The sequence below is a fragment of the Dasypus novemcinctus genome, chromosome 17, assembly GCF_030445035.2.
Source record: "Dasypus novemcinctus isolate mDasNov1 chromosome 17, mDasNov1.1.hap2, whole genome shotgun sequence".
Taxonomy (NCBI): Eukaryota; Metazoa; Chordata; class Mammalia; order Cingulata; family Dasypodidae; genus Dasypus; species Dasypus novemcinctus.
In genome coordinates this window covers 241,972-299,638 of record NC_080689.1, presented here as the reverse complement: position 1 = coordinate 299,638, position 57,667 = coordinate 241,972, and the positions used below count along the sequence as shown (strand labels likewise).

General features: G+C 59.1%; 1 protein-coding gene and 1 long non-coding RNA gene across 11 annotated transcripts; one reads left to right on the top strand and one right to left on the bottom strand.

Annotated features, from left to right (window-relative positions):
* Positions 1-3,822: 3,822 nt before the first annotated feature.
* PAX8 (paired box 8) lies at positions 3,823-50,976 on the bottom strand. Of its 10 annotated transcripts, XM_058278042.2 has the most exons (14): positions 50,879-50,921; positions 50,664-50,793; positions 50,483-50,580; positions 26,159-26,324; positions 24,547-24,747; positions 23,445-23,533; positions 21,173-21,298; positions 20,857-21,032; positions 17,289-17,409; positions 16,633-16,839; positions 11,244-11,345; positions 10,523-10,567; positions 5,817-5,900; positions 3,823-4,858 (listed from the first exon to the last, which is right to left on the bottom strand). In XM_058278042.2, exons 3-14 carry the CDS (start codon positions 50,505-50,507, stop codon positions 4,782-4,784), a joined length of 1,419 nt encoding a protein of 472 aa, XP_058134025.1. In that variant the 5' UTR covers positions 50,508-50,580; positions 50,664-50,793; positions 50,879-50,921; the 3' UTR covers positions 3,823-4,781. The 10 variants fall into 10 exon arrangements, with proteins under 10 accessions (XP_058134025.1, XP_058134011.1, XP_058134012.1 ...); XM_058278028.2 differs by lacking the exon at positions 50,664-50,793 and having other exon boundaries at positions 24,547-24,744; positions 50,879-50,976; XM_058278029.2 differs by lacking the exons at positions 10,523-10,567; positions 50,664-50,793 and having other exon boundaries at positions 50,879-50,976.
* Positions 50,977-53,143: 2,167 nt separating this feature from the next.
* LOC131273845 (uncharacterized) lies at positions 53,144-55,613 on the top strand. The gene is made up of 2 exons (XR_009181013.2): positions 53,144-53,209; positions 55,275-55,613. It is a non-coding gene; the product is annotated as an uncharacterized lncRNA (long non-coding RNA).
* The last annotated feature ends 2,054 nt before the right edge of the window (positions 55,614-57,667 follow it).

Sequence of the window (57,667 nt, the reverse complement as noted above, 5' to 3'; positions counted from 1 at the left end):
CGTGTCCCCAGGCTGTACCTACAAGCTGTGGGGAGCCGGCCAAGCTACAGTGAACCCCGCCCAAGGCAAACAAACATGAAACAATTTAAAAAGATTTATTTGAAGATGAACGTGTCACTTATTCAAGGACTCTTAGCTGGGGGGCTGCGTGGGCCTGTGCATGCTGGAGTCTCCTTGGCTGGGGGGCTCCTTGGGCCTGTGCCAGGGAGCCCCTTGGCTGGGGGGCTGCATGGGTGTGTGCTGGGGGCCCCTTGGGCCTGTGCTGGGGGCCCCTTGGCTGGGGGACTGCATGGGCGTGTGCTGGGGGTCCCTTGGCTGGGGGGCTCCTTGGGCGTGTGCTGGGGGCCCCTTGGCTGGGGGGCTCCTTGGGCCTGTGCTGGGGGCCCCTTGGCTGGGGGGCTCCTTGGGCCTGTGCTGGGGGCCCCTTGGCTGGGGGGCTGCATGGGCCTGTGTTGGGGTCCCCTTGGCTGGGGGGCTCCTTAGCTGGGGGGCTGCATGGGTGTGTGCTGAGGCCCCTGGCTGGGGAGGAGGCAGGAGGGAGACAGAACGGTTAAGAACCTTGCAGAAGGTGGGGGTTCTGTGAGGGGGAAGGGAGGCAGGGGGAGGAAGGGAAATGGGGAGTAAGGAGGTGAGGGAGAGGGAGGTGGGGGTAAGAAGGGGGGTAGGGAGGGGGCCAGGAGTGGGGGGGCTGTGTGGGCTGGGAGGGGGTGGGGCCCGCAGGGGCCGGGAGTGGGGGGGCGTGGGGACGGGAGGGGATGGGGGGCCGTGGGGTGGGGGGTGGCTGTGGGGGCCAGTAGTGGGGGGCCGTGGGGCCGGGGGTGCGTGGGGGATCGTGGGGGCCGGGAGTGGGGGCCCGTGGGGGCCGGGAGTGGGGGGGCGTGGGGCCGGGAGTGGCTGCGTGCTGGTCTGAGTTCTCCCGCACGCGCCCTCCGCTCACGGCCCCCAGCTCTCCAGGAGCGCGGCCTCCCATGGGCCCGGCCTGCCCAGACTCCGTGGCAGCAGCGGCCGCTCACTCAGAAAAAAGCCAATTTCCACACTGCACAGTCCGCTTCACCAGGGGGAAGTCACATTTCCCTGGGGACGTCGCCGGCAGCGCGCCCCTCCTCAGCCTGGCTGGCTGCCACTGGGCACAGGTGCGGAAAAGCCGCGCGCCGCCGAGCCCCCCCCGAAGCCCCAGCCTCCAGGCCGCCTCTCAGCAGCTGACCTCGGCCGGGGCTGCTTCTGAGTGGGAGAAAGGGCTGCTGTCTCGGGGGTACGCTGACCAGGAGGGGAAGGGAGGTGGCCCGGGCGCCTGCATCCCCAAGTCCCCGAGGAAAGGAAGGGGTGGTCCTGGGAGAGCAGATGCAGGGCTGCCGCTGGCTCCCCCGGCCGAGCTCACAGCCTGGACAAAGCTGAGCCGGCCTGAATAGAAGGGTGGCGGGAACGAAACGGGGAGGGTGAGAAAGGAAGGAAGAGGGAGAGCACGGGGCCGGGTAGAGCCGATGCCGCTGCCCTCAGGACACCGAGCTGCCCACAGAGGGGCGCCCGTGACCCCGGAGTGCGGGAAGAATACCCAGGGGTGCGTCGAGGGGCATTTCCCGCCAAGGACGGAGGAGAAAGCGGCCCGCCTGGCGCCCTGACCACTCACGGGTCTCCTCCAAGGGGCACAGTGCCCGGTGGCCGCACTGCCCCACAAAGCGAGGGGCCGAGGCCTCCGCGGAAGTCAGGGCACAGCCAGACGCCTGGGGCCGTGGGCGGCTGCGCGGCCTGCAAAGGGCTGGCTGTCAGGATGCGACCAGTGCTCCAGGTGGGGCAGGAAATGGACATGAAGGGGTTTTGGGAAAGGAAGACGCTGAGCCCGTGGAAGGCTGAACTCCTAGGGGCAAGAGTTAGGGCCACTGGGCACCCAGGAGAGGTCTCCAGCCCCCTCCTCCCGGCCGCGCCCCCAAAGGACTAGGGAGCTGCCTTGAAGGCTCCTGTTTGCCTGGGGAGGGAGAGGGGCGGGTGCGCGGGGCCAGGCCAGTTCCCCCGGCTCCTGCCCCAGGTGGCACCTTCTCCCTCCTGGGCCGGCGTGAGCACTGGGTTCTCGGCACATGGCGGGCAGAAAACACACGATTTATAGTAACAACTCATGACAGTGGGGAGGGGAGCAGGAGGGTGTGGGGGGATGAAGAGGGTTGTGGGGGCGTGTAGGGTGGGGGGAACGAGGATGGCGGGGGGTGAGAGGATGGCAGGGGACAAGGAGGGGATGGATGAGGAGGGGGAGAGCGGGCCGCCTGGGGCTAGCAGAGATCTCTCACAGGCAGCGAGAGGGACTGTTCCAGACCGGGGGCCCCGTGTGCGTGTGTGCGTGCATGTGCACACAGGCGCGTGTGTGTGTACGTGTGCGTGCATGTGTGTGAACGCGTGTGTATGCGCGTGAGTGTGTGAGCACGCGTTGTGTATGTGCGTGTGTGCGCGCGTGTGTGCCTGTGTGTGGGGTGGGCCTGGATGCCGTCGGGCTGTCTCCGGCTCAGGCGTTGCACCCAGTTTTCCCGTCGACACGCACTTCTCCCACACGCCTGCGGAGAGACCAGCACAGCTGCACAGCAGCCGCCCGTGCGCGCAGCTCCCCGCTGGCTTCCCCGGCTCACCGGGAGCCTCCAGCTCAGCCTCGCAGCCCCCGCCGTCCTCCCTCATGTGCCACCCCAGCTGCTCCCCCAGGCCGAGCCCCTCAGGTCGTCTCTCTCCCCAATACGGGGGTGACGGTGATTTCCAAGCCCGTGGACAGGACGCAGGTGAGACCGGCCGGGACCCACTGGCCGGGAGCCCACTCTGCGCAGGGCTCAGCGCACCTCAGAGGGAGAAGGTGCACCCTGTGGCCACCCAAGGGCACAGCGCTCCTATGTCGTGTGTGGTTTGGAGCAGCCCTACTGGGCCTGCAGCGCGGAGGCTCTGTGCACGCTGGCACCTCGAGCGGACTCTCGGGGAGGCCCGTGGCTCCGGAACCAGGGGGTGTCGGGGGGGTCCTGCCACTGCACATGTGCCTTGTCTCGGGTCTGCACAGAAGAGCCGGCACGGGCTTCGTGGGAGGGAATTCTTCGTGCCATTCTCCACGAGCATCCCAGCCTCTGCTGTGGGAGGACCGAGGGGCCAGGGGCCCGACTCTGGTCCCTCTCCAAGCTTGGGAGCCCCTGGGGGTTTCTCCTCCCACCTGTCATTAGCCTGAGCGTCAGAGCTGCAGACCCCTGCCCGCATTCCTGCCAGGTCCCACTGCACAGGCCCAAGCAGACACCATACCCCACAGGGCCACATCTCCCAAATTCTCCGAGAGGGAGCTGTCCCCGTGCCACAGGCGCCTCGTGCCCCTGCCCCTGTCACGCCAAACCTGTAGAGCCAAAGCAGAAGTAACTGGCCCCGGGCAGCTGCCAATGGGGCTCCTGCTGAGGGCTGCCGAAAGTGCTGGACTTGGCTAAGAGGCCTGGTCATGTCCACTGAGGTCTGCCCTGGGCAAGCCATCGCAGTAGACGGCTACCCTCGCTCAGCGCATGCAGCCCCCCACCCCGCCTGCACAGCACGCCAGGGCCCAGAAACGCCTGCCTCCTCCACCTCCCCGTACTCGGGGCCGCAAGCGCCGTGTGGGCTCCAGCCATGCTGATTCTCCGGCTTCCTGCCCATAACCACCTGTAGGGGCCTGCGGCCGGCCCAGCCCTGCACCCGGGCTTCTCTTACCTCCTATTACTTAGACTTGGTGCTAAGCATCTCTAAGGGCAGGGGGAGAACGCAGGGGCTCCGAAGGGGCTCCGAAGGGAGCTCCCCGGCCCCGCGGCCCTGAGGCAGGAGACACCAGCACCGACCGCGGAGCCCGGAACGCACAGCAATGGTTTATTGAGTCGGTGCGCGGGCTGTCTGTTAGGAAGACGGAAGCACAAGCAGGGAAGCCAGCGTGGCAGGAAGACAACGCCCTTGGAAGCCAAAGTCTGGACGGAAAGAGGGCAGCTGGGCCCACACAGCGTCATTTACAGTATGTATAGTCAGGCTCGGGCAGGAGCTGAGGCACAAGAGAGGGACCCTTTGACGGCTTCGGGTGCCCAGGTCTCTCTGAGCTCAGTGAGTGCAGGCTGCAGGGAGCCCATGTGGCTTGGACGGGGTTCTTGGGAGAGGGACGTGAGCAGCTCCTGCATGTTCTGGGCAGAGCTGTCCCCGCCCCACCCCGGGGGCCGGGGGCCGGGGGGAGTGTCTGTCCTCGAGCCCTTTTAGGCTGGCCAGGGGGCAGCAGCTGCCAAAGGGACGACTCCCTGCCTGAGAACCAGAGGGGGCACCTGTGCATCCGCACAGCCGGCAACAGGAAGGTCAGGGGACAACTGGGTGGACTTTCTGATTGCCAAGACCAGCCCCCAGCCCGTGCTCGGGAGGCGGGTGTGCGAGAGCCAAGCGAGGCGGGCGGAGGGCAGGCAGGCTGGGAGGGCGCGCTCGGGGCACCTGCGCGGGTTGGGTGGGTGTGCCGCGGGCACCCCAGGCCCGGTGGCCCGTCCACCCCCAAGCCGCCCCCTCTTCTCTCCTTTGGTGGGAAACAGCCGGGGCCCTGGCGCCGCCACAGTCCTGTCTCCTTCCGAACGGGGCGCTCTCTTCCCGGCTGCCGTCCTCTTCTCCAAGGTCACAGAGGCTCCCTTCGTCCGTTACATAGCCACGCAGGGAGCGTGCCGCAAGGCTGGCCCCGCGGGTGTTTTCATGTAATAAATAAACATTCCTCTGTGGGACTCTCTGAGGCCTGGCCAGTCCGCGGCCTCCTGCTGCCGGGCGCTCCACCGTCCCCACGACAGCTACAGGTGGTCAAAGGCCGTGGCGGGGGTGGGTGGCGCGCTGGGCCGCGCCGTGGAGCTGTAATAATACGGGGAGCCTGGACACGTGGGAGAAACGACACCGCGGTCAGAGGGGGTGCACGCAGCCTCCCCGCACTTGCTGACCTTCAAGACGGCCTGGTTAATCGCTCACCAGGCCCAGCTTGTGGTCAAGATCAGCTCCCCGCTGGCCCCTGCCCCCCCTCTGGCCTTACCTTTGAACTGGGGCTTCTCCGCACCCCTCTCCCCACAACTGCTCTGACCCCAAAGCCCTGCCGCAGGGAGAGGGTGGTCACCCCTGGAGCCCCAAAGAGCACGCCGGGGCCCGCCTGCCCGCGGAGCTGAGGCCGGGAGTGGGGTCAAGGCCCCGCGGGTGGGCAGCGGGAGCCCAGGAGGTGCGCACTCACCACCCCTGCCTGCTGACCTGAGGCCAACTCGCCTGGGAAACAGCCCAGCTCAGCGCCACCCCTGCCAATGGGAAGCCTGGGGAGCGGAGGGTCCCGCCTGGCCTGAGAAAGGCCAGGGGGTCTCAGACTTCAGCTTTGCTCTGGGGCCCAAGGCCTCCCCCAGGTGAGGCTCCAGTGCATTTCCTCAGTCTGCCTTGGTGGGGCTTGGTGCCAAAGGTCAGGGCCGGTGGAAGAAAGGATTTCTGCCTACGGGTTTTGGCGTCCAGCCATCTGGTTGGCTCGCTGGACAGCGGGCGGCATTCTTGGATCCTTCCCTCCCGGGAAGGGAGGGGGCAGTGACATGTGCCCGCGGTCAGCGTCTGCTGCGCATCGGCTGCCAGTGCTCTCCTGGACTCCCTTTGAACCCACCCTTCCCCTCCCTCGAGGCCCAAGCCCAGAATCTAACACCAAACAAGCCCGGTCTTGGACCCCCTGTCCCCTCCCCCAAGCACCACGGGCACTGCCCTCCCCGCTCCTTCCTGGCCCCTCTGAACGACAGGTGCCCCACACCCTGTCCAGCCTGGGCTGCCTTGCCCCCACCCGGCCCACCGTGCGCAGAGGGGCCACTCACTCAGCAAGCTGGAGTTGGGGAAGCGCCAGGCCTCGCCATAGGAGTAGGGGCTGTGGCTGTAGGCGTTGCCAGAGTACTCACTTCCTGTGGAGGCAGGGAGAGGGGGGTCCACAGGGCTGGCCGCAGAGCGGAAGTGCTGCCTGTGCGCCAGCTGCTACACCCCCCCTTTCCAGATAAAGAAATTGAGGCGCAGCGACCAGATCTGCAGAAACTCACACAGCCGGTGAGTGGCAGATTTCTGGAAGCTGTGATAATAGAAGCTGCTGCAGCGGCCTTGACGTGGGGGCTCAGCGGTCAAGCAAGGCATCTGGTATGTGTGTGCATGCATTGCGCATACATATATGTATGGGTATGTGTGCCGTGTATATGCATATATGTGCAAGCATGTGCGTATATATGTGCATGTATGTGCATATCTGCACATGAACTGTGTGCATGCACATGCATGTATATGTATTTAGGCATTTTGTGTGTATGCATGCGTATGCGTGTGTACACATGCACCTGTGCATGCACAGGTGCCTGCACGTGTGTGCACGTGTGCATGTATGTGCATCGTAACCTTTTTAGCTGGCCTAAGCAGGGGCTCATTGAGGTGGTGTGGAGGGAGGAGAGGAGTTCTCTCGGGGAGGCTGTGTCCTGGCATGTGCTTTGAGGAGCTTTTTCTCTCCTGAGTCCACCACTTAAAGCAAATGCAGGGCATGTATTTACACAAAGCAAATTAGATCACCTCCTTCTGTGAGAAGAGTCTTGGTTTTACCAAAAGAATTACTGCAGGATTCCTCTAAATAGCAACAAAGTTGACCATAATCACCACAGCCACCACTGGTACAGAGCTAAAAGCTTGCACAGACGTTTTGTACACATCGCCCCTTTATCTTCACAACCCTTCTAGAAGGACTCATGGACACAACCAATTAAGAGATGGAGATGCAGATGCACTTGGAGCTCTCTTGCTCTGGAGTCCCACTTCCTGGCCATAAGCCTCGATTTCCTGTTCTGTAAAATGAGGTAAATTATTGTCCCTATCTCCTTGGGTTGCAGCAAGGATTAAACGAGATAAACATTTTAAATGATTATAATAATAAGCACTCAATAACTTTTACTTTTATTATTTTCCCATTAAGCAGGTGCTAAAATAAAGCTCAACAGAGGCTTGAGGCACTCATCCAACCAGTGATGAAGCGTGGGTGGGGTGCGTGGGCTGCTCTCTCCGGAGAAGTGTGTGTGTGAGGGATAGCAGTGGGAGGGGCTCAAGGTAGAGGATGGCACTGGTCCCTGCTGTCAGTCCTTAGGGGTGGAGGTTGTTGTCTAACAGAGATTAGACACACAAACATGAGTGTGAAAGAGGGAGGGAGGGAGGGAGGGAGGGGAGGCGATGAGAGAGAGGAAGAGATGTGGAGCTCAGCGTTCACGTCATGAAGACGCGCTGCCAGGAGTGGGGATCTTTGCCGAGGCTGCACATTCAGTGAGCCTCGGCAAGGACCTGGCTCCCAATCCTGCTCCAGGGCTCTCTCTGTGGTCTGCAGGGCACATCGCCCCCCTGCCTCCAGCGGCCCTTGGAGAAGCCGCTTCTGTTGACTGTACCCCACCTGATGCCAAACAGCTCTAGAGGACAAGGAAGAGGGGAAAATAAAATGGCACGTCCTCTTGTTTTGCCACTCACACGCCTATTCACTGTTTAACGCACGTACCATCTGCTTCAGCCCCGTGCAGGCTGTCGGGCTGGGGCTCAGGGAGGCCCCCACGTCCGCTCACCCGCTCGGCTGACCCGCCTCAGCGGGTAGAAGTTCCTGGGCCTGTGACAGGCCAAACCCCCTCTTGCTGCGCCCCCACCCTGCTGAACTCCTAAGGCCTGCCCTGCAGTTATCACCAGTGCCTCCCTTTCTAACTCTTGACTCCCTTCAGCCCACAAACATGCCCTGGTGTCCTCCATCTCTCAAAAGTCCTCTCCCACCTCCACGTCTCTCTCTCCAAGGGCCCGTTTCCCTGCCCTGTGGTGCAGCTCTCGCTGATCCCCTGAAAGGCCCCAGAGATGCCACTGGTCATTCTATGTCCCCCTTGCGCAGACTCAGCAGGCAGCTCCCTGCCTCACCCCTCCACGTCCGCAGGGTTCATGACACCCCTCTCCCAGGTGGCTCTTCCCACTCACGCTCTTTGGCTGACTTCTCTGAGTAGCGAAGACCCCCAAGGCTTGGTTTATGGGCATCTGCACTTTTCCATCCACATTCTCTTTCTAGTGATCTTGTCTACTCCCTTACATAAAATAACCCCTCTGTGTAGTGACTGAAACATATACCCCAGCCCGGGTTCTTCCTGACCTCAGACACGTCATGTGTGTCCTCGCTTACCGAATTGCGTATCAGTAGGCACCACAATCCTGGCAGGACCAAAACAGAGCTCTTGATTCCCACCTCTCCAGACACCCAACTTATCCAAACCCAAGAATCCCCTTTGCTTCCTCTGCTTTCCCATCCCTACAGCCTATGTGCTGGCAGTCTTGGTGGGTTACCCATCAAAATCCATCATCGGTGTCTCTTTCCTCCTTCTTCACTGCTACCCCCTCGTCCTAGCCATGGTCACCTCTTGCATGGACTTCTCCAATTGTTTCCTAACTTGTCTCTGGTTCCTCTCGTAACTTTCTACAATCCATTTTCCCCAGCAGCTTGAATAGTCATTTAAAACTCGAACCAGCCTCTGGCAGGATCTCCTCATCTTTCATTTCTTTGGCTTGCAGTCCCTGTCTTCTAGCTGCACTCCTCTTCCTCCTGTGTGCTGTCATGCTAAGCCAGTTCCTGCCGTGGGGTCTCTGCACAGGCTGTCCTCTGAGGCCAGGAACGGCCTGCCCTGGTTTATCCCTTGACTGACTACTTCGAACACCTGTTCAGATAGGCGTCCCTTATCACCCATCTAACTGAGCCATCTCCTCTCCCCATGGCTCTTCAGCACATCACCTCATTTCATTGTCTTCACAGTACTTATCACTATCTGAAGTTATCTCTTCACTTGTTTAGTACCCATTCGCCTCCAGTATTCAGGTGTAGTCTCCACAAAAAGAGGTATTTTCCTGGTGCACTGCTCTATCTCTAGGATACCAGAGTAGATCCTCAACAAGATGTGTTAAAAAGTGTATGAGTGGGTGGGAGGATGCTAGAATGGATGGATGGGAAGATGCATGGATGGATGGAAAAATGTATGAAAAGATGAAGGCATGTAGGGATGGAAAAATGGATGGATGGATGGATGTGTGGGTGGGTGGATGGATATGCGGGTGGGTGGATGGGAGATGGGTGGGTGGATGGGTGGTGATTCAGTTTCAGAATTTGGTGTGAGGGCCATTAACTCTGTTAATGGAGCAGGGACAAAAAAATGAGAAGGCAAAAGAGAAAATGAATGGACCAGAAAAATCTGTCTCCCGGTCTTTTGTTGCTACTCTCCCTTTATTTATTTTCGTGTCTTTATTTCTGGCATGGTGAGAGGCAGGGGTGTAGTGGAAAGAGTGCTGGATTTGAAATCAAAAGGCCTGCATCTGGATGACACGGCCCTTAGCATGGCTGTTACCTGAGCACAAACTTTTGGTTTTCTAAGCCTTAGTGTCTTCAGCCGTAACACCTGGATAATACCAGACTCCCAGGTTTATGATGAGGGTACAGTGAGCAGTGGCGTTGCCGTGTGGATGGCTACACACAGCAGTGAACAGTGAGCACCCTTCCTTCCACAAATGATTGAAAAGTGTCACTGGTATGCCTTAATTTAAGCCTTTGTTATGTGCCTAGCACATGGTTGGTCCTCAAACCATAGTTTATCGCCTGAATTGAAGTCAATAAACTACTGGTGGGTCTGGGTAGTAGTTAAGAGATGGATAAATAATTTTTCAGTTTCTTCTACAAAAATTTCCTTAAGAATTCATTTGCATAATGGAGCTCCTAGAAACCACTTAAGCAGCACCATGTTTTCTGAAAGCTGATTTGCCCACACCCTACCTGGAGCCCACCCACCGCCTTCCGCAGGGTCCTTCCCTTTGCAACTCACTTGCATTCAACCCGGTGGTTGTGCTGCCTTTTTTCTCACACCCACTTGGGAGGAGGCCTTTCTGGAGCCAACCTAGGGTCTTTGGTGGGAGCCCCAAGCCGCTCTGGCCCCAGGAGCCCTACCCCCAGAAGGATTCATAGTTAGGAGAAAACTCCCGTGCTTTCTGCTGCTTCCTGTTCCACGTGGGCGGCTGGGGAAGGTGGGGAGGCTGAAGGCGAGTGGGGGAGCAGACTGAGCCTGGGATTTTGATTGAGAAGCCCCATTATCCACACGCTTAAAAAAATAACCGAATCTTTTCCTTTTTTATCTTGACCAATCTCATTTCACGCTCCAGAAGAGGAAGCGAGGGAGGGGGAGTCAGGGGCCAGGAGGGAGAGAGGAGTCAGTATTCTGTATTTTCAACGCTGCATTAAGCACATCGCCACGGTAACCGGGCAGCAACAAGTGCCAGCTCAGCAGGTTCCCAGGGAGTGCAGAGCTTTCCTTTCCTCCCCCTCCCCCTCCCTCTGCCCGGGAGCGCCCAGCCCACCTGGCTCAGCCCAGGGCACCCAGGGTGGGCGGCTGGCAAAGATTAACCCCTGCCAGGGAGGGAGGGAAGCAGGTTCAAGTGAGTTTGTGGCATCTCTGGGGTCAGAGCCAGGGAGGACGGACCAGAGCAGTAGAGTCACAGATACCTGAGTTCGGAGCTCCTTCCAGAAGCACCAGGTCCCCAAGCCAATCTGAGCAATGAAAAGGGCCAATTCCATCGCACCCATGCTTGTGTCCTTCCTACAGGGCTCCCAAAGAGTGGGGCTCACCCAAGAAATCCTCATTGTCCTCACTTGTCCAAATCTTGACGCCCTGGGTCCCTCTTGGGTAACAAAGAAATGCAGGTGACTGGCAGGCAGGGTGACGGGAAGTGGACTTGAGGGTGGAGACAACCATCAGAGCCTGGTCCTGTCCAGGAAGGCTCGAGCGAGCATGGGATGGGAAGGGACGTGCCTTAGTGTCTTCTCCTCACCATCATCACCACCGTTCATATTCATCTCTTACAGAAGGGGTGAACTGAACTCCACGAAAGCAAAGGGGCAAAGGAGCGGGAGACCCTAGACGGCCAATAGGCCAGCTTCGGTGCTCATGGAATCCATAAAAGGAGACGTGGGGCTGGGACTGGAATTCGGCTTTGTCTGAGCCTGGGAGCTGGATGACACCTGGGGAGGAGACCGAGCTGGGAGCCGAGGAGGCAGGACCGCAGGGGGGTGCTTTCTCAACCTTTGCTGGGACAGGCACCCCACGGCTGTCCTTCAGGGCTGCGGGAAGCCCCAGCCCTGAAGGGTGAGGGGCAGGCCCTTCACCCGCCCCTGCGCTTCACACCTGTCCAGCACCTCCTCCTCTGCGCAGCGCCCCACTCCTTACCTGCCACCATGCCCGCGATGGCAGAAGAGGCATAGCTGCCCTGTCCACTGGTGGGGATGTGGGGCGGGTATCCGGGCAGCGTGGGCCCCACCACCTCTCGCCCTGAAAAAACACAGCAGAGACTCCTCAGGTGGCTGCTCCTGTGCGTCCTGCCCCGGGCGCAGCCAGCCTTCCCTCCTGCGTTCCCACTTGCTCCAGACCCCTCCCCTGCAAGCCGTCCCGGCTCCTCCGAGCTAAGTTGCCCAGTCTCCTCCACAGGACTGAAGCGCCACCTTGCAGGGACCACTGGCTTCTGCAGTTCTCCAGTTATTTTATTCATCCAGAAGAATGCCTGCCGTGTTACTGGAGGTGGGGTTTTCTCCCGTGGGTCTTTTTCCTGTTGCCTCCCCACCCCCTCCCAGCACCTAGCACAGCAGGAGGCACAGCTGCCCTAAATGAATCCCCTGGAGGCCGACTGACTCAGAGCACACGCCCCTCCAGTCCCCAGCTCTGGGGGGAGCAACAAGGCTCTCCAAAGGGGTGGCAGGTGTGTGGCCCACTGCGTACCCCTCCTGGACCTGTGGCAGACACTGCAAATCAATCACCTCACTCTTTCCCCTGAACCAGAGAGAGGTCCCCTGCCTTCCAGGTCAAATGGATCAGATTTGCAAGGACATGCAAACGTCTCAGCTTCCCGGCCCAGGAAGAAGTGGGTTGCACATCTGCTTCCTGCATTCCCAAAAAGAACCATTTCAGAAAGCAGAGGCCGGTCTCACTTGGTCTATAATTCGGAGATGGTGGCTCCTGTGTGGAGAGCCAGGGCCCTTCTGCATGGACCCAGCTGCCCTGGCTCCACGTTCTCCGGCCTCAGGACGTCGAGCCTTCCTCTTCTGGAGACACTGCCTGACGGGCTGTTTCTCACCAGCTACCTCAAGGGCCAGCAGCCCTGATCCCTGGCCTGCACCCCTTTTCTCCTGGCCCCCTGCCCCCAGACCTGCACCAGACTCGCTGCGCCCCAGGGTTCTTGGCAGTGACCACACCGGTGGCTTTCTCAGTCCCGCCCCGGTTAAGCTCTCTGTCCCAGCATGTGTATTAAAACACCCCAGTTTGAATGATGGATTATTTGGTCATCCTAGTTCTTGGTGACGTTTACAGGCTTCTCAGCCTTGACACGGCTGGTGTTTTGGAGTGAACGGTTCTTGTTGGGGCCACCGTGTGCATCACAGGATGTCCGGCAGCAGCCCTGGCCTCTACCCACTCCGTACGACAATCAAAAATGTCTCCAAGCATCACCCTGGGAGACAAAATCACCCTGCCTGAGGACTCAGTCAGAATACGATCATTTAACCCGAATGCCCTCCATCTCTTCAGTACTGGGGACTACTTTTTCCACAGGACTTACCAGGGCCACCTATAGCCCCTGTAAACCATGCCCAGCCCCTGTGGCACTGCACGCCCCACTCTCTGCCCATCGGTCCCCCAAGATCCTTCACCCCTCGGCCCCTTCAGGCAGTGAAGGGCCATCCCCAAGCCCCTGGGACTTGTCGGTTCCACAGTGACATGCTCTCCCTCCCCTGCCTTCCGGAGTGCCAGTTCTTACTCGACTTACAGTGAGTACTGTGGACTGGCGCTCTTCCAGGCACTTGGGGATAGAGCAGAGAACAGAAGGCTCAGCTAACCAGGCGGGTGCCGGGTGGACCAAGGCTGACGCATTTGGAGCGCCAGGGGCCGGCCCTTGACGCCTGTCCCTCCACGGAGGGGAGGTCCAGGAATCTTACCCAGCTTCCAGCACTAAGTTCCTGAGAGCCCTTAGACCAGCCATGGACAGGCCCAAGCAGCATGGCCTCACAACCAAATGGGAAGAAAGAAGGTCAGCCCCAGGCACCTCCTCGCTGTTACCCCTAGACGTCAGCCACACACAGAGCCAGGGTTTCATGCCACAGGCAGACCTTCCAGCGATGGTTACAGGTTAAAGGAGCTCTTATAACACAAACCCTGTTTGAAACCAGCCGCCAAGTTCATTACTGTTTTGGTAAAGCTGCATGCACCCCCTCGTTTCTTCGGCTTTTAGCACACCCGTGGTTCCATGCTGAACAGGGAAGAAGCGGGAGGCCCCTGGGGGACAGGAGGAAGAGCTGGAAACACGGGAGTGAAAGGGACTTTTTAGCCTGTCTAAAAGCAGAAGGAGGGAAACGAGCCCCTGCTGGGACTGCTCCCACGGCCCTCGGGAGAGGCCCCCGACAGCACCCAAGCCTGTGCTGATGCGCTGGAGACGGAGAGCGGGGACAGCAGGGCCAGGGGCGCCCAGGCCGCCCCTTCCCTTCCTCCAGGCCCCACAGGGCAGCTCTTCCTGCCCTCGCCCTGCCCTCTCCATCACTGAGCCCCCTGAGAACTGTCTCCAAACTGCCCCTGGAATCTGAAGGCTCTGTGTTCCAAGATTTTAACCGTCATCTCTCCTCAGGCATCTCAAGTTCCCCAGCATGGCAGAGGCACCTGAGCCCAGACGCCAGCGGCCCCTGAAGGCTTCTTCCCGTGACATTCCTGGGGAGAATGGAAACTTTTCTCTGAGCCTCCTCGCCCAGACAAAGCACCGAAAACTGTCCTCACAGTCCCAGGAAACTGTGTCTGCTCCAATTCCATAAACAAGTGGGGTCTTCCGAAAAGCCAGGAGCCTTGCAACCTTCTCAGAGAGGAAAGCACAGAAGCCACGGGGGAGGCCCTGGCTGGCACCTGCTCCACGACTCCCGAGCCGAGGCCGTAGCCATCTCTCCTGCGCTCAGCGCTCTTTTTCCGTGGCCCTGGCTTAAGAAGCTGACATGGGCGCATGCTCACTTTGATTGGCTGTGGAGTGGGGCTCTAAGAAAATACAGCAGCCCAGGAATAAGGGTGAATATCTCAAATATTGGCAAAGGCCAGGGTCAGAAAAGAATTGGAGTAGAGGGTAGAGGGGAATTCAAACAATTTTATTTGCCCCCTTTGATGCTTACCCTCTATGTGACCCCTTGCCAATTCTTATCTTGTTCTGATAGCAAGGAGAATTTATGGCAACCCAGAAATCTCTCTGGCAGGATTGGGATGATTTTGCACAAGAGGATGGAGGAGGCTGAGGGACGCTTTGCAGGCCTCCCCTGCTGATAAGAGCTGACTTGGAGCTCTCTAACTGGCCTAGCCGGCCAGGCACGGCCTCCACCACCGTCTCAGCCAGACTGTTGAGCACCCAGGCCGGGGTGTCCAGAGGCGCTGGGCTGGAACGGCAGGGCAACCTCACTGGCCCCCAAACCCTGGTGTTCCCGCAGTCTTGGCTGAGTGGGGAGAAGCCGAGGCCCGGCGGGCAGTGAGCTCTGGGGGAGGTTCCGGGGAGCAGAGGCGCGATCGACACCCCGGAGGCCCGCGGCGGGGCCGGGGGACAGCGCCAGCCCTCCCCTCCCTCATCTTGCCTCCCAGCCCCCAGGCGTGCGAAGTCGCCCGCCTGGTGTCCCCCTCCCTGCCGTGCCCTCGCAGGCCTCACTGTGGCCCGGTCCCCTGCGAGGGGTCTTGGTCCAGCTCAGCACCCAGGCCTGCCTGGACGCCGCTGTCCTCCGCTCTGTGCCCACGATGAGAGCCCTGCCCTGCTCCTGCCCCCAGCGACCCGCCTGGGACGACGCAGGGCGCAGCCGGGACACAGCCGTGTGTTTCTCAGAGCCGCCGCCGCCCCGTGATCCCGCAGCCCTCAGCTGGACCTGCGCCGGCCTGCACTCCAGCGTCCGGTTGGCTGGCTCGGGGTCCCACTTGCCTGAAGGACCTGCTGATGCCCTTCTCGGGGGAGTGGACACATGCCCCAAGATGGACTGGTGGAGAAGGCCCTTGAGGCCCGGAGGCTGACCAGGAGGCCGGCTGTGCGGGATCTGGGGGGCGGAAGGCTGACCGGGAGGCCGGCTGAGTGGGGTCTGGGGACAGGCCTGGCCCTCCCTGACCCCTTGACTGGCCCTATCAGCCTCTCCACAGCCTCTGCAGTCCCTGGAGACCCGCTCCCCTCACACCCCTTCCCTGCAACCCCTGGTCTAGCGTGCGTTCCAGGAGGCCACCCCGCCTCGCGCCCTGCGTCTGCTCAGCTCACGGTTTTCCCCTTCACTTGGCCAAACCAAATGCCCCTCTCGGCCGACTTGGCCCTCTCCTGACATTCCGAGTCCCAGCCAGCGTTTCCCCTCCCTTCAGGACCCTGGACGCTGCCTCTGGCCACACACCAGGCTTCTTTCAACACCGTCACCGCTGCCTCGCCTCCTCCAAGAGGCTCCGTCAGCAGGTGGAGAAGCAGCTCCAGGTGCCGGGCGGACAGAACCGCAGCCCGTCAGGAGGACTGGGGGACCGCAGCCGTCCCGCAGCCCGCTGGCGGGCGCCGTGGCCTCCAGGCGCAGCCCCCGGCAGGCACTGCAGCGCCCTCCTCTGCTCTTTTATCTGGCTCGTCAAGCTTTCATCCGAGTGTCACGTGGCCCAGCGCATGTGAAGACTACCGGTCCAGACCAGCTGGCTCTGGGCGTCTCTAAACGACCCCCAGCCCGCCCCCTGGGGTCTGCTCTAGCAGGGGCAGGAGCAGAGGGCCGGAGGCCCCACTTGTCCCTGGACACCCACCCTCCTGGGGACGAGCCTTCCTCGTGCCTGGCTGAAATCACCCGCCTCTGGCCCCTGCCCCGTCCTGCCGCGGCCTGGGCCCACGCCGACAGGGGCCTCACTTCTGGGGGATGCCCTTCGGGTGTCGGCGCTGCCCCTGCCCTCCCTCCCCCCAGGCCATCCTGAACCAAACACCCGCGGTTGGTCAGGCCGTGGCCGGACGGGCTGAGCGCCTTCCGCCAGGAAGACCCGCTGCCTGCCGCAATCGGTGCCCCGGCCTGGCCTCGCCGGCTGGACACCCTACTCCCTGGACGGCCCTCGTCCGCTCGGCACCCTGGGTCGCCCCGCTTTCGTTTTCTGAGTGTCCTGATGGGAAGCCCCGTGGTGCATCTCCCCAGCTGTTGAGTCTCTCTGACTTTATCGTGTTTAAAGACCCTGGGGGTCTCAGTGGGGGCCGCCGTCAGGCTGGGGAGACCCAGCGGGGAGGAACTGTCATTTTCAGAAACTTGGTCCAGAAGCTGGCTCCTAAAACCCACGCCGTTTTCCCTCCAAAGCGTCTCATTTTCCGTTTTTACCGAGACCAGGAGTGCGTGGCCCTGCCTTCCCAGGGGCCTTAGGGCGAGGCTCTGGAAGGCTGGCGGGCACCCTGCCTGCTGGGCCCCGAGTGCCTGCCTCGCCCCCAGTGTGAGCACCGCCCTGGGCACCTCTGGGTTGCCGGGGGGATTCGGGCGCAGGGGAGAGGCAGGCAGCACTGGGGCGAGAGGGGCTGGGCCCGAGGACCCTCCCGCGCGCACCTGCTCGGCCCCAGCCCTCCCTGGCGTACCTGAGAGGAGGGCCTGGCCCGTGAACTGCCCGTACACGGAGGCAGCATGGGGGAAGGCATGGAAGGGTGGGACCGGGGCTCCGGCCGAGGCCCCGGAGCCGACTTGCTGCAGATCCAAAAAGGCGGAGCTAGATAAAGAGGAAGGGGTGGAGCTAGAACTGGACACCTCGGGGGTTTCCTGCTTTATGGCGAAGGGTGAGTGAGGATCTGCCGGAGGGAGGGAGACAACAAGGAGAGAGGGTGTGAGATGGACGGGACATGCACAGACCAGGCCCTGCGAGGCGGTGCGGCGGCTCCTTGGGCCGGGGTGGGAGGGGGACACAGGACAGGCGTGAGATGCGATGGGGCATGCACAGACCAGGCCGAGAGGCGGGAGGGGTGGGCGGCCCCCAGCGCCTCTCGGGGCTGGGGGTGGTGGTGGGAGGGTGGGTGACTGGCAGACGGGTGAGGAGGGGAGAAGCTCTCCCTTGCTGCCGTGCCTTCTGCGGTGCGGGCAGGGTGGCGCACGAGGCTGGCCTCGCCCCTCGGGGCCCTCCTCTCCTCCGTCCGGGACCCCTGCGCCTTCCCCCTCACGCCAGCCAAGCTCTGCCTTCCCGGGCCTCCAGGCCACCCTCGCAGTGCATCCAGCTGGCCCAGCGCGGCTCTGGGCTCCGTACCTGCCACCACGGGGTACGTCTGGTGAGTCGAGAGGCTGCGTCCCAGGGGTGTGCTGGAAGGGGTCAGCGTGGCCTTCCCCTCGTCCAGGGAGCTGCTGAGCAGGGGCAGCGGGTAGAGGCCCTGCGGAACGAAGGAGTCAGCGTGCAGGGCCGGCCCAGCGCGGGCGGGCGGTGGGAACCCGGGATGCCCCACCCGGCCTCGGGGACCCGCCCCTGCCCATCTCCGTGTGCTCTTGAGTCCACACAGTGTGTCTGATCTGCTCTTATCCTGCAGGTCACAGCCCTGCTCTTCCAGCCCCAGGTTGGGGATCCCCCACCCCTGGAACCAGTGCCTGCCGGCAGATTCGAGCCCAGCAATTGCCTGGACTGTCTCCTTCCAGGGACCGAGCCCCGTGGGATGCCTGGTCCCACAGAGGACAAGACGGCAGCAAGGCTGGGTGCTCCAGGTGGGAAACTGAGGCACAAGAAGGCTGAGAAGCTGGCCCGAGCCCACACGGGCAGAGCTGGGATTCCAGCCCGGCAGCCTGGCTGGGGCTGGCTTCCTGCGCGGTGCCCTAGATGGGAGCTGACCCTGGGGCGCTGCCTGCAGTGTCCTGTCCCCAAGCGCGCAAGTGTGGCACGCCTCGCCTCCTCCATGTGGGGGCCTGAAGCCAGAGGGTCGTCCGGGTCTGTGGAATGAAACCAGGACTCCGGCCCTGACCCAGCGCTCTCTCCTCCCACAACAGGGCAACACGGTGGCCCCACGACAGGTGGGATTTCGTGTCTCTCTCCATGTCCAAGCAAAACTGAGCTTGCAGACCCTGCTTGGAGATACTGTGTGGAGTTGACTGTGTTTGAAAGGCTCTACCAAGCTCCCAGTTTTCTTCGGTAAGACCAGCTTCCTCTGATGTGGGCACAGCTGCCTGCGGAGGCACTGCTTCCAGAAAGAAACCGTTCAGGGAAGGCTGATGTGCACCCCCCCGGCCCCCGCCGAGGCGGGCGGTGCATACGCGCACACACCATTTCCCAACTCGGGCCACACACATAATAAATGCACTTTGCAGACACTGCAAAACGAACTGGAGGAACGCTCCATGGGCATACAGCACCAGAAGACTCCGCCTGTCAGGATCGCCGTCAGGCTGGCTCTGAGGAGACACGGCACTTCGCAGTGCACGCTGAGCCCTTCTGGAAGCTGTGGTCAGTTCTGAAGGCCACCAGGGCACCATAGAGTGTCTTGGCAACCACTGACCAAATGCTGCTCTGGCCTGGCCTTCCCCTGGTCCGCTTCCAGGCAGGCCGAGTTAGAGCCTGGCTTAAGGAAACTGAACAAAATACCTAATTTCTAGAGAAGGTAAGAAAAAGAAAAATTTTAAATGTCTTATGCATATGTCAATCTGATACCCTATATCAACTCAAAATCCTATAGCTGTTCTAAAATCCAGGCAATTCAGTGAAAAAGGAAAAAAATCCTGTATAGTCACATTTTGGAGATGATACATGAAGATCTTGAAGTCCTGAGTGATGATTCGGTGTTTTCCTGGAATTGAACGTGAGGGCAGAGTGACGCAATGTTTCAGAAGTCCGGGGTGCCGAGGCAGGTTCTGCACCCCACTTTCTCTCCTGTGTTACAGGAAGGGTTAGATGAGGTCTTCGGTCACAGGCCTGGCACAGAACAGACATGCAGTAGGTAGTGGCCAGGGCACTTCTATTCTGATCATGAGAAGGCCGTGTTTGTCTCTGTCATCACAGTATTCAGATTTTGATGACATGCTTCTTTGCATGTTTGCAAAGGTAGAGGAAGAAGAGCTGCCTGGGCAGGGAAAGAGTGACCAGGGAAGAGGCTGCAGAGCTCCTGTCCAGCACCATCTTGTTCTGAAGCTGGCTTGCCCATCAAGCCAGAGGCGAGGACTCGCGCTCCCCTTGCCCACCTTTTCATGCACCGCTGGAGGGCGCGGAGGGCTCCGGGGCAGCGCCCTCGGGCACAGCAGCAGGAAGACAAGGGCTGCCAAAAGGAGGAGCCCCAGCGCAAGGGCCACTGCCCCTCGGCAGCAAGTGGACCGAGGGGCCCTGATTAACGGTGCTGCGCTGGGTTGCCGTCCCAGCCCAAGGACAAAGAGCTGGGCAGTTCAGTGGTTTTCAAACTCTTCCCCAGTCTTCAAGTAAGAATTTACATAGAAGCACAATGTAGAAAACGGAATGAAATCAGCCCACACCATCTGCTCCCCCATAGCCCCCCACCCCAGGCTATCTCCATACAACTGGGCAAACTGGACGAGGTGGCCACTGCAAGTTCGCTGCAGGGCTTCCCAGGAGGGCAGCATGGGGCAGGGATGGAGCAGGCCCCGGAAACGGCTCCGTGGCACAGCAGGTGACCAGGGACCTGTGGCTGGTGCCCACTGCTGCGGCCCCTCTCGCTGCAGCCCTTGTGCTCTCCACAGCCCAGGCTGGGAGAATCGCTGGCACAGATGGCCTGTGCAGCGGTGGGCACTGGCCCAGGCAACGGCTTAGCCAGTTCCTGGCTTCTCCAGCTTTGTCCTGCTCGGATCCTAAAGGCATGTGGGCTTGCGACACTGGATCAAACAACAGCTTGAGCAACGAGGGGTGAGCAAAACCCGCCCTGGAGAACCCCCTCGGGGGTTGGCTTGGCGGTGAGAAGAGCTCGCTGGGCCCCGGAGGGCCCTCAGCCCCCGGCCCGCTGCCCCTAGAAGCCAACCGCCCTGATCCATCCCACCTAGCAGTTGGAGCTAAACATTTCCTTGCAACTTGGCAATTTATTTTTCTGGATTCCTCAACTCATTCGTGACTCATTCAGGAAACCTTTGCTGAGTGTCTGTTATAAGTTTGGTGCCAACGAGTTAAAAAGACATTTCGAGGCTGCTCTGCCTTTACCCTCCATCCACCATGAGGGGTTCCTGGCCCGGCACACAGAGGAGGCGTGGTGGGCTCTAACGGCCCGTCGGCTTTCTGGGCAGAGAAATGGGACGAGGGCGGAGCATGTAGACTAGGGAAGGGGCCTGCTGGGGCGCAGGTGAGGCCAGGGTGCTGGGGTGAGCAGCCAGAGGGGGCTTTCCTCGCCGGCCCCCACCCTGGGCGGAAGCTGCACTGCACTTCGGAGCGGAGTCCTGGCCCTGAGGTGTGCGAGCACGGAAAGCAGCTGTGGTGTCCGGCTGTGCAGCCCCGAAGGAAGTGGACCAGGCTCCAGGATTTGGGGCGAGGGGAGAGCAGACTGGGAGAAGAGGGCGGAGGTGTTCCGAGCCTGCGAGCCCAGGCTTGGCTGTGGTGGAGGGCTGCGGCTGCCTCGCGCCCCGCTGGAGCACCTGCGCCCCAAGCCCGGTCCGCCTGCTCACCTGCTCGCATGCCCCAAGCCCCCACCCGCTCACCTGCTCACATGCCCCAAGCCCCCCCCGCTCACCTGCTCGCACGCCCCAAGCCCCCACCTGCTCACCTGCTCACATGCCCCAAGCCCCCCCCCCGCTCACCTGCTCGCACGCCCCAAGTCTGGCCCAGCTGCTCACCTGTTTTCACCCCCCAAACCCTGCCCGACTGCTTACCTGCTCACACCCCAAAGCCTGGCCCAGCTGCTCACCTGCTCGCCCTTGGTGTGGCTGGGGGAGCTGTAGGCCTCTGGGTAGTGCTGCCGCTCAAACGGGCACTCGAGTGGCTCGAGGTGGTGCTGGCTGAAGGCGTCTGTGCGCAGGTGCTTGCGGGGCCCCCCACTGCTGGCCTGGGTGTCGAGGCTCAGACGACAGCTGTCCTGCTCACCTGGAACCCGGCAGGGAGAGTGCTCAGTGGGGCCCTCCTGGCCAGCCCCATGCCTGGCCCGGGGGGCTGCAGGCCAGGCTTCCGGGGCCCCGCGGCACCTCCCGGCCGGGGCTTGCTGCCACCTGCCCGCCCACACTCACCATCATCCATTTTCCTTTTGTTGTCGCCGCCGGGCTGTGCGATTCCTAGGAGCCCGTTGATGGAGTAGGTGGAGCCCAGGGAATCCGACTGGGGCGACTCCGGGGGTGTGACAGCAGAGCTGGGGACTGCAGGGGGGGGAGGGTGAGGGCACAGCCTCTGAGTCGCCCGGGGAGGGCGCCCACCCTGGATGATGGACCTGCCGAGGGTGGACGGGAGTCCTCAGGGGAGCTGGGGGGGCCCTAGGAGTCCATGTCTGAGATTTCCCCCCCAAAACTGCTCAATGAACTTTCCTTGGGACCCTGTCAGGGCCGTGCAGGCCTGGAATGGCTCAGTCTCCACCCAGGCTCATGAGTGTGGGTGTGCTTGTGTGTGTGGGTGTGTGCATGTCTGTTTGCTTGTATGTGTGTGGGTGTGTGCATGTGTCTGGTTGTGTGCTTGTGAGGGTAGGTGTGTTCTTGTGTGTGTGTATGTGTGGGTAGGTGTGCGGCGTGTGTGTAGGTATGTGCACATGTGTGGCTATGCATGTGTAGGTAGGTGTGTGTGTGGAAAGGTGTGTGCTTGTGTGTAGGTGTGTGCTTGTGTGTGTGCATGTGTGTGGCTGTGCTTGTGTGTAGGTTTGTGTGTGTGCATGTGTGTGGCTGTGCTTATGTGTGTAGGTGTGTGCATGTGTGTGCATGTGTGTGCGTGTGTGTAGGTATGTGCATGTGTGTGAGTAGGTGCATGTGTGTGGCTGTGAATGTGTAGGTAGGTGTGCACTTGTGTGTGGCTGTGCATGTGTGGTAGTTGTGTGCATGTGTGGGGGTTGGTGTGTGCATGTGTGTGGCTGTGCATGTGTATAGGTGTGTGCTTATGTGCATGTGTATAGATGTGTGCATGTGTGTGGGTAGGTGTGTGCATATGTGTGGCTGTGCATGTATGTGAGTAGGTGTGTACTGGTGTATAGGTGTGTGCACATGTGTCTGTGCATGTATAGGTAATTGTGTGCTGTGTGTGGCTGTGTATGTATAGGTAGTTGTGTGCTGTGTGTGGCTGTGCATGTGTGGGGGTTTGTGTGTGTTTGTGTGTGGCTGTGCATGTGTGTAGGTGTGTGCTGGTGTGTGGGTAGGTGTGTGCATGTGTATATAGATGTGTGCATGTGTGTGGCTGTGCATGTATGTGAGTAGGTGTGTGCTGGTGTGTAGGTTGTGCATGTGTGTGTCTGTGCATGTGTAGGTAGTTGTGTGCTATGTGTGGCTGTGCATGTGTGTAGGTGTGCTGGTGTGGGGGTTGGTGTGTGCACGTGTGTTGCACTGCATGTGTGTAGGTGTGTGCTGGTGTGGGGGTTGGTGTGTGCATGTGTGTGGCTGTGCATGTGTGTAGGTATGTGCTTGTGTGCATGTGTGTAGGTGTGTGCTGTGTGGGGGTTGGTGTGTGCTTGTGAAGGTAGTTGTGTGCTGTGTGTGGCTGTGCATGTGTGTAGGTGTGTGCTGTGTGGGGGTTGGTTTGTGCTTGTGAAGGTAGTTGTGTGCTGTGTGGGGGCTGGTGTGTGCACATGTGTGGCAGTGCATGTGTGTAGGTGTGTGCTGGTGTGTAGGTGTGTGCAGTGTGGAGGCTGGTGTGTGCACGTGTGTGGCTGTGCATGTGTGTAGGTGAGTGCTGGTGTGGGGGCTGGTGTGTGCTGTGTGTGGCTGTGCATGTGTGTAGGTGTGTGCTGGTGTGTAGGTGTATGCATGTATGTGGCTGTGCATGTGTGTAGGTGTGTGCTAGTGTGGGGGTTGGTGTGTGCTCGTGTGTGGCAGTGCATGTGTGTAGGTGTGTGCATGTGTGTAGGTGTGTGTTGGTGTGTAGGTGTGTGCTGGTGTGGGGGCTGGTGTGTGCTGTGTGTGGCTGTGCATGTGTGTAGGTGTGTGCTGGTGTGTAGGTGTGTGCTGGTGTGGGGGATGGTGTGTGCTGTGTGTGGCTGTGCATGTGTGTAGGTGTGGGGGCTGGTGTGTGCATGTATGTGGCTGTGCATATGTGTAGGTGTGTGCATGTGTGTGGGTAGGTGTGTGCTTGTGAAGGTAGTGTGCTGTGTGTGGCTGTGCATGTGTGTAGGTGTGTGCTGTGTGGGGGTTGGTGTGTGCTTGTGAAGGTAGTTGTGTGCTGTGTGTGGCTGTGCATGTGTGTAGGGGTGTGCTGTGTGTGGCTGTGCATGTGTGCAGGCGTGTGCTGGTGTGGGGGTTGGTGTGTGCACGTGTGGCTGTGCCTGTGTGTGCAGGCGTGTGCTGGGGTGCAGGTGTGCGGGGCACTCACTCAGCGTGTGTCCTGGGCTCAGGGACTTGGTGGCCACGCAGCTGTCCATGGGCAGGTTGAAGGGTTGCTGCACTTTGGTGCGGATGATTCTGTGAGGAAGAGAAAGGAACGGTCCTTAGAGGAGGAGGCTGGGCCAGGGTGCCCCAGCTCCAGCTGGCCTCTGACGTCGTGCTCGGGTATCTCCCACTCCACTGGGTGACCCCAGGGCCCCACACCTGCCTCTGGCCCTCCCCAGGGTCCCCTTCGTCCTTGGCACCACTGCTTGGTCAAGGAAGAGGTACACGTGGAGCTTAGCACCTCGGCCCTGCAAGCCCACCGCCGCACGCCCACCTCTGCAGCGGCCTCTCCGCCTCCGCCCACTGCCAGCTTAGCTCACGCCGCCGCCGCCCGCCTCCGGACTGCTGGCTGGCCCACCGCCTCCACCCGCCCCTTCCCACTGCGGGCTGACATGCAGGTCAGCCTCCTGCTTAAAGCCTGTCCAGGGCCATTGCCCGTAGGTTCCAGGGCAAGATCAGGGAGCCCGGGAAGCAGCGCTGCCCCCGCCCATCCCCCCTCTCCATCCACTGGCTTCTGATGCAGGCTTGTCAGCCGCAGGGCCTGTGCACGGCTGCTCCTTCTGCCCAGAGCTCTTTTCCCTCCACTTTCCTCCCAGCCAGTGCACACTTGTCGTTCCTCCTCAGGGGAAGCCCCCTCCTCAGCCATCAGCTGGCTGCCCACATAGCCCTGCCCTAGTCTGTAGCAGGGCTCGAAGCCTGTGAGCTGCACAGGGGCGGGAACGGGGACCCCCAGGCCCAGCACACAACGGCGAGTCACGTGGGACGAGTGCCTGGTGTGAAGAGGGTCCGGGGGCGGTGCAGGAATAATCGAATAACGAATGGGCCAGTGCCTGATGGAGGAGACGACCGATCAGAGAGACTTTTCTTGAGTGGAGGGAGGTTGGTGGGTGAAGAAGGGAATGCGGACGTTCCTTCTGGGGTGCCCTGGGGACCGGCCCTGGGGACCGGGGCGGGGGACAGGAGGTGGGACGGGGGCTCCTGCCCGGCTGCTCGGGACCCGCCCCCAGGCCCCCGAGCCTGCAGGCCCCGGCGGGCGCCTCGCCCACCTGTTGATGGAGCTGACGCTGGGCACGGTGTCGTTGTCGCAGACGCCCTCCGCCAGGAGCCGGTCGCGGATCTCCCAGGCGAACATGGTGGGGTTCTGCCGCTTGTAGTCCCCGATCTTCTCCACCACCTTGGGGGTGGCCACCTTGGGCTTGGAGCCCCCGATCACGCCGGGCCGGATGCTGCCAGTCTCGTAGTACCTACTCCAATAGAGAACCGCGGAGCATTCCCAGATAAGCAGGCGGGTCTCGGGAAGGGATCGGCCCCGGGCCGCGGTCCCCGAGGGCCTCTGGGGAGCAGGGGGTGGCCGCGCCTGGCCTCACACGCCTGGTGTTCCTAGCACTGTCTGTTCCCCTTGCTAGGGTAGGTTTATGCTGCTGCCGAACCAGAACGCCCGGGAGGCCGAGCGCCTTGCCCTCTCTGGCCAGCCTCCCGCGGCAGTGCCGTCGTGTGGAGCAGGAGAGGGGTGGCAGAGCACGTGCTCTTTGGGAGGACAGGTGTTCTGTCAAGACTGCCCTGCTCGAGCACTGCTCGTGCTTCTCCTTGGCACCTGGTTTTCCTGCTGCCCGGGGAAGTGAGCTGGGCTTACAGGCCCTTCCTGCCTGCAGGTGCCCTGGACACTGGAGGTGCATGTCCTTCAAGCAGAAGGCTCGATGGGGCTGGCCAGGCAGCACCCCAGCTGGGCCTTCTCACCTACTCAGGAAAACCTCCCCTTCCTCTTCGGCCATGAGAATGAAAGGTTGGCTCTTAAAACTCCATTGTTTGTCACTCCCATCCAGTGCTCTGCACCCAAGTTGGGGAACCCCCATTCCTACCCCAGCAAAGAACGACTGCAGTCAAGAAGCCGTCACCTACATGCCCCCCGTGCGTTATCACAGAGCATGGCCGGTCAGGGCGCCTCATGAGCCAGAGCCGCCGTGAGGTGCCTTTCTAACGGATGATTAGAACGCGTGGCTACATCAGCACAGTCCTTTGCTGACCCTGATTTCTCCTGAACCACTGAGTTAGTGATTCTGAAGCCCCAAGTGATATGCAGGTGACGATGTGTAGATGACGCGCAGGTGGTGCACGGGTGGTGCACAGGTTATGATGGGCAGGTGGTGCGCAGGTATGCAGGTGGTGCAGAACCAGGGCTGCCAATCTGCTCTGGGGCCTCCTAGACCAGGGGTTCCCTAGTCTCGGTGTTCCCAAGCATCACCTGGTCATCTTACAAACAACCTGGCATCCAGGCCTGGCTCCCGAGAAGCTATTTCCAGACTGGGCCTTTCACCAAGAGACCCGGAGATTCTGTTGCAGGCGCTCTGAGCCCTCCCCTAGGAGGGTGAGACTGCAGGAGCCGCCTCTGACCACGTGCTCCTCCCGCCGTTCCCCTACGTGTCGTCATGGGGCGGCGTTTGGGGGATGGAGGTCGGCGCCGCCTGCTACAGGTGCGGAGAGGCCTGAGAAGACGAAGCCGGGTGAAGGAGGAAGGGGACTGCAGAAGGCAGAGGAGCACGGGAGGCGGAGGGGTGCCTGGGGGAGCGGGGGCCGCAGCGCCGCGCTGGCCAGGGAGCAGACCGCGAGTGCCCAAGCGAGCCTGCGCGGAGGGGGCGGGTCGGTGAATTTCGTGCCTACCTGCCCAGGATCTTGCTGACGCAGCCATGGCTGACGCGGAGCTGGCGGGAGATGTCGCAGGGCCTCACGCCCTGGTGGGCCAGGTCCACGATGCGCTGGCGCACCACTTCCGGCAGGGGCCTGCCGTTCACGAAAGCCCCTCCCAGCTGGTTCAGCCCTCCGTGGCCTGGGGACAGCAGCCAGGGCAGAGGGTCAGGACCTCGCAGGGAGGTGGGAGGGAGGGCCGGTGCCGCGCGCCGCAGGCGCTTGCAGCCGCGGCCGCGGCTCGCCGGGCAGGAGGGCTGGAGCGCCCACTTTGCCAGGGCTGTGGTGACAAACACCTACCACGGCTTAACCAGCAGGAGTTTCTCACAGTTTTGGAGGCTAAGAGTCCAAAATGAAGGTGTCGGCAGCGCCGGCCCCCGTTCCTCTGGCCGTAACTCAGCCAGCCTCCGCCACGTGACCCCTCTCCTGTCAGGCCTGCTGCGCGAGGCCCCTGGCCCCCCTGTGTCGTGCTAACCAGCAGGCCTCCTTGCAGACGAGCTCACACCCGCAGCGGGGGCCACCCTTGTCAGGCCTCAGCCCTGCCCCACGCGGACGCTCCCCATGCCACGGGCAGGTGAGAAGGGCCACCCGGTGCCCCCACCCTGGGCTGTGACCAGGGACGCGCTCCTCCCCTCCCTGGTGTCCTTCCCTGGTCTGTAAAATGAGGGTAAAGGACTAAATACCCCAGATTTCCCTTTTCCTTCTCCTTTTGAACCAGAGAACCAGATTCTTAAACAAATTGCATTGAGGAACACAAACAAAGAACAGTGAAACAGAGCCTCTCTGGTGGCGTGCCGCGGGGCCGCGGAGAGTCACACAGCGCACGTGCCATGGCACACCCCATCTCTCCGCCACCCCCAGACCCGTCTGCCCTCCGCTGGCCCCAGCCTATATCTTATTCTGAGCCCCCCGTCTGCCCGAGCACTTATTTACGAGCCTTCCACGTGCCAGCACTGTCCCCGGCCTGGGGTGCCGAGGCGAATGGGCAGTCATGGTCCCTGCTCGTCCTCACGGGTCTCCACAGGACGGGCACAGGCCCTTAGGGCGCCCTGCGGACACTGCTGGACCAGGACCCAGGCTGGGGCCACAGACGGGCTCCCGGGGAAGCCCACGCTGAGCGCCCAGGATGAGGGGAGGAGGCCGAGGCCCGCATGCGGCCTGTGCGGCTGGAGCGTCCTGCTGCGCCAGTGGACTCCAGGCCGAGATCCCACGGGCCTGCTGAGCTCTGCCCCTGCACCACGGCCTCGTGGTCCCACTCACAAGAGGGGCGGCCAGGGCCCCGTCAGCACACTTCCTGGAGGGAAGGACGGACTCGGGCCGGGGCGAAGCCTGCCCCTCGCGCTGGTGTCGCGTTGGGCGTCCTCGGGGGCGGCGGGAGGCGCCAGTGAGCGTGGAGGGGCAGCAGTGGCCCAGCTCCTGAGGGACACGGGTAAGGGCAGCTGTGGCCGCTGCCGGGAAGGGCCTTGCCAGGCATGCCGTGCTCATCAGCGCCCACCAGCTCTTCCCACGAGAGCCGCCTGCAGCAGAATAGTCAACTTTCCTTAAAAAAAAAAAAGGAAAAGCCCTCTGGCCAAACACCGGGCGTGAGGGACGTGCCGCTCTGTCCTCCATCCTCCCGGAGGGGGCAGCGGGCCAGCCTGCTTTGGGCTTGCCAGTGGCACTGGGCGGGGAAGGGCCCCGGCTCCTCGCCAGCCACACGTCCCTTGCAGAGGACAGTGGCCTCAGTTCTGCTGGGTCCAGGTGCTGGACACAAGGCGGCGCCAGACCACCACCAGCCAGGACGCACCCACCATGTTCGGGGGCCAAGGTGCTCGGGCCGGGCACTGCACACCTGGCTGCAGGGCGTGGGGAAGGTTCGCGGAGCCGTGAATCGGGCAGCCGAGCGCTTTGGCAAGTCCCCGGATTCCCCAGTGCAGCTCAGGAGCCCTGCTGGGAGGCCATCTCCTGACGGCCAGCATCGAGCCAAGGGAACGTGCTCATGTCTGGCTCCTCAGCCGTGCTCTCGGGTGCTGAGGCTGCGCGGCTGCCGGTGACTTCGTGTCACTGAGGGAAGAGCCTGGGGCCAGATCCCGATGGACGCTGCCTGTATTTATCTTGTCGTTGGAGGCGTTTTTGTTTGTTTTTACCTTGGTGTTGTCATCTATTGAATGGAGCTAAGCCAGCCCTTACTGGGCCTGAGGCCTAAGAAGGTGGGGGGAGCAGGGTTTAGCAGCTGCAAATCTTGACAGAAGTGTAGATCTTTAAGAGCCATTTCATTGACTGACCCTAGGAATGGGGCAGAATAGGTCAGAACCACAGGGGCAACTTGCTAAAACAGCTACTGCCGCGCCCAGTGCCTTGAGTCTCTGAGTCAGGAGGTCTAGGGTAGGACTGAGAATTCATGCTTCTGAGAAGTCCCCAGGTGGTGCCCCCGCCCCGGTGCTGAAAGCACACGTCAGGAACTGCTGGTGGGGGCTGGGCACCGGCTAGTAAAAAGAATGTAAGAGAATAAGCCCTGTACACCCCTCTTCTAAAATCGTAATTCCTGTTGTTTGCATATTATGGTTTCCATTTCTTTCCATCTCAACACAAATTTACCGTGAGTCAGGCACAAAGCACTGGGGATGCAACCCTAAACGAGAGAAGAGTACCCGACCCCAAAGAACTGAAACTCTTGGTAAGCTGGGAATGACCATGCTAAGGCAAGGGTTTCTTGGAAGAGGTAAGTCTAGGTGTCAGGTTGCAGCCCTGCAGGGTCAGGAGAAGCTGCAGGGAGGCAAGTGCAAGCGAGTCCAGAGGAAGTGACCTGTGCAGGCCTTGCTGCTCTAGGAGCAGGTGTGGACATAAGGAAGGAGCGCCTGGGAGCCTGCTGTCTGCAGATGGAGGCGACCCTGGGGGGTGAGGCTCGCCCTTCCTGTGCCGGGGCGAGGGCGTGGGCTCTGCGGGTGAGTCACCCCCCAGTGCCCCAGGTGGGTGCAGGCTTCCTTCCTGCGCTGGGGGCTGGCTGCCCATGGCTCCCACCACCCTCGCGTGCGGCTGGGACCCGCTGGGCCTTGAGGCCGGAAGCCCGGAAGGAGTGGGAGCCAGGCTGGGCTGGGGCGCCACGAGGACCAGGAGAGGTTTGAAGCTTCGTGGGCAAAGCCTCCCGCCGCGTCTGGGCCTTTTCTCAGGGCGTGTGGGTGTGGAGGAGAAGGCGAGTTCCCGAGTGGAAGGTGCACCCCAGGGCCGGGGCACGCTCCCCTAGAGGGAGCTGGCTGAGTGCTCAGGGAAGCCCACCCTGCAGGCTGATTTCTTGGGAAATGTGAAATTTGGGGAGATCTTGGTGCTTTCTTTGGTAATTTCTTCATCCCTCACAAGGCACTCAGGAATAGAGATGGGAGAAGAAAGGAGAGAGGCTTCTTGCCCAACCGGCACAGGCACCAGGCATTCCCCCAGGCCCACCGTGGAGGAAGTCGCAGCCCTGTGGGGAGGTGCTCAAGGGTGGACGGCCTGCTCTTGCCTTCCCAGCACCTGACTCAAAAGTTTAGTGAAAGCTTCAGTCTACACACATGGTGGGAAAATGCTTTTCGAAGGAGAGGGGCCGTCGTCATGGCGTGCCAGGGGTGCCCGGGATTCCCGACGGCAGGCCCCCTGCTCTGGGACCCCAGGACTTCCCTCTTTCCCCCTGGCCTGGCCCCCAGGGCCCTGCCCAGTGCTGGAGTGCCGCCAGAGCTCCCCCTAATGCCCTGGGACTTCTGCCCTCACATGAGGGTCAAGGTGGGGCCTCGGCTGGCCCACATGGGGGTGAAGCGGCTGCTTTGGGGCGCCCTTCCAGGTCGCTGTCTGCGCCCCTTCCCTGAAGGAATGGCCTTGCCAGCGCTAACGCTTCTCCGACTCCATCCGCTGGCCACGCCCCGCAGCCTGGCTCGCTTGTCCGCAGGCGTGGAACGCTCCTCCGCCTCCCAGCTGCCCTCTTTGGAGTGTCAGGGCACGTGAATCCCTGTGCTCCCAGCTCTCGTTCTGCATGTGGGAGCTCACGGCTAGACCGAGGTGCAAGGAGCAGCCCTCCAGGTCAGCTTCACCCCAGCCGGCTGTGGGACCCCAGACTTCTCAGGCACGTGGGGGCGAGGAGCCGCTAGGCAGAGGCGCATCTCCCAGTGGCCCGTCATTCTGCTCCCTGTTCTGGGACTCAGACTGTCCTCTCATTTCTTCATTACTATTTAAATCGAAATTAAATGAATGTATGCTGCCTTCATATTCCCACTTGCAAAGATAAAGCAAAAAAACAAAAACAGTAGTAAAATATATACATTTTTTACAATGAAGCTCTTCCTGTGATCCTTTTCAATCAAATGTCTCAAAAAGTAGCCACACTTGTTCCCACTTCTTCCCGCCCTCCGGTCAAGTCCCCTGCTTCGTGCTTGGCATGTGCTCAAGCACCTGGGGCAGTGGCGGTGGCGGAGGGCGCTGTCGTCTCCCCTTCCCCAGCCCCCAGGCCAGTGCCATCCCTGGCTCCTTGTTCCTTGGGTCCATGCCTCACATTTCTCTTTAGGGGATTCTCTCCCTCCACTTGCCCCACTATATGTGGGAGTTTTCCAGGCTCCTCTCAAGTTCCATTGCTCCTCCTCGGCACAGCCATCCTTGATGATCCAGCCTGTTCTCCTCGTTTTACCTGCTGCCCCGATCAGGGGCATCCTGGGCACCTCAGCCTCAGACCCTCGCACCCACTTTTACATTCGAGGTCTTATCAGGAATCTCCTCCTCTGGCATCGTCTTGGTTGGTAACGCCACCAAATGCCGTGCGAGCATGGAGCCTGCCCTTCAGCTTCAAGCCATGCCACTTCCCATGCCCGCTCTGAGCTGCCCCTTTGGCCTTGGGCACCTCCTCAGAGCTCACAGTGCAGCCCCCTGCCTTGCACCTGCTGCTCCTTCCACCTGGTGCTCTTGGCTACCCTCTCAGCTAGTTGACTCCTACTCGTCCTTCACAGTTCAGCACCAGTGCCACCTCCTCCAGGCAGTGTTGCTTTATCTCACAGAGCAGGTTAGGGCCTCTGTTTAGATGTTCTCATAGCTTCCTTTACTTTCCTGCATGCGTCCCAATTTGAATCTTACATTTATGTGTGTGATTATGTGTAGGAGCAATGCCTGTCTTCTCCCAGTAGACTGAAAGCTCCATGAGAGCAAGGCTATGTCTGTTTTGCTCACATTAAACTATATTAAGTGTTTGATAAATATATGCTGTAAAATTAATTTATAGCCCCATTTGCCACATATGGAAGCCTCACCAAGCCATGACATTTTTACCTCTTTAGTGTCGACCTAGCCAGGATCTTTCTAGCTGCACAGCTGCACATCCAGAGCCGAGAGCTGACCACGCTGCCCCCACTACGAGGCCTGAGTAGGCACGTTGTTTCCTCCGTGTGCGGGCTTACCATGACTGGCCGGCTCGCTTCCCTGCCTGCTGGAGCCTCACGAACTCACCCTGGCTCATGCTGTCCTCCTCATGGACTGGAACCTGGCCCCTGAGGTCCGTTCAGGAAGCTCTCACCCTCAGGAAGTCGTCCCTTCACCTTAAACCAGCCAGGGTCTGACCTCTACCCCCTGTTAGCAGAACGTGCGAGTCTCCGTACGGTGTGCAGCACAGGCACCACCCTGCTTGCAGAGGACGTGCGTTCTCTTCTCCACAACCCTGACGTCTAGCGAAATGCTGGGTGCACAGCAGGCACCCCGAAGTGCAGTGGAGTTAATGAGAGGAAAGAGGGAGGGAGGGAGAGAGAGGGAAGGATGGGAAGGGGAGGGAAGGATGGGAAGGGGAGGGAAGGAAGGGAAGGAGAGGGAGGGAAGGAGAAAGGGAGGGAAGGAGAGAGGGAAAGAGAGAGGGAGGGCCCACAGCAAGTTTAGCAAACTCCACACATTCTTTGCCTTGAACAGTTCTGTCCATCTTCCCCAAACCCATCATCATGGACATGAACTGTTTAAAGAAGGGGATCCCGAGAGCAACAGCCCAGAAAAGGAGTGGCTTGCCTTGCTTCGGAAGGAGACAGAGACTGGTTAGCGTTTCTATCAAGCCTTCACCGTTGACGCTAAGTGGATTGATTTCTTGTCAAATCTGGTTGATACGCACTTCCAGGCTCACAGTTCTGGGAGGAGCTCCACGGTTTCACACGGCCTGGTGCTCACACCTGCCTCCCTGTCCCGCAGGGGCATCCTGTCAGACGGTCATGACTTTGCCGTTTTACCTCGATGAGGAAACAGTCGCCAGCACAGGTCTTGGACGCTGAGCTGAAGCCTGTTCATCTAACCCTGGCAGGCGGATAACAACGAGCGTGATGATGTACGCAGATTCTGTCCTCAGGGCACTTACGGCCCTGAGGGACCACTTAAGCCTGCATCCCGGGGAAATAATCGTAAAACAGCTCAAGCCGGGAGGGCTGTGGTTGACAAGCTACCCCCACCCTGAGAACGCAGACACCCCCGACAGAGGCTCACTCTGGGGGAAGCGTGGGAGGTAGTTGTATCTCCCCCGCTGCAGCAGTAAAAGAGAACTTAGCTCCCATTTCTCACAGTGAGGAGCTCAGCCCGCCCTCGTCCGGAGTCCTGCCTCCTTAGCCTCTTCTGGTATCAGGTATCTGGCATCAGGGTCCAGTCAGAAAACGGAGCCCTGCTGGGTATTGCAACAGGGGCTTTAATACAGGGAGCTGCTCTCTCCGGGTGTCAGAGAGCAGTGAGAGCACAGGCAGGACGGTGCTGGCCCACGATTAGTAACTGCAGGAAGCAGACACAGCCCCTTTGGGAGCCAAGGGAAGAGGTTGGGGTTTTCAGAACCCGGGCACTTAGAAGGGGCCATGCAGCTGGCTTGGCCCTCAGGGGTCGGCACTGCCCGGCTTCTGCTGATGCATCAGAGGGGTGCATGAGGCTGGTCCAGGGAAAGCTGCAACCGGGGCCCGGCTGCTGCGGTGGGTGCGGTGCTGACCAGGGGCTCCGCCAGCCTCCTGGGACCTGCCCTCCCAGAAATCTAACCTGCAAGCAGCGTTGAAATCCGTGCTCTTCCCTGAGAGTGGCTAAGGTTCGTCGATTTGCTTATGTCGTCCATGGAACCAGTATAGGGCAGAGGTTAGGAGAGCAGGCTTGGGAGGCGGACTTGCTGCACCCCTGTTCCACCCCTCGCTTACTCCAGGACCTTGGCAAGACGTGGCCCTTGGGCTTCTCCTCCCCTGGTGTCTGGTATAACCTAAATGAGATGCACGGATGGCACCGCACACAGCAAGCCCTCCACAAATGCTGCCCCGGCTCCACCACCTTGTGCCTCTGCTCCCACGCCAGCCCCTGCCCCAGGCTCCAGGGCATAGGAGGGTCAAGGCACACCGATCCTTACCGTCTTAGAGGTTACAGTTTTGGGGGGAGTTTTCGTGGAGGGAGGGAGTACTGATTCTTTTTGTAATGGTTTCAATTTAATTACTTCTCAGTAAGCGACACCCCCACTTCAGTTGTTTTGCTTCTCCTCTTGCCTGCATCACCCTTGCTCTTGCTCCCCCAAAACTCTTATTGATGAGAAAAGGACTGGCCCAGAGACCTGTGGTGCTCTGAGGGGCAGGAAACAGCCCACCTCCTGCCCTCCTGGAACCCACGTTGAGTTGGTTATGCATTGATTTGCGGGGGGCTTGCTCTCCTGGCCTGCTGGTGGGGTCTACGTGTTCTTTAACAAGACCCCCCAGGACTGTGAGGCAGGAGCAGTCATGAGGACTCTAGCCCCCAGCCTTCTAGACTCTGAAGTTGGGGCAAATCGAAGAGGGTCCTGCAGAGTCCCTTGGAACAAGAGGAAAGGGTTTGGCTTCCTTGGGCCAGCCCAGGTGGTGACAGGGGTGGGAGGGTTTAGCATTTTTCTTTTATCCCCAACAGGAGATAGGGCTGGGTGGGGACAGAGGGAGGGAGACAGAGTAAATAAGGAGGTTTCCTCTGGATTAGATTCTAGCTGGGAAAGAACCAAATTTGACTGGTATTTCACCAAGGCTGGACATAAAAGAAGAGGAAAAGAGGAAGAGGAAGGAGGTATCCCTATTAGACAATGCTTAGAAATAATACTAGCAGCCAGCATTATGGAATTTGCTCATTATTGACCCAAGCTGAGCATCTTTTCACTTAATTCTCAGAACAACCCTTGGAGGTAGGTAGCAACTCATCCCAATTTTACAGACAAGGAAATGAGGGCAGGTGCAGTAGTTAAGCCAAGACTGAGGCCTGAAGCTCCAGCAAGGGCTCCCAGAGGCCAGAACTCGCCCAGCTCAGCTGCTTCCTGCCACTGGGTATTTCAGGTCATCAGACCCTCCCATAAGAGCCGACTTGAGTTCACATCACCTACCAAGAGGCAGCACATTCCAAAACCCACTTCAAAGCTCTCTCCAATTTCCATTTTGTCTGGGGCCCAAGTTTTTCTTCCTGTGATTTCTTCTCATCAGAGGACTAACCCAAATGCTTGACTTTTTCCATGGTCTTCCAGGTTGGCTTGTTCTCCTCCATCCTCTGTGTTTGCATCCATCTCCTCCGCAGTCCTCCTCTGCCCTCAGTCTCCCCAGTTGCCTTGCTTTGCTCATCTCCATCCCTCTTAATCGCCTCTGCTGTTTCTAACCTCCTCTCCTGGTCCTTACGCTCCTTTCAGAGACAGCAAACCTTTGCCTGCCACCTCGCCCCTCACCCCTCACCCTGAGCTTTCCCTCCTCCCCCTCCCTGGCTCCTCTGGCCAATGCCCTCCCCTCCATAATCTTCATCGCCTGCATGGCTGCTCAGGTTCTTTATCCCCTCTTCCCCTCAAAGGCATTCTCAGCTCCACTGTTATTCTTGTATTAGCATTGAACCCATTAAAGCTAATTTGTTTGCCCTAATCTCCATTTATTTTTCCCTAGTTGATATTAGATTTCCCTTTCTATTGCACCAGCATGATTTTCTCTTTGTCTTCCTAATGGTCTACCCCCCTCTCTCTTTCTCTATTAATGTGGTTGGCTTCACTGTGTGGCTTCAAGTCCTTTCTCCGCCTCCCCCAACCCTGAGATTAACCCTGTCACCTCCGTCCCAGGAAGGGCCTCAGCGCCTGCACTTCCAGGGATGGGGCAGTTGCAAATGTCAATACACCCACCAGCTCCCTAAGGGAAGCTCTGCTGGAGGCGAGAACCTGCCATTTCCTGAGGTCGGTGGGGAGCCTGAGGAGCCCAGCAAGCCCAGGGGTCCCTGCTCAGGGCCCTTCGGGCCCCCCAAGGATGCCTGATTTCTGGAGGCCTCTGCAAGCTTCCTTAGAGCCTATGAATGACACTGGCTGCCACGCTCTCCTGTTTTCCTCCCTGTTTCTGGAGCCCCCTTGATGGGTGTGACCTTGCAGATGGCCAGTCTGACCCCGTTTCAGCTTCCTGTTCCCCCGGGGAACGTTGCCCAGGACTCGCTGGGAACGCCCCGCAGACTCCAGGGGCGGCCCCTGGCTCCCAGCCAAGCCTTCCCTGGACGCCCAGCGCCCGGAGGACGGAGGGCTCCGCAGCCCTGCGTGCACGGTAGAGCCGTCTGGGGAGTTCAGAAACGTTCCGCCTCGGATCGCTTAAATCAGACTCTCGGGAGCTGCTCCGGAGTCTGTGCTTTCAGAAACCTCCTCTGACGACCCTCAGGTTTATACCTCACAGGCGATGGTCAGTAACTATTTACTGAAAGCACCAGTGGCTGATTAAACACGAATTCCAGCCGAGACTGCTCTGTGCTCCCTGGAGGCTGCCAAGGTCGTTGTCCTGCCTTGCCCCAGCCTCCCACACACACGCAGCTTCCTGGCACCACTCGGGCTGAGCCAGACCCCCTGCACTTGGGCGTGCAAGGCAGGTGTGGCAGCACCTCCCAAGCACAGCCAGAGGCCCCGCCTCGGCACAAACACTGCTGTGCCCTGTGCCAGGCCCGACGCCCAGGGCAGCTGCGCATGGAAAACGGTCTCTACTAAAGTAACCCACGTGCGCCCGCTCCCTGTGGAGGAGCATCCAGCTACGGGTGTGGGAGACGCGCAGGACCCAACCTCTGCCCCGAGAGGCCCGCCCTTAGCCCCTGATGAGCCACGGGGCCTCCGCATCTCAGTCTGTTCTCATCCTGCCTCCTTCAGCTCTTTCTGCAGCCCGTGGAAACCGAGGGTGTGTCTCTATCTGTGTGTGTGTGTGTTCAGGTGCCTGTGGGGATGTATTGTGTGTCTGTGTGTCTGTGTCTCTGTCTATGTGTGTCTGTGTGTCCGTGTGTCTGTGTGCCTACGTGTGTGTCTGTGTGTCTGTGAGTCTGTCTATGTCTGAGTCTATGTCTGTGTGTCTGTGTGTGTCTGTGTATCTGTGTGTGTGTCTGTGCATGTGTGTGTGTTTGTGTGTCTGTGTCTGAGTCTATGTGTGTGTGTCTGTGTATCTGTCTGTGTCTGAGTGTGTCTGTGTGTCTGTGAGTCTTTGCATGTCTGCGTGTCTCTCTGTGTCTAACTCTGTGTGTGTCTGAGTTTGTGTGTGTGTGTCTGAGTCTGTGTCTGTGTGTGTGTCTGTGTGTGTGTCTGTCTGTGTCTATGACTGTGTGTCTGTGTGTGTCTGTGTGTCTGTGTCTCTGTGTCTCTCTGTGTCTAAGTCTATGTGTATGTCTATCTGTGAGTCTGTCTGAGTCTATGTGTCTGTGTCTGTGAGTCTATGCCTGTGTGTCTGTGTGTCTGTCTGTGTGTCTATCTGTGTGTCTCTCTGTGTCTGAGTCTATGTGTGTGTGTCTGTGTCTGTGAGTTTGTGTCTGTGTCTGAGTCTGTGTGTCTGTGTGTCTGTATCTGTGTGTCTGTGTCTGTGTGTCTGTGTGTGTGTGTCTGTGTGTCTGTAAGTCTGTGTGTCTGTGTCTGAGTCTGTGTGTCTGTGTGTGCTTGTGTGGCATGCAGAGCTCTCGGGTGGGGAACTGGCCATCTGAAAGAGGCAGGAACAAAAGAAAGAAAAACCACTTTTTGAGTCCAGCACCCTGGGCACAATCTGTGACAAGCTGCCGTGCCCCTGTGTCTCCATCCCTGTCCTCACCTGCCCATCGCAAGGGGGCGACGCACGACAGCCGCCCTCCACCACGGCGGAGGCTCCAGGGCAGGGAAGCACGCCGAGGTTCACTCTGTGCCTGCCTGCCGGGCCTCGGTTTCCCCCTGACTTGGGGAGCAGGCAGTCTTCGAGGCCCTGCCAGGCCTGAGCCTTTGGCTCTGGGGAGCCCAGAGGGTGCACCTTGGGCTTGGCGGGGCCTGGATGCCCCAGGTAGCTGGGCGGGGGGCTGGCACGGACTCCAGAGGCCCCTGGCCAGGGGGGATCAACCGTCTGGTGCCACAGACGCCGGCAGTGCCGGAGCCAGCAGCAGCTCGAGTCTTCTGAACGGGTCCTAGTGCCATCCTGCAGATGGAGGAGGAAGAGGGCGGGCCCAGCACCCCGAGGTTCCCGGTTCTCTTCGCTTGCTTGCGTGCTGACTTTATCGAGAGCCGGACCCCTTCTGCGTGCTGGGGTCTGGGAGCACGGCGGTAGCCGCGCAGGAGAGGCCTCTTCCTCCTTCTGTCCATCCCCAGGGGACAGGAGCCCTCTGACTGAGGTGCACCAGGGCTGGGGCTGGGCCAGCAGGCCACACAGGTGTGGCTTCCCCACCTGGACTGGACATAGCGGCAAGCAGAGGCCAAACCACTTCCCAAAGCCTGCCCCAGCGCCTTCTACCCCCGAGCCTCTGGGCGCCAGCCCCTTTGCCCTCCCCGGGCCCATCCTCAGGCCTCCACACAGGTGGTCCCTGGACTCTCCCCCAAACTTCCGGGGATCCTGGATCCAGTTGAAAGATGGGTCATTACCTCACCCAACTCCTGCAGAAGAAAGCCTCCAGAAGAGCGGCTCAAATTTAGCACAATCCAACCCAGTTGGTTCAGATACTGGGTTCCACAGCCCTGTGAGAGGGCGGGGCTGGCGTTTTGAGCCTCTTAGAGAGAACGTCCTGTGGAGGATGAACAGAGTCGTAGCTGAAACGGCTTCTGTGCGGCCCGTTAGAGCAGGGACAGCGCAGGGTCCTGGGAGGGGGCTCCGCCTCTCAAGGAGAGGGCCGGAGGAGCTCGGGTGGGCTTTGAGCATCCACAGAATGCTCGCCCAGGCTGTGGGGGATGTGGATTCCAGGCTCCCACCTTTGCTGAAAGAGCCCCAGGAGAGGCCCCTGCTGGCTTAGAACCACTGGAGAGCCCCGCGCCTGCCAGTGTTGGCCCCCACGCATCCTGCTTCAGTGCAGGCTCCGTTCCTTCTAAGGCTGCGCTTCCGCTTCCTCAACACCCCCTGCCAGCAGCAATTTAGTATAAAGAAAACAGGGGTAAGTGTAGCCATAGCATTGGAGAGAGCAAGGCGTCCTCCCCAATGGCAAAGCTGCACGCTCACAACTCAAATGATGTGAAGACGACCCTCGCGGACATCTGTGGCACTTGGCTCCACGCAGGAGTCTGCGGAAGGGGCTAGGGACATGGGGACACCTAAGGGGTCCTAGCTTTGTCTAGCTCAGAGGTGGGCGTCGACAGAGGACAACAGTTTCTGGGCAACAGGTTCTGCCACCCAAATGATGGAAGGCAGCGGTGATGTGGGGAGTCGTGCATGACAGTCACTGAGTCAGGGAAGAGAGAGCATCTGTGCAAGGAGGGGAGACACGGGGAGCGCTTTGTAAGGGGTGGGAAAGAAGATGGCGTTGCAGGCAGCCCCCCGGAACGGGCAAAGCTGCAAGTCGGGAAGGGGCCATTGTGCCTTGAAGACAAAGCTCGTTGGCTGGAAGAGGTGGATTTGCACCCAGAATGAGCAGGATGCGGGTCGGGAGCATGCAGGCCGCCACTGAGTCCTGGGCTGTAGCCTGGCAGCCTGCAGACGCATGCCAGTGTTTGCATCACAAGGAAGTGCAAGCAGGAACCTAAAATTATTTTGGAAAACAACCAGGCTAAGAGTCTCTGGATCAGGGCCAGGAGAGAAATGAGAACATTTTGACAATAGGAATAATCCAGCTTCCACAGCTGTCCAGTTAGTAAAAACACGACAACGCCCAAAGAGAGAGCAGTAGGCAGGCAGGGGACTTTGGGAAGAGAGCGTTTAGATCCACCTGCACTGAAGTGCTTCCTTTCTCCCCTCAATTTCTTCGGCTGAAAGTCCTGTTCTCCTTCCTCTTCCTCTGGAACCGAAGCCTGAGGCCTCTCAGGTTCCCAGCCCCAGCGCCCTTAGGCACTCCCTGACCTGGTGTCAGCACAACATTGCTTTTTGAAGGGCAGGGTGGACAGACACATCAGAGTCAGGTGAGAAGGGGTGTGAGACGCGCCTTCAGGAGCTGGAGCCGCCTTGAGGAAAGCAGGCAAGGACCCAGGCTGGTACCCACTTAGGAAAGAAAAGACCGGAAGGAGAGGAGCAGTGCCCGTCAGCTGAGCTCACGAGAGCGGAAACGCCTCTGGGTAGCAGATCAAAGCGTCTGGGCCCCTAGAGACCTGGTGCATCACGTCGTCGTGGGTGCTGGGCAGGCTCGGGGGGGCGGGCTGTCCAGAGGAAACCCCAGGGCAAAGCTGAAGAGGAGACAAGGGCGACCTCACGGCACAACGGCGGTGGGGGGCACAGGTGAGTGGAGTGGTGAGAGACCCCGACCCACCTTTTCTCCTTTCTCTGCCAGGAGGAGACGGGGCTCCTCGGTGATGTCGGGTGTGGACCCCGGGGCCGTGGTCCTCTTCCTTGGAGGGGGCCAGGGTCGGTTCTTCATGACTGAAGCTCGGGGTACCCGAGGGGCTTCTGGCCTCACTGCTATCGTCAGCCCTGGGAGCACCGGTCACCATGAGGCCGCCGGCCCCTGCCGGGCCGTGCCAGCACCGGCTGCCCTCCTAGCCAGGCCAGAGCCTCCTGGACACCTGGAAGGCCACAGCGCTCTTTCAAGAACACCACCAAACAGAACTCTACATGGCTGGCATCGTAATATGCAACCGAACTAGACCCTGAATTCTAAGGAAAACGTGGGGCAGTGGCCACTGAATAGAAGAATGCGCAGGGCAGCATTTAGGATGCAGGTCTCATCTGCAAACATGCTCTTCCCTGGCCCTGCTGCTTGGCTTCATCAGCCCGATGGCACCTCTGCTCGCCCTTCGAGGGCTCCCGATTTGTGAAAGCTGAATATTTGCAGGTCAGAGTGGCATGTGGTGTGTGTGGAAGTGTGGGTGTGTGAGGGCAAGGACTGCCAGGGCTGGTGTGCCAACCGTCGGGAGGCCTCACGCCCTCTCAGCACCAGCCCTGCCCTTGTGTGAGCGTGCGGTGAGTGTGCCTGACAGCTGGCGCCCCGGGTGCCTTCGTAACTTGCCCTAGTTGCAGCCCTGAGCATGTGTGTGAGTGCATGCTTGTGTGTTGGTGTGCACGTGTATGCACATGTGTGTATGAGTGTGTGTGTGCAGGTGCCTGAGTATTTGCACTTGTGAGTGTGCACGTGACTGTTTGCAAGTGCATGCACGTGTGTAAGCATGTATGCGTGGGGCATATGTACGAGTGGGTTTGTGAGTGCACATAAGGATGTGTGCAGCTGTGTGAGTGTGCATGTGAGTGCATGTATACATTTCTGAGTGTGTATAAGTGTGTATTGTGTATAAGTGCGTAGTGTGTGTGTATGTGAGTTCATGTAAGGGTGTGTACGCAGGTGTGTCAGTGCATGTGTATATGTGTATATGTGTACATGTGTGTATGAGTGTGTGAGTGTAAACATTCACATCTATGTGTGTTCAGTGTATATGAGGGTACATGTGTGAGTGTGTAATGAGTGAACGAGCATGTGTGTGAGCATGTATGCATGTGTAGTGTGTATGTGTGTGACTGTATGTGTAAGGGTGTGTCTGTGCACATGTGTGAGTGTGCATGTGTACTGTAGGAGTGTTTGGTGTGTAAGTGTGAGTGTGCGCATGCGCTTCATGCGTGTGAGTGGCACTTCTCTGTCCGTGCGTCCTTGCAGCCCTCTCTGGGCTCTGCAGAGGGTCAGCAGGAGAGGGGGCCTGCCAGGGGCTGGTCGCTGGGTCAGCCCTCGATGCCCGTCCCTGCGCTCAAGTGGAGGCTCTGCTCAGCCCAGAGGCGCAGGACGTTGGGTAAGTGGCAGTTTCCTGGAGCGGGGGCCCCCCCCGTGAGCCCAGGTGGGCACTGTGGAGCTCCGGGCATGAACAGCACTGAGAAGGTGAAGCCCCACAGAGACTAACGACGCTGCACAAAGTAGACGCGAAAAATGCCGTAAACACAGACACGGAGCAAGAGGGAGCCGTGGGCCTCAGGAGGGCAAGGGGCTTCGGGGAGGCGGGTCTGTGGAAGGCTGTCCCCAGGGCCTGGAGCAGGACTGCAGGCCCCCTTCCACCAGCAAGAGCTCCCGAGGCTGTGGGGAGCGGCTCCGGGGTCGGGGCCAGCCTCTCCAGCTCTGCCCGTCCTCCTCCCATGGGCGGGGCGGGCCTCTGGCCGCGAGCGGACCAGCCACAGGGTCGGTGGTGAGCACACAGAGTGGCCTCCAACAGTCACAGGCAGCACGTCATTGTGTCCACACTGCACAGTACGGAGAGTGACTTCCCTGGAGCTGGGACGAGCAGCGTGGGCAGCAGCACGATGCGCTCCTCTCCCGGGGAGGGGGCACCGTCCAGCAGGCAGGACTCGGTGTAGCTTCTACGCAGAGCGTGAGCCCGAAGCCTGGGGCAGGCCTGTCCTGACAGCCCTGTGGCCCACAGAGAGGGGGAGGCTGGGGCGGCTCCGAGAAGGCCCTTCCCTCCACAACAGAGGAGGTGCCGAGACAGACCTCCTGCAGAGGACGCCCTGGGGGCCCGGCCTGGATGTGGCCACCACCCTCCTTGGGCAGAGAAGGCCAGTCCATGGCCTCCGTGCCTGCAGCTCTGCTGCACTGCGCAGGCCATGCCCCCACGCCCAGGCCGGGCCCCCTTCTCACAGGCTGGCTTCCCGGCAGCAAACGCTCCGGGCTGGCCAGAAGAGCAGACCCCGAGAAGAGATGAGGCTGCAGCCCCCTGGGTATTCAGTCCTCCTGCCCTGATGACGAGCCCCGCCTGGCTCTGTGGGTCTGTCCTGTGCAAGGGGGTCCCGAGCTTCCTGCTCCCTGCCCTCAGCTGGCCTCACCCCTGAACCCCATCGTTGACCTCTCATGTTCCTGGTCCCCTGCCCTGCTCACGGCGTGGCGCTGACAAGGGCTGGTTAAATTGAATTAAATCACCGACCCTCGGTTCTGGCTGGCTCCTTCCTCAACTCTACCGCCTCTCCCCCCACAACACCTTCCCTTCCTGTTTCATCCCACGGACCCCACTGCCGCTCGCTCCAGTTCAAGATTCCTCAAGAGCAAATCTTCAGTGGAGCAAAAGAGAAAAACAGGGCTTGAGTCGGGGAGCTGGTGCTCAGCCAATCAGAGGCTTAAATGTCAAACATGGTTTGGTATAATCAAGGCTCAATTATTATCGCACAAGAGAGAAACAGGTGATGGCACAGAGGACTAGTGGATTTTATTTTTAAAAACAAATGTAGGGAGTGGTTGTGGCTCAAGCAGTTGAGCTCCTGCTTCCCACATGGGAGGTACCAGGCTCTGTTCCCGGTGCCTCCTAAAAACAAACAAACAAAAAACACAAACAATAAGCAAACCAACGTAAACACCAACTCCGGGAGCCAATGTGACTCTGTGGCTGAGCCCGGCTTCCCGAATCAGAGGTCCTGGGTTCAATCCCAGCCCTGGCACCTCGAAAAAAAAAGTATGTTTCTGTGCCGATGAAAAATATGAATATCCAGAGAGAAGTCTTAGACGCCCACACCCATTTTGGCTTACCCTTCCTCTAAGACCATTTCTACCAAAACCCTAGAAAGTTCTGGATTTCAACCTAAAGTCCAGGAACAACCAGTTCTATCTCAAGCCTCGTGCCTCCTCTATGACTGGGGTTTCTGGTAAAGGAGCTGGGGCTGCAGTAACAGCTGACACTAGCGCCTTCCACACCCCTCTGAGGTCCATGTGGAATGTGAAAAGGTCTGACCTTATTTTAACTGCAACAAAGTTTCGGCTCTGGGTTTCGAGTTACTCACTGAGTTTCACAGGCAATCCTAAAACAGGGGAGTCGGGAATCTTCCCTGGAGACGTTCTGGGGTTGCCTGCTTGGTGATATGGACAGCAGACTTGGACACAGCAGGACAGAGCTGGGCCGCTAGGAATGCCTGTATCACGTCCGAGTTTAAACAGATGGGAAATTCCAGCCCAGAGAGCAAGGGCCTGAGGTCACTCCGTGAGTGAGCGCAAGGCCCAGGTCAAGGGCAAAGCTCCAGCTCAGCCGCGGCGCCTGGGGAGCCAGGCCTGCCGCCCGTCACAGCTGGCGGCCGCGCTGCATGTCCCCTTGCTGGCCCAGGAGTGCTATCTCTGCCGTCCTCGTGGAGAAGACCTGAAATGCACACACGGGGCGTGCAAACACGGCTCCCCGACGCGGCGAATCAAGCCGTCCTCGCTCAGACGGCACCAGCCGGCTCCGCGGACCTGCTGGCTGTCCCAACAACGACAATACGTCCCTGCAGGCTAATTAGCACTAACGACCCAGGTCACTCTGAGGCCACTAGGAAAACAAGCGCAAAAGGGAACAGTAGGGAGCACTGTGCCCAGCGCAGGGGAAGAAGGAAAAGAGGTGAGAGAAGGGAAGGAAGAGATGTTTCTTCTCTGCTCAAACCAAGTGCAGGTTTTCTTCAGAGAACCAACCCAGCAGTGAGGCATCTGCCCTCTGCACATGAAATGGAAAAATTAAAATCTCTCTCAAGTCAACGGTACAAGTTGGACCTCTACAAAGCCCTCCCAGGCATGGATGCCTTGGTCAGCCTGGAGAAAGAGGGAGCCGGAGAAAGCCGCATGGAGAATCAACTGGAACTGGCAGCCCGTCAGCGGCCCTGCTCCTGGCTGTGCCACCCGTGACGCGCACACCACGCTGCCAGCTGCCCTCCAGGTAGCCAAGGCCACCGTCACACCCACCAATGCCCTGGTCTCTGAGATGGACCCAGGCAGGAGGTGGTGTGTGGCCTGTCCATGCTGAGGGCAGGCAGCCTGGGCCGCAGAGGCCATCCGTGCTGGCTCCACGTGGACAGCAGCTCTCTGGGGCAGCTGGGGTGTCGTGGCTTACGCTGTGCTGAGGGGCCTCTGCTCTGCCTTCCTGCTCTTCCTCCCAGCACCCAGCATCCAGACAGGACAGAGGGAAGCTTAAGGTGCACTGAAAGGGGTCTGGCTGGGGACACAAGGAGGAAAACCAATGAACAGGCTGGAGGCCCTGCCTGTCACTGCTGGCACAGGCAGGTGCCTCCTTAGCACAGGCTCTGGGGGGAGTTCTTCCCAGCGGTGCCGATACAGACCGTCTGGTGCCACTGGGGCTTCTGATGAGCTGGTTCTTGGGTGCAGGGGAAAGGGGAGCTAGAGTCAGATCAAGCTCCGTGAGCATCAGTTTCCTTCTCTTCCACAAAATGTCCATAGAATACTAGCATGGCAGAGAGCGCTGAGAATTACACGAGACAGTGGATGTGCCACCTCCCAGCAGAGAGAGTGCCCCCAGCCCTCACAGTGATGGCAGCCACCATTTACTGAGGTGCCCCCTCCTCGTGTGCCAGCTCTTTCCTTGGGTATAAAAGTGGTATTGGCAAAGCAGGAGGGTCTGTGAGCCAGGCTGGGCTGGATCGAGCAATGCTCAGCTCCAAAACAGCATTTGGGTCCACGGGGGTGGGAAAGTCTTCTGGAATAAACAGGAAAAGAATCCCAAGACGCCCAGGCCTCCTGAACTTTCCTCCCTTGTTCTCAGAAGGAGACTGGCTTCTACCAAGCCAAGGTAGTGTCCAGATTTCATGGCATGAAGTATGGTTTAAAAGGAAAACATTCCATGAAGGGTTTTCTGGCCCTTGACCTTAGGACACCTGGGCATTTGTTCATCATGCCCCCACCCGGCCAAGAGAGGGGTCTGGAGGGGCTTTCAGCAAGCCACGTGGGTGTCGTCCTCAGCCCACTAACTTTGGAGATGAGAAAAAGATTGTAAGTGCTCAAAGATTGGCTTAAATGTGCCAGCACCTCAGGTAAAACACAGAAGGACGATGTCTCGGGGCCCCCCCCGCCCCCCCCCCCCCAAGGTTCACTGACGGAGGCTCGGGGCTTCTAGGGTGGAGTTTTCAGAGCCAGGACCACCCTCATTACTGTTCTCCAGACCCCTTTCCGAAAGAGAAACACCGAGCAGCCCTGCTGGACAGCCACCCCATGCTTGCTGGGCAGAACACCTCTGCTCCCTGCCCCCCAGGAGCCAGCTAAGCTGTTTCCACCAGAACCTGGAAAAAATCACTCCCCCCAAAGAATGTCGAATTTGGGGACAAACTCTCCTCTTTCAGGGTTTCTTACATCCAAGTCTGTCTCTGAAAGGAGTGGGGCAGGTGGGGGCTGGTGGCTCAGCCTTCCCCACTGTCTGAGCTTAAACAAAACAAAAAAAACCTGCAACATGATTGAAGGCCCATTTCCCCTCCCCCAATACCCCATTATCATTTTTTCTTAAGTGAAACTGCGTCATTTATGTTTTGGATCATTCTGTTCTCAGAACCACAGAGCTCAAAGCTTTCTCAGCTCAACTGAGGCTCAGTTCCTCTTGGACTGATAAATAGACCAGTTTTGAAACTCTTAGAACTGAAGGCAGACCAACTGTGGTGAGAGAAAGTAAACACATCCACGCACCGTCAACCCTAGCGAGCTCCTGGCTGAGGCCCCAGAGGCGGCTCCTGCGGCACCTGGCAAGGCTGCGGGCGCAGGCCGAGGCCCCAGGACAGCAGGACGGCAGCACAGCCTTCTCCGCTCTGTTGGGCCCAGAGCCTCTGCCAGCTCGGCCCCATCAGCCTCCCATTTGGATGTGCCACAAGAGAAGGAGGGACTCGGCTTCATTCTCTCTGACCTAAAGTGGGCTCCTCTCCTGTACCCCCAGCCCTCTGTGTGCACGTGAAATTAGCCAGCGAGAGAACAGGGACTTTGCACAAAATAGAATGTGATAACCGCATAATTTGATATAAACATGTGGGGAACTTTTCCTATCTAAAATATACACTTTAAAGTCCCCTCCCCAAAATTGTTTTTATGAGAACCAATTAATAAATGCTAGTTCATTCAGGCATATCCCCACTGAATTACTGTTTCATTTAATTGCAGGGGAATTTTCCATTACTAAACCCTTCCTTGCTGATTATTTTTTTGTATTATTTATATATTTTTTTCAGTTTCACTAATAGTGAGGTTGGTATGCGATATTATCTGCTGTTTGTACTTCTTAAATTTCTTTTGCATTTAAAATGTTTCCTCATTCTTGCAGCTTCATGTAATCTGGAGAAACATCGTTAGAAGCAGACAAGACTTTCACCCAAAAGACTGAAAAACACTGGCTGAAATTAGCCTGGCAGGAGTGCATCTTGGTGCCTGTGCTTCCCATTGCAGGCACGCACGAGTGTGTACACATGTGTGTCTCCACTTTTGTTCATGTGGAAATCTTTCCCTATGTCAGTGAGTCACAAGTCTGTCGATGTAAAGATTATGAAAACTCAACTAGGGGTGAAGATTACAGGGCCTTTAATAATAAGAATAAATAACACCCAAACTATTTTCTTACCTCCTCTTCATCAAGACTTTGACATCTAGGAACCTAAGATCCCAACCAGAAGGCTACTAGAAGAGCCTGCCTCTTTTCACGCCCAGGAAAGCGGGTGTTTCAGGGTTTCAGAGTCCAAAGAATGTGTTTTAAAGCAGGACTTAGATGTTCTCATCTTGAGTGGCAAAGGTTCCATGCACCTGGCCACTTGCATTTATTAAGTTCTTTCCTTTTATTCTCTCTCCAGCCACCTTTCCTCCCCTCCCCCCATTGCCTCCTGTCAGTGTCTGCCTTGTTCTCTTTATTCTTTCCCTTTTTTCTAACTTGCAGTAAAATGTCCTGGAGGATGTGAATGATTAAACTGTTTACTCCAAGTCACCAAAAGTAAAGTTTCACCTTTATACTCAACTCCATCAATAATTACAGAACAAGGATGACTATTAGTACGTCTTTCTTACAATTGCATCTCAAAATAATGGTTCCATTTGTTCTCAGTGTACGGAATTCTATTAATTTTATTTTTCACAAAAATTACTTACAAATCAAAGTAACCTGCTCCAAAATGAAGTTAGCATATTAAGGGACTGTGAGTAAATCAGTGGGAAAAGGTATAGCCATAAAACATGTCCTTCATTAAAATGAGAGATTTGAGGCAGTACAAAGAAAGTTCTGATGTTATATTAATAGATGCTCTCCTTTGAATCAAAATGTCACTTAATAATTAAAATTCCATGAGATTGATTTTTGTTTTGTTTTCCTTCACTTCCTTTGTCCTCTTCAGCAAACAGGCAGAGCTCTTTTGGGTATACACTGAAAAATTAATTAACTTTCTTTCTACCTCCCCCCCCTAAATTCCCAAATAAATGCTTCCAATAGACATCAAAAAAGTGTCAATTAGAAATAATTACTTCTTATCAATCAGCAGGGCAATTAAAGTGACAAAGCTTGAAAAGATACTTATCTTAAAACTAATTCACAAGGTAGCTAAATTATCTCCTAATTAACTTTCATTGAGGTGAGTGGGAAGATGGACCATCTTGAAACAAAGATGAATTGAAGCGCCCCAATACCTCTTTATGCTCCTCAAGACTGTTTTCCGACCCTGCACGACTTTATTTTCAACCCACGCAAGAAACCGGGAAGAAAAAGACATCCTTCGCGAATGCATTTAAGACCCTTCCTCCTTTTTATAACCAGGAGGAGGGAACGGCCCAGAGATTCTCCTTGAGTCTGATTTACCGCTTTAATAACCCATTTTCAGGAGCTGGGGTGGGGGTTGCAGCAAGTTATTTCAAATACTTTTAATGCCAACCTGCTCGCTTTTACTAAACTCTTTTCCTCATTAGCACAGTTTATTTACGTTTTAATATTTTATTTGGCGTTTATCATTACGCAGGCGTCTTCGAATTTTTGGTAACATTTTTGCTTTGAAGGATTTTTGTTCCCCGATGCAACAAAAGTCCGGAGCACTCAGCCACGAGCTGACCAGCACACAATATCCTTTCAGAATGAAACTCTAGGTGGGCGGGGGAAAGCGCTCTCCAAAGCCGGGTCAGACGGCGGCGGCCGGGGCGGGACCGCGGAACGCTTTCCTCGAGCTCCCGGGTTAGTGGAACCGCGCTCGGCCTCGCTCCGGCGAAAGCGCGCCGCGGCGCTCGGCGTTCCGCTCCAGGGAAAACTTGGAAGCGGAGCCCTCTGAGCACAGCCAGGGCTAGTGCCTGGAGGTGCCCGAGGCGAAGGGGACGAAGCCTCTAAAACTGAGCTAGAGAGAGTGGATAAAAATAAGTATGAGCTTATGAACTGCGCCCTAAATAGAGGCAGCAGCATCAGGTAAACTGACGAGAACTAGCCCGACCCAGGCGCTCCGCCCAGGCCGCCCAGGGGGATGGGAGAAGAAAGCGGGGAGGCCTTGAACACGAGGAGCTGGGTTCCAGGCAAATTTCTTCCGATGTATTAACAGCAAACTAAATCGAAGGAGAAAGCCTTGTCCTCTTTGCCTCACAGCTTTATTTCTTTGTTAATTGGGGAAGTCCCTCCCCCAAAGGGCGATATGCCTCCGAGCTAATGGGAAAGCCGCGCCTTTTCAGCTGGGCCCGTAGCTGATGAAAAATAAAGTAAAAATGGATGGTCTTTTAAAAAATTTATTTCCTTCTTTAACTCCCATTTACTCTAACGAACGCTTCTAGGAAGAAATAAGTAATGAAAACAAAATCAAGCCAACCGAGGCACTGTCACCATCTCATTTTTCAGGCAGCGTTAGAGGGGCCAGCCCGGAAAACTCGGGGTCCAAGAGCCCCCTCCTCCTCCCTCCGCCGCCCGAAAGGTCAGGGGAAGGGGCTGGGCGAGCCCCGAACGGAGAGCGCCGCCAGGAGCAGGGTGGGGGGCCGCGAGCTCGGCGGCGGCGATTAGGAGACCCGGGCAACACCCGGCGCAGGGCCGGGGTTTGGCTACAGAGTACCGGCCCTAAAAACTGTCTTGACCTCAGGACGTGGCCCAGGAGCGCGCCCGACGCGGGCACGCGGCTGGGAAAGGGGCGCCGGTCCACTGCGACCCCGGGCTCGCCGCGCCGGGAAGGGCCGCGTGGTCGCCACCGCGGGGTGGGAAGGCGGAGTGGGAGGGTCCAGAGGACTCAGCTTTTTCTGGCCCCAAAGCGACCTGGGCGACAAACCTGCCGGCACTCCCGGGACTTCCCCGCGGCCCTAGTCGCGGACCTCCGGCCGCAGACTCAACGCTGTGCGGCGCGCGGCGCTAAATAGAGACCACCGCCGCGCGCCGCGCTGCCTCGACCCTCTTTATTATAACAAATATCCCGTTTGCCGAGAGCGACTTCATATTCTCCTAGAATCCATCTGAAATATTGATTTCCTCTCACTTCGCCGGCCCAAATCGATAGTGCTGAGCCCTGGCCCCATAAATCGCTTGCACGGTGGCCGGCCCGGCTCCATCCATCACCGCCGGGCTCGCGGCGCCTCCGCCCGCTGCCCGCACTCGCCCGAGCTGGGGCACCCGTGCCCGCCGTGCGGACCAGTCCCGACCCCAACTGGGGAGGGAGGGGGAGAGCGGGCCGCGCCCGCGGGGTTCCGAGGGCTTTTGGAGGGCCTGGAGCCGGGGCGCGAGCGGGAGGGTCGGCCCCGCCGGCAGCGCAGCCGCTCGCCTTCCCCGCGCCCGGCAGGGAGGAGTCCGAGGGCGCTCGAGCGCTCCGCCGGCCTCCGGCCCCAGGCCCCAGACCACAGGGTCCTTTTGCGGTTGGCTTCCGCGGTGCGGGGGAATCGCGCGCCCGCCAGGCAGCCCCCGCAAGACCGGAGCGCGCCCGGAGACACGCGCTCAGAGGTCGGGGGCAGGGGCGCTGTGAGTCCAGCCTGAGCGCGGCCCAGCGCCTGGGAACGCGCAGGCGGAACCAGCTAGGCGAGGCGGGGGCTGGGGCGAAGGCGCCGGCTGGGGCGAAGGCGCCGCCCGGAGCCCCACGACAGCCCTCACCGCTCCGTGCGGCCCACAGAAACAGACCTGGGGAGGGCGGCTCCGACCCGCCGAGGACGGGCCCAGGGCCCACAGCCGCCAGGCGGCCCGGCTGGGAACCGGGCCCGAGGCCCCGAGCTGCGGCCCCACACAGGTGGGTTCTGCGAGCCCCGAGCAGCCCACGCTCCCCAGCCCCACAGGCTGCGCGCACGCGTGGACGCGCGGCGGCACCGGGCTCCAGGGTCTCGGCCACGCCGCGTCCTTACCGGATCTGATAGAGTTGTGAGGCATCGCCGGGAGTCGCTCGCACCCGCCGAGGGCTTCTTGGAGCAGGTCTCCGCAGCGCCCGCCGCCACGCTGCTGCCTGCACAGACCCAGGGAACGAGCTTGAGATTCGATGCCCTGGGCCTTAGACCCTCTCCCCGGCCCTGGCCCTTAGGCTTCCACCTCGTGCCAGGAAGGCTGGAGGACTTTCCTGAGCCGGGGCTTGCCGGGGTGCAGCTCCGCCGTCAGGGGAGGAAGCGCCGAACCCCGCTCGGGCCCTCTCCCGCGGTGGCCCCGGCCTGCCCCGTTACACCTGAGGCGGAAAAGGCAGCCTTGGGACCCCTCCCTTCCCGCAGCAGCGCTCCCAGGCAGCTCCCACCGCGCCCTGGGCCGCGTACCTGGGGCCGCCTGCGGGAGCGTCCTGGGCCCAAGTCTCTCCTTCGGAAGTTTGTTCCCATCCACCCGGCATCGGCATCGCCGATGGTTTTATCCCGCCGAGGCCCTGGGAGCCGGGTCTGGCGAGGCTGGCAGGCCGCGGATTGGCTGGCTGGGTGCAGGGGGGTGCGGGAAGGGGAGGATTTTGCAAGGGGGACATGGCTGAGTGGACTCAGGAGTTAGAAACACTCGCTGGAGCTTCTGTTTCCAGCAGGGAGGGGGCCGGGCAGCGCAGCCCTGTCCAGGCGCCCGCACTCTTGGAGGACCGGGAGGTGGAGGCCTCGGGGCCTGGGGCCGAGGGTGCCTGGGATCCGGGGTCACAGGCCAGAAGTGAGAGGCACGTCCTCTGCGCTGTGGCTGGCGGCGAGGCCCCTCCGCTCCTAGCAGGGAACGTCTTTGTGCCTCTCTTGAGGCCTGTGCGGGGCTGGGGCCTGGTTTCCTCGTGCCGGGCTGCCCTCTTCCAGGGCAGGGTCTTGGACAGCCCCGGAAGCTCTGCAGGTGTCACACAGACGGGTCCACTCCCACCGTCCACGCACATGGCCACAGAGCCCGTCCACAGGCGCTGCTCTCCTTGTAGCCACGCGCTTTCTTCTCGTGGAACTCTGACCTGGGAGGCAGAGGAAGGGCAGTGGGAGATCAGAGCTGCCCCTGTCTGCAGGACTCCACAGCCCGGGCCGGGGGGAGGGTAGATAAGAAGGGGGCTCTCGGTGGGAGTGAGGGGCTCCTCCTGACCCTTCGTGGTCTCCTCCGGGAGAGTGGGGTGTGGGGAGGGTTGCCCCGTGGGTCAGGCCTCCATGCACCACCAATCTCAAGGCGACCTCTGGACTCAGGATTGCAGCGAGAGCTCTGCGGGCCTGGGGGCTGCCGGGGGATGTGGGGGAAGAGGGGAGGGACAGACGAGACTGGACTCACTCAGGGACTGCTGCCTCCCACCCATCTCAATACCGAGAGTCAGTCACTGTGTGGGGGACAGAACACGCATGTCCCTGAATGATCCGCCACGTTTGCAAAGGGCTCTTAAACAGAAAGAATAACTGCTTTTTGGCTTTAAAGTTTTTGCCAGAATTGTTGTTTAAAGTTGCCCTGTGGTTTCCAAACGTCCAGAGTCCCCGGAGAGCGCTGGAAGGCTGTGGTCTGAGGGGAGCAAGGTGCTGTGCTGGCGGGTGGAAGCAAGCGCGCCCCGCGCTGCGCTCAGCCTGGCTGCCGCTGTGGGGAACCGTGGAGTGTGGAGGCCGCAGAAGCAGAAGCACTTTCTCCCCCAGCTGCCAGCCGCGGGGAAGGAGCGTGGTGGGGTGAGCCTCGAGTTTCCGCCCAAGCGAGAGGCGCTGGTAATCATCGCAACATGGGGCATCATCTTGCCAGGGATTTTCTCCGGCCCAACAAAACGAGTCTCCCTTCTCCTTCCCTTTTTTGGGCAAAAGTTCTCCAAAGACAAAAATGGCAAATTATCAAAGCATTTGTTATATGTCCTGTCTGTGTGCTCACGTAACAAAAAATCATGTTAATACAAAACTTACTGTGCAGCTGCATGGGACAGCTCAAGGCGCGCGTCCTTCCTGAGGCCAGGTGGGCGGCGCAGCGCTCAGGGAACGCAGCCCCTGTTCCGTGGGCCTTGCTTTCCAGGCCAGAGAGGAAACCAGGCCGCATTCCTTGCTCCTTCCTCGTCCTCTGTGACCTCCACCCAGGGACGGAGGCCCCAGCTCGGTCTCCAGCTGCAGTTGCCTCTTCTGCAGAGCAAAGGGCTTGGAATGCACACGTTTTAAAAAGGCTTCTGGTCAGTCTTTCCTCACACTTTTAAACCTCCATGATCCTTTTAGTTAAGTATAAAAGCATCATGATTGAGACTCGAATCAATGGGAAATTAAAAATTGTTTAACCAACACCCCTTCTTCCCAGATTCGGTGCCCATAATTTGATGCTAAGATTATCAACCAGCAGCCTGTGATTTAAGTCCATTTAAAATCAGTTTGAACTCATTTTTTTTCCCAAGAAAATGTAATTAGTTGGCAATATTAAAATAAATAGAGAAGACAAAGTAACTTTGGCTTCCCTTTAAAAATCAAGAGATATGGTGCATATCTGAGTGGTTTTTTTTTTGTGGAAATGAATCATCTCTCAGGTTTAACATTCAAACAAAGACTTTAATATACATTCCAAGTAACTGCCTAACTCCAATAAATCTTTGAGTTTACACAATAGTCTGTGACTTTTAAACTTCTAAGTGGATCTGCTGGGCCCACAAGAGATGGCCTTCTGCTCAGGATTCGGCTGGAATCCACGGAGCTGGTGGCAGGGTGAGCACATCTCCCAGTTTGCATGAAACGGGGGGTTCCCTGAGTGTGAGCCTTTGAGTGCTAGAGCCCAGAGAGGCCCAGGCAGACCTGGACGGGCTGCTCACCCTGGCCAGTAGAGGTGGGAGGGGGCAGTTTGGAGTCTTTAATTCAGGGCCCAGAGTTTAAACTGACTACTGAGTGGGGGTCAGAGCAGGTGGACCCGCCCATCTCTGGCCCCTGAGCTCCTCGGGGTCCAGAGGTCTTCACTCCCCCAGGCATCCCAGGAGAGGGGGCCTGGGGGCGCGGCCTCACAGCCGAGGCTCAGAGCTTGCTTTTTGCAGACTGCCCAGATTCAGCCTTGGGGAGACCCCTGACCCCTACGGCCCTCCTTGCCCTATGGGAGGAACAGCCCTTGGCACTAAAGGGCGCCCTGTGGGGAGAAGCAGGGGGTCGGCCTCCAGGTCAGGCCTGGCCACGGGAGCTCAGAGCATCTCTTCTTGCCAAGCCTCAGTTTCTTCTTCTGGAGGAAGCCGGGGCAGGGGAGGGCTTTGTTGTGAGGATGAATAGAATTAGGAATGTGAAAGCCCTTCCAAAACGACAGCTCTGTACAAAAGTTAATTATTGTTAGATGAAAACGTCTGGGGCAGTACTTCCAAGCAGGGCAGAGTTAAAACTTCTCTAAAATTTTGTGGTTGAAGTCGGTTCCTTTATTCCTTTCCCCAAAGTATTGTGCCATTTTCCAACAGCCACCCGAGCCCTGTGAGAGCAGGGTGGGGCCACTGACCCAGAAAGGGGCGCCAAGCCCCAGCTCCGGCTCCCGCACTCTTCACTGCCCCCCTCTCGAGGGTCCTGAGCCGTGCACCGTCCTGGACTTCCACCCCAGGAACTGACCTCCTGGGGGCTGAGCCTGAGGATCAATCATTAATTACCAGCGCCCCCACTCCCACCACTTTCAAAGCATAGCAAGAGAAATGGGGGTGCTGGCAGCCCATGAGAAAAGGGCCCCTGGCTGTGGAGAGGTGTTTGGAAAAAGCCACCCCTGGAACCTGCCCGGTTGGGGCTGGGTTGGAGCCGTGTCCGGCTGGCACCCGGGCTTCCGGGGCTGGGCAGGAGAGAGCCTGGTTGGAGAGGCAGAAAGGGAGCGAGGCTACAAGCAGAAAGGAGGGCACGTGTGGAGGGGCGCACACAAGCCAATTGTCTTTTAATGCCTATAATAGTTTTTAAAGCTGCAAATCATGTACTGGACCTTTTACCCATATCTCCCCATTTTACAAATGTGAACACTGAGCCCCAGAGCAGAGTGACATGTCCAAGGTCACCTAGCTGTGGGGTCAAAGCTGACAGGTGACCTGGGTCTGGCCTCAAGTATTGAAAAGTCTGCTCTTTCCAGCCTGGCTCCTCCCACTCAGAGGCAACTACCCTGCCTCCTTTCCCATCAGGAAGGAAGATTCTGGAACCCAAGGAACGGCGAGGGTGAGATCAGACCCTGTGGCTGGAAACTTTCCTGCCACAGCGAGGAGAACACCTCACTCCACAGGAATGCCCTCCCCGCGGCCGGGCGCCTGCCAGCCCGGCCCAGGCACAGGAGCCCTGGCTCTGCAGGGACTGCCTCCCGACAGCTGCCCTTGGGGAGACGTCAAGGAAAAAACCCAGGCCCAGTGCCTGCCTCGGGCTCGGGGGGAGAGGCGGGGCGCTGCGTTCTGTGGCCTTGGAATGCCCCAGGCTCCTGCTGCTGGCACAGGCCCCGGAACAGGCCCTGAGGGGGGAAACCCTGCCGGGCAGTGCCGGCGCGAGGAGGGCAGAGCGCCTTTGGGGCGAGGGCTGCCTTTGTCCAGTCCTCCCTGCTGCCCGGGGGAGACAGCTGGCCCTGCCTGAGCCGGGCCGTCCAGGGTGCACTGCCGGCCTTGTGGGGCCCGCGCCCACCTCCACCCGTCCTGCAGACCTGCCTGCCCCACCCGCTCGGGCTCTCCAGGCCCAGGGCTCTCCAGGCCACCCCCACTGCTCCTGGATGCCCCCAGCCCAGGGCCTCGCGCTGGGGGCGTGGCGTTTCCTGCTCACAGCAGCCCCTGCTACTGTTCCTTTTTAGGAGTCACTGAGCCCTGGGCCGGGAGCAGCCCACCCAGAGCCCTGCACCCCAGCACGCCCAGGGGAGCCCCGGCTGCCGTGGGGAGCTCACAGGGCCCTCCAGACCGCGAGGCATCTTCCAAGCACGGACAGCCACCGAGCAGCACCGGGAAAATGGAACCTGAGGAGGCTTCGGGTGTCACCTCGGCCAGGGCAGCTTGGTGGGGAAGCCCCATCCCTCATGCGGAGAAGCGCCGCACCTGGATGAGCTCCCACGCACGCTGCGAAGCAGACGCCGAACACACTTGTGGCGTCAGTGAATGTGGCCCACCTCTTTCCTAAATCTTGTTTTAAAACTCTTCCGGGTTGGTCCTGCCGTTTCTGTGCGGCTGCGTCTCCTTTGCTGGGGACTGATGGCGCGTGGGTGGCCCTGGTGGTTTCTGCCCACTCCGTCCCCCTCCTCTGTAAGTCACCTTGATGCCCTCTGCTCGGAGACTCCTCTCTCCCAGGGAGAAGCCCTTCCCGTTGTGGTCCTGGCAGCACCCTTCCATCTTGCAGACTGAGGGCCTCCATCATGGTGTGGGGAGCGGGCGGCGGGCGGCCTGGCCCTCCCAGGGGCAGCTGTGTGTCCTGGTGTCCAGGGTCTGAGCCTGGAAAGTGAGGCTGCTCCCAGGGCGCCTCTCAGGGTGACTCTCAGACAAAGAGCCCCATGATCGCCAGGGACTGGAGGAAGAGGCTAGAAGCGCCGCTGGCACTCAGGCTCCCGGAGGCACCCAGGGTGCGAAGGAGGTGACGCGGCAAGGGGCTGGGGAGAAGGGGGCTCACAGGGACACCCACAGCGAGCTCTCCCCTGCCTTGTCCTGGCCTCTGAGCCTCGGGCTGGAAGGGACTGCCATCCCCCGGCCGAGGCCTCTCCTCCAGAATGTCCCATGCCACCCAGAGGGTGGAGGAGGGCACGAGACCCTGTCCCAGGGCAGTCGACAGTGACCTCAGGGCCCCTCTGATTCCTTGGGAAGCCAGGATCTTCTCTATTTTTCTTTCTGTTTTTTATTTTTTCACACTTACAGGCAGAATTTATCATAAATAATTCAAAGAGTAATATAAATGCCCCCTCCTTCCGGCCTTTGCCCAAGGTAACCCCAAGGTAACCCCATTGTCTACTTCATGTTGAGCTTTCCAGACCCTTTCCCTTTACACCCAATGTCTGTTACTACAGCAGTTATGACCTTGTTTTAGGAGTGCGTGTTTGAGCACAAATAGAAGCATTCTGCAGGTAACCCACTCAGCAGCATCTCAAACACCTTTCCATGTCAGAACCTGGAATTCCACCTTGTTCTCTGTGATAGCTGCATCGCAGTCCAAAATGTGGCAATAAGAGTCCAAGGAACTATACCCCTTCTGGTCCATATTTATGTCTCATTTTTTTTCCTTATTGAAAGTGCTCTGCTATGAGTTGTTTGCATACATTTCCTCGAGAAATGGGAAATGGAGTTGTGGGCGACCTGGTGGGCACCTCCACCCACACAGGTGTGATCAGCGCCACGAGCCTGACTGTCTTCTGTTGTCATGAGCGCAGGGGAGAGTGTGAAGGGGTGCCGGAGAGGTTTCCTAGTCCAGGGCCATTGCCGCCTTCCAAGTGGGCAGCTGTGCGAGCCTCAGGGCTGTTTGTAACTGCCAAGAAATGGAGAAGTGTGAGGGATGATGAGTTTGAAGTGATGATGACGCTGCAGATGACGCTGGGTTTGCCTCACCAGAAGAGCCTTTCTCGTGCCCATCCTCCATCCCTTCTTCCTAGGCATGGAATTCTACAAACATTGACTGAGCTTCTCTGGAATGCTGGGCACTCTGCTAGGATCTGCTGGGCTCCCAGGGGCCACTGGGATGAGAACCACGTCCTAGTGGCATCATAAGCAGGTTATTTTGGGGCGGTGAGTGCAGTGATGTGTCAGCACGGAGAGCACAGCACCCAACAGGGCGCTTCACAAAGCCTTGGTGTTCCAGGAGGGACTTCTAGTCAGAGACCAGAAGGAAGAGTTGCATCGGCCAGGCAAATAGAGGAATGAGAGGAGGTGGAGGGAGAATATTCTGGTCTGGGCAGAAAAAAGTGCTCCGTGTGAGGTCGGAGAGCCAGGCACACTTAGAGACCTGAGTTGTGTGGTGGCAGATAAGTGCAATCATAGTGTGTGGGTGTGCACGCACGTGTGGATGATGTGTGGGCGTGTCGTGTGTGCATGTGTGTGCCTGTGTATATGTGCACGCACACGTGTGGATGGATTTGCTATGAGTGTGTGTGTGCGCATGCATGTGTGCAGGCTGTATGGATGTGCCGCGACTGTGTGCATCATGCCGATGAGGGCACTCGAGGCTTAGAACACACGCAGCGTCAGGTCACAACAGTCCCTGACACGTCCTGGA

Bases quoted from the DNA above. Each gene is read 5' to 3' on its own strand.
- PAX8 (XM_058278028.2), bottom strand. From the start codon at position 50,955: ATGCCGATGCCGGGTGGATGGGAACAAACTTCCGAAGGAGAGACTTGG. The intron at 50,581-50,878 runs GTACGCGGCCCA...GGGTCTGTGCAG, and splicing joins GCTCCCGCAGGCGGCCCCAG to GCAGCAGCGTGGCGGCGGGC. The intron at 23,534-24,546 runs GTGGGCGAGGCG...TCTTCCTCACAG, and splicing joins AGCGTCAGCTCCATCAACAG to AATCATCCGCACCAAAGTGC.